Genomic DNA, 70,974 nt, shown 5'->3' on the forward strand with positions numbered 1-70,974 from the left:
TTTCAACTACCAAGTAACTACTAGTTTCAACGGCGTGGGACAGAAGGGTTTCATGTGGGTGTGCAACCGGTTTTTCTTCCCGATTTTTCATGTCACTCTCTGTAAGACTAATCCATCCTTTATAAAGGATGTCAAAGAGACCCCCTGTACCATGGATACATCCTACTTGACAGGTTCACATGTTTTTCTAGGGGGGAAAGTTTGAGCCCATAATTGAAATGCTGGGGCGGGACTGAGAGAAGCTGGAAAAGAGGTAGGGACAGAGAGAACAAGAGCCTTTGGCCATAAACCAGGGTGTAACTTGGATAGGAAGTGGCCATGTTTCCCCATCTTTCCACTACACCCAACACCTGATAGTCACCCCAATCTGGAAGTCACGCCAATCTGGAAGCCCTGAATGGATCTCTAAGATACCTTTCTCCCCTCAGGAGCTAAAACTTCCTCCTCCCGAATTACATGTTTGCTTGTTGAAATACTGTCTTTCCTTCAAGATACACAACAAACCTCACCATGATCTAACTAACCATGGATGAAAATCAAGTGACTTTTCTTCCAAGGGCAGTAAGGACAACACAGTGCTGAACAGTTTGCTGCCTCTATGGACCGTATCCACTTTCTCCCAGGGACGCACACTCGCTAAAATAAAATAGTCTCCTCTGGGAAAAGCTTCCGCAGCCAAGCCTGATGACCTGGGTTCAATTCCCGGGACTGACAGACTGGAAGGAGAGATCCCACGCCTGCAAGCTGCCTTCTGACCACACGTGCGCTGGGGCACGCGTGCCACACACACACATAAACGCCCACACACAAAATAAAAATAAAACAAAGCAAAAAAAATGAGACAGTCGTTAGAGAATAGACGTCTCTTCAATTCCGTGGGAGGAAAACTGTCACCTGGATGTTCTTGGGTGTAAAATGAGAGCGGTGCATAAGGCCAACTAAAAGATGGAAAGCCCTTGGACAAAGCGTCTGGTCGGTGGCAGGCACTGGATCAAGGTCAGTACTCAGGCGGTGGCGCCCGGCAGGGGCGTGGTCACCCGGGACCCTGCAAACCTCGGGATCGTCTCTGTCCTGGGCGCGCGCCCGCGCGCGGTCATGTGACTGGGCTAAGATGGCGTCGCCCGGTTCCCGGTGGCTCCTGGCTGTGTCTCTTCTGCCCTGGTGTTGCGCCGCCTGGGAGCTGGGACATCTGAACCCGCCTTCGCCGCCGCCGCTGGTGATCTGGCATGGGATGGGTGAGTGAGTGTGGAGAGGAGCATCCTTTCCCCGCCTGGGTTCGCATCGCAGAGCTGGAAGGGCGAGGATAGTGATTCCACAGCACCCGCCTGAACTACGTTTTGGGATGTGGGGACCCCTCTGCACTGGAAGGAAGGGAGCCCGGTGTCTTTGGTGAGCGCTCAGGGAGAGCTGTGCACTGCGAGGGTTCATGCTGCCCTTGTTAAAATCCTAGCAGCTCTGGCATCAGCCAGCAGCACCTGACAGTCAGGCCGGCGGTCCCTGCAGAGCTGGGCGGCACACTCATGCTTTCATTCCTCCACTCTCTGAATGGAGATCTACCAGTCACCTGTGCGTCCTTTATACAGTCACCGCACAGCATGACCACACCTGAGCAGGAAACAGACTGAACTGTCTGCCCTACGGGAACTCACTTTCCAGTGGGGAAACACACTCTAGAGAAATAGGGGAAACGTGTCAAATGGTGATGAGTGCAGTGTAGACAGTCAGAAAGCCTGGAAGAAGACAGAGCTGGAGGTGTGAGCATGAGCTTGTACCCCGAGAGTGACAGCTGATCTGATCTGAAGTGGATGGGGGAAGATGCCATATGTATATGTGGTCAAAGGAGCAGCAGAGGCAAAGGCCCTGAGCTGAGCATGTAAGTGTCCAGATGAGTGTAGTAGGAGCAGAGGGAGCAATGTGAGCCACCATTCAAGTACTGGAAACTGTACCTTGCAAGAACAAGCCACTGAGCCATCTCTCCAGCCCCCTGACTTACATTGTTAAAAGATTGTTCAAATGCAATGGGGTGGGAGCCTGTAATTCTAGCACTGAGGAGGCAGAGGAAGGAGAATTTCTGCAAGTTTGAGGCCTGCCTGATCTACATGCCAAGTTCCAGATCAGCCAGAGCTACATGGGGAGACCCATAAAATAATAATATGTATTTAGCTATAATTAAAAGTCAAATGAGGGGATTGCTTTATTGGTGACACTAGATGGTCATGTGTCCCTTCTAGTGGTTCCTGAAACAAGCTGTGGCTCTGAGCTCTGGGGAGAAGCTGTCATTAGAAAGAAGGGACAGAGGAACAGAGTCAGCTGGGATCACAGGGAATTCAGGCTGCTTGTCCACAGAGATGACAACAGGCATTTCTCAGGGTCTTGGGGATCTGGATTTATTAGCTGTGAAGGTTGGCTTTCTTGGAGACTCCTCTTAGGAGAGTCCCCTGTAAGACTCAGCTCAGTGGCCTGTTTGTCCTGGAGACCCCGGACTTCATCCTGTAGGTAGTCACTTGTTCTCTTTCTCCTGGGATGAGGGGAAGAGGGATCAGGACCAGGCACATTCCATGGGTGCAGAAGGGGAGGAGAGACTCTATGGGATCAAGCCTTGTGGATTAAAGGCATGTCAGTCTGTCTGTCTTGTCCCTCCTTGTCCTTGCTTCTGTTCTAGTTGCTGTGCTGAGACTGGATTGTAGGTGTCACAGAGAGCTGCAAGGGGACACTGCAGAACTTCAACCCTAGAGAGACCTGTGGCTCAGAGCTGCACAGTGAGGGCTGTGTGGTAACAGGAAGTGTGGGGAAGTGGTGGGACTTTGATATACTTGAGGGTGACATCAGGGTTTAGATATAGTGAGAGAGGAAGGAGGCAGAGAGGACGCCACAGTTTGTGCTTGGACAATTCGAAAGTTGAAGTTGTTTTACCAAGATGGAGTAGCTTGGAGGGGAGCACACTTGGGGTGTGTATGCATAGTCAGAGTTCTTTAAACCAAATGAAGTAGCACACACTGATACTTGGAGCCCTCAGGAATCTGAAAGAGTAGGGTCATAGCTCCAAGCCAGCTGAGGTTCATAGCCAGACCCTGTCTCAAAACAAAAGAAAGAGATTTTGCTTTTGAACTTATAAACTTGAAGGGCATGTTGTTATTGCTTTGGTGTGTTGCTTAGTTTAAATTGGGGGACTTTTTTAGTAAAATACTTTTTATTATGTGGGGGTAACACCTACACCCCTGCATTCACGTGGAGGTCAGAGGACAATTTGCAGCGGTCAGTTCTCTCTTCAGCCCTGTGGTTTCCAGGAATCAAATTCTGGTTGTCAGCCTTGGGAGCAGGCATCTTTACCCAAGACATATGTCCAGACCTGGTTTTTGGCTGAGACAAGGTTTCATGTAGCACAGGCTAGCTCGGAATTTGTATTTGTTGTCTAGACAAGAGTGACTTTGAACGTCTGATCTTACCCCTTCCCCTCCCAAGTGCTAGGATTACAGGCATTTGCAAATAGGCTGGGCTCATTTGATATTTTTGAGACAGTATCTTTTGTAGGCTTATCAATGACCTAGATATGTAGCCAAGGCCCCTCTTTGTCCCTATTCATTACTGTGTGGCGGATATTGTTAGAAAAGAAACAGAAGTTTCTCTGGGGCAGAGTGTTTTCTCCTTAGACTTCCAGTCCAGGTGAAATGCTGTGATTTCAGTGAAAAATGGACACGTCTCTAGTAGGTGGCCAGATTGCTGCTTCCTGTTCTTAGGTCTGATTCTTTGTGGGAAAGGAAACAATCCCGGCACTAGGTTGATGTTCTGAGGCTCCCACTCCCAAGTTTATACAAGTTGGAAGTCAACCTTTTCCCAAAGCTTGTAGACAGATTTTTCTTTGGGCCACCAGCTTACAAAAAAATGACACGGAGATTTATTAGTAATTATGAAAGCTCAGCCTCTGGCTTAGGCTTGCTCCCCACCATGATGATAGTGGACTAAACCTCTGAAGCTGTAAGCAGACTCCAATTAAATGCTTTCTTTTATAAGAGTTGCCTTTAGGGGGTTGGGGATTTAGCTCAGTGGTAGAACGCTTGCCTAGCAAGCACAAGGCCCTGGGTTTGGTCCTCAGCTCCGACAAAAAACAAAAACAAAACAAAACAAAAAAAACAACCAAGAGTTGCCTTAGTTATGGTGTCTCTTTATAGCAACAGAATACTGACCAAGATATTGTTCTTTTAGAGGACCCGAGTTTGGTTCCCAGCACTCATGTTGGCTCACAACCACATGTAATTACAGATCCAAGAAATGTGACACCATCATCTGGCCTCCTTGGGCACCTACATGTACTTGACATACCCTCACATAGGCACACACATATACATAAAAATAAAAATAAATGTTTTTAAAAGAAAAGAAAGGGAGAGGCTAGAGAGAAGGATCTGTAGTTAAGAGCACTTCCAGCGTTTCTGAATTCAGTTCTCAGAACCCATGCAGGGCACCTCACCACCAACTCTAACTCCAGGGATCCAATGATGCCCTCTTCTGGTCTCCACGGGCACACACACACACACACACACACACACACACACACACACAAATTTAAATCTTAAACATAAATTGGGAAAGGATGCAAAGACATTTCTCCAAGAAGATAGGAAGTGGCCAGCGGCATCACTGTGAAGAACATGCAAGTTAAAACAGTAAAGTGTCCATTCACACCTACCTAGACTGCTTAAAAATAACTTTTATTGTTGTTGTTGAGGCCAGGTATTACTATATAACCCTGGCGGGCCTATAACTCCCCACACAGACCAAGCTAGACTCAAATTCAGAGATATCTGTCTACTTCTGCCCCGCTAGTGCGGGGGTTAAAGTTGCTACACTTGGCCAAAAAAATACCATTTTTAAAATTAGAAAATAAGCGTTGGCAAGGGCATGGGGAGATAGATACACTTGTACCCTCTTGGTGGAACTGTACCAATGCATTCCCTGTTGGAAAGTATGGCAATGACTGAAAAAAAAAAAAAACCAAAAAATTAGCATGTAATTATAAGATGACCCAGCAATTCCACTCCTACCTTTACACTCAAGCCAATATGTAAACATACATCCATAAAACCTTACACAATGTTGACAGTATGTAAACATACATCCATAAAACCTTACACAATGTTGACAGTAGTATTGTTGGAATAGCAAAAGGTAGAAACAGCCCAAATGTCCATTACAGGATGAATAACCTGTGGTATAGTCATACAATGGAATACTATTCACCCATGAATAGGAATAAGTACTGAAGCATGCTACAACCTGGATGAACCTCAAAGCATGTTCCGTACAATAACCCCACACAAAAGACAAATTATCCACACCTTCACCTCTTGTGTCCAGAATAAGGAGGTTATCAGCAGTGAGAGGAGGGGAGGAAACAATGACTTCACCCATGTGGAAGTTTGCCTGGTGCTCACAGTTCTGAAACTAGAGAGAAGCTGTGGTTGCCTCAGCTGGCGAACAGGCTCAAGGCCACTGACTTGTACACTGAAAACGGTGAAGCTGATGTCCCATGAATTTCCCCTCAGCAGGAACAGATAAAAGAACACTTCCTGTGTAGCTCTGTCTGTCAGGTGCTAACAAGCTGCAGAAGGCCATGTGGGGTTGGAGAGGTAACCATGGTGATAGAGTGCTTAACCAGCATGCACCAGGTCACAGGCATGACCCCAGGACTATATAAATTGGGTAAGGGGAGCAGTTTCTGAAAGAAGCATGCTTCTGATATTCTTACTATATATTTATGTGAGCAGTGTTTTAGTATTAATGATTATAAAATCAAAATATTAACTATGAAGAACACCGAGGATGTTCATTGTCTTGCTATTATGTTTGTTGTTTGTCTAAGACAGAATCACTCTGTGTAGTCCTGGCTGTCCTAGAACTCGCTCTTTAGGCCAGGCTGGCCTCAAACTCAGATCCACTTGCCTCTGTCTCCAAAGTACTGGGATTAAAGGCATGCACCACTACCACCAGGAGGCCCTTAATTCTTTTTAAATTGAAAGGTAGGGTTTCACTATGTAGCTCTGGCTAGACTGGAACTCAGCATGTAGACCAGCCTGGCCTCAAATTTACAGAGATCTGTTTTTGCCTCCTGAGTGCTGGGTTTAGAGGGTGACCCACTATGCCCAGATTAAAATGTAATTCTCTATGGAAATATAAACAAGTACGTCTATTTTTATCATTTTGTATAATTTCGCCCTCAATAAATGATAAAATTTTATGTATACCAAAGAATATCTTATAATAAAGTTCTTTATATTTATTATCAGTAAATATTTGATTTGTATACATATTTTATCAACCCATATAGCCAAAGTATCGTAAGCATTTGAGTTGAGAAGGGCGCTGTGTGGGGAAAGCTGGAGACGCCTGCAGTAGACCATTGTTTCCAGGTCCTCTCCATTCTGATGCTGCCCTTTCACATTCTTGATATCGCCCTCTGAGACATAAAAGGTTTTTGTTTCTTAAGTAATGTTTTGATTCATGAGTTCCCATCATTGTTTTCCTTGGCTAGGAGACAGCTGTTGTAACCCCATAAGCATGGGTGCCATTAAAAAGATGGTGGAGAAGGAAATACCTGGGATTTACATCCTGTCTCTAGAGATTGGGAAGAACATGATGGAGGTAAGATGGCAGCGTGTTCCCTGAGAGGCTTGCTGCCGGGTCTGATAAAGTGTGCTCTTTGAACATTTCACCTCCCATTTTGACCAGGAAGTCATAGCCCCCCTGGTTTGGTTTCATTTTGTTTTGGGATGGAGGGTTTTGCTGTGTAGCCCAGGCTAGCCTGGAACTTGGCTCTTCCTGCCTCATCCTGCCAAGTGCTTGAACTACAGGGTTGTTCCATTGAACTCAGCTAACGCTTGAACCCGGTGGCTGTCTGAGGGTATTGACCTGCGTCCATATTGACGTCACGCTCACTACTCATTTTTCAGGATGTGAAGAACAGTTTCTTCATGAATGTCAATTCCCAAGTCACGATAGTGTGCCAGATTCTGGAAAAGGATCCTAAGTTGCAGCAGGGCTACAATGCTATCGGGTTCTCGCAGGGAGGCCAGTTTCTGTAAGTACCCTCCTGTGCCGTGGTTACTACCCACATGGAGCTGGCCTTCCTTCTCTTCGGATAAATTGGTTGTAACTATTTGGGGGTCCTCTACTCTCAAAGAAAGGAAGTTGGTCTTAAAATGTCACTGTGTAAGAAGCTTAAGTTCATTGCTTTTTCTGTGTGTGCACATGTGTGAGCATACGTGTGGAGGTCAAAGGTCAGATGTGTGGTGTATTCCTCAATTACTCTCCACCTTACATTTTTAGAAAAAGAACTTTAAAGATTTTTTTTTTTAGTTGAGGATCGAACCCAGGGCCTTGATCTTGCTAGGCAAGCACTCTATCACTGAGCTAAATCCCCAACCCCAAAGATTTTTTTTATTAGTTATGTGTGTGTTGGGATGTGTGTACATGTGAATGCAATGCCCACAGAGGCCAGAAGAAGGTATCAGATCACCTCAAGCTGGAGTTATAAGTTATTGTGATAGACCCAGAACTCGTCACCACTGAGCTATCTCGCCAATCCTCTATTTTAACTTAAAAATGCTTAAACTGTATTTACTGTGTGTGTGTGTGTGTGTGCACATGCACCCATGCATGTATGCATGCCTTGGTGTGTGTGTGTGTGTGTGTGTGTGTGTGTAGGGCAGAAGACAGACAGTTTTGAGGAATCAGTTCTCCCCTGCCAACATGTGGGGCCCGGGAATAGATTCCGGTCTTCAGGAATCGATTCTGGTCATCATGCTTGACAATGAGTGCTTAACCCATCATGCTTGGCAGTGAGTGCTTAACCCATCTCACTGGACAGCATGGTGGTTGTTGTTCTTGAGAACAGGTCTCTCCGTGAACCTGGAGCTCAGTGTTGAGCTAGACTGGCTGGTTGACAAGCCCGAGGACCCACCCTCTGCCTCTACCTCCCTGGTACTGGTATTACCGGAACTGCCGTACCAGGCTTCTCCTTTTCTTTTATCTAAGGGGGAGCGTTCAATCCAGACTCAGGTCCTTATGGCTTCACTGACTGAGCTATCTTTCCAACTCCTCTTGATTTGTTTTCCATGAAGTGAGATTTGTATCCAACCAGGAGGAAGATCCTGTAACTTCATGGTTTGGGGACCCGTGGTGTATTGAATAGCTTAACCTGTGAAGTGAGTGTTGATACATTCAATCTGACCTTCAGAGCTGACATTCACCTTTGACTTCTCCAGGAGGGCAGTGGCCCAGAGATGCCCATCACCTCCCATGATCAACCTGGTCTCAGTTGGGGGACAACATCAAGGTAATGTTCACCCTCTTGTCCCTGTGGTTCTCTTCCTCTTTTCTAACCCATGTCTATCTGATGTTTTGTATTTCGTTTTTCTTTCATTTTTTTCCTTCCTTCCTGTCTGTCTTTCCCTTCCTTTTTTCCATCCTTCCTCCCTCCGGTCCTCCCTTCCTCCCCTCCTTCCTCCCTCCCTTTCTTCTTTCTTTTCCCCTCCTCCTCCTCCTTTTTAGATAAGGTCTTGTTCGATAGCTAGGCTGCCCTCAAACCTTTAGCAATTAGCAATTCTGCTTCAGCCACCCGGGTGCTGAGATCATAGGCATGTGCCACCACACCTGGCGTGTGTGTGTGTGTGTGTGTGTGTGTGTGTGTGTGTGTGTGTGTGTGTGTAAGCTGCTGGGTCCATTTAGGGTTGCTCATATGAATATGACCACTTGGGATTGGACAACCTACCAGGGACTCATCCCCGAAGACTGGTTCTCCTACTCTCTGCCATCATTAATTGCTTGTAGTTCTTCATCTAGGTGTGGGGCCCCGTGAGATTTCCCCCACCCGCACTGGCATGTCATTATGTCATTATGCAGGTCTTGTTTAGGTGACCATGTTGCTGAGATTTCATGGGTGTAGCGTCCCTGAAGTCACGTGGAGAAGACACTCTCTCAGCAGCAGCTGTGCTGGGCCTCTGACTCCTACAACTCTCTCGGCCCTTCTTCTTTCCTGAGCCCTGGGTGTGGTGGGCTGCAGATGTATCAGTTGCAGCTGGGCACCTCACAGTCACCTGTTCTCTGTATTTTGACCAGTTGTGGATTTCTGTAGCATTCTCCATCTGCTGCAGAAGGAAGCTTCTGTGATGAGGCTGAGAGCTGCACTTAGCAAGAAAAGCAGGTGCTAAAGTCATATCGAGAGGAAGGTCTGGGCATGCAGAGATAGCCTAGACCTAGATTCGTGTGTGAGAGTGTGTGTGTGTGTGTCTGTGTGTGTTACCCGGGATAAACTCTACCACAAGAACTCTATCCCACCACACATTTGGCCTTCTGAATCCATGAGTTCCATATCTGTGGATTCAAAGATCCGTGGATGAGAACTCTTCTGGGAGAGGCCATGGTGGTTATGTATGCCTAGAATCCCAGCATTTAGGGAGTGGAGTTAGGAGAATCATCCTCAGAGAGTTTGAGTTCAACCTGGGCTATGTGAGACCCTACCCTATGTTCATAAAAAGGAAGAGAGGGGCAGGGGTGGGGAGGGAGGATGGGGGAAACGATCGCATCTGTACTGAACTTGTACAGACTCCTCTCACTCCCTAAACAACACAGTGGAATGACAGTCCACAGAGCACTTGCACTGTATTAGGTAGCAAAGGTAATTTACACAGGATTTAAAGGAAAAGAGGTGCATGGATGACCGGGAGTGACAGAGAAGGGAATGGGGACAGGGAGCCAGATGATTTCCCAAGAAAGAGGAAGAGGCAGTCATGCGCTGAGTGGCTGTATGTAACAGCCACATGTGGGTAGGGCTGGGACAGAGGTCCCTGGGAGAGTGCCAGGAGGAAGTTGGTGGTGGTGTTAGTTCTCAGAACTTAAGGCTTTTTTTTATTTTCTTGGAGTAAATGACTAAGTTCATATTCAAGCTCTTTGTCATTTTGTCTTTGTTCTCACAGTGCCTGGTACAGAGGGCACTCAATACATGGTTATTGGAGTAAGGCATGGTTGTCTTCTATCTACACAGGTGTTTTTGGCTTCCCTCGATGCCCAGGAGAGAGTTCTCACATCTGTGACTTCATCAGGAAAACGATCAATGCTGGTGCTTACTCCAAAACTGTTCAAGAATGGTGAGTGTGGCTAGCTGTCCCGTCCAGACTGGGGGAGTGAGTACCTTGCTGACATTCATACTCTGTGATTCCAGGAGTATTTGCTAATGATACCACAACTGTTTTTAACTCCAATCTCAGGGGATCTTATGCCCTCTTATGGCCTCTGGGGGCACTGCCTGAACGTGGTGGTGCACAGACATACAGCAAGTAAGACACCCATATATATAAAAATATAAATAAATAAACCTTTTTTAAAAATTGTCCTTAAAACATATGAGGCCTGGTGTGGTGGTGCACACCTTTAACCCAGCACTCAGTGGGCAGAGGCAGGCAGATCTCCGTGTGTTTGAGGCCAGCCTGGTCTACGTAGCCAGTTCCACACCAGTCAAGGTGACATAGTGAGACTTTGGGGTCCAGCCCCTCAATAGTCCCCTCCCAGGGTCCAGGAAGAATCTACAACCAGCTGATAATTAATCTTTGATGAAAAGAAATGAGTCTATGTAAACAAAACTTCTTAGTTCATACACTTTATTATTCTGTGTTGGTTCTCTCTCTACAAGTTTATAATCTGCTCTCATTTTTAGCTCCTTTCTTGCTCAGTTTCTCTACATTTATCTGTTGTCCCCTCCAGGTTCTATCTTAATTCCTTCATCTAGTTCTGCCCCTTCTAGGTTCATCCATCTAGTTCTTTCCCATATCAGCTCCTCTCCCATCTCCTTCTCTCTCATCTTGTTCTTCCCCATCTGGCTCTTCCTCATCTTCCATTTTGTTCCTCTAATCCTCTCTTCTAGCCCTTCAACCTAGTTCTTCCCCATCTCAGTTTATTCCTCTCAAGTTCTTACCCATCTAGTTCTTCCATTCTCTTTTCTCTTCTCCGTCCCATGCCCTGGAAGTCCTGGTATAAAAAAAGGGAGGGTCCGAGCTAAATTGTGTAAAGCTATTACTTAACGTCCACCTGACCTAGGCGGTGTCTCCTTGTGGAATTTACCTTAAGTCAGGTGACTAGCAGGTGAACTGTTATCACTGTTAGTCCTTGAAAGTGGCTAAGGGATTCCAGAGGAAGCCTTTCCTGAGGCTGTTCTCCAAATACCTGGAATGTGTATGTCCAGAGAGTGATCTGTCCACACTGTTAGCCCTTCTTAGGGAAAAGTCAATTGGGAAAACTATGAAGGCACACATGATTTTCATAACAGAATACAGTGATATATAACAAGCCAAATAACACCAAAAGCTCCTTAGAATTTGGCTTCCTCTGGAGGAAATCCTTGATCCTTCCAGGTAGTTGTAAGGATTCGGGCTCTAAAAGGTAACCATGGCTGTGATTCTTCCGATCAGCACTCTCCTCTGCTAGCGTGGCTGCGGCCCATGGCGGCCAGCCATGAGCAGCACACATAACCAACAGTAGTGACTTTGCCATAACCAGCTGAGTTCTTATGATAGATTCCTGCAGCCCGCAGCATTAAAAATATAAAAATAGACAGGTGGTGGCAGCGCACGCCTTTAATCTCAGCACTAGGGAGGCAGAGACAGGTGGATCTCTGTGAGTTCGAGGCCAACCTGGTCTACAAAGTGAGTTCCAATACAGGCTCCAAAGCTACAGAGAAACTCTTGTCTCAAAAAAATCAAAAAACAAAATAAAAATAATAAAATAAAATAAAAAATTAATAAAGGACTTAAAAGGGGCAAAACTCAGAGGGGCAAAGCGAACAAGAGAGGAAATAAGAGGCAGCACATGTTTTTCTTTTTCTTTATTTTCCCCCGAGACAGGGTTTCTGTGTAGCCTTGGCTGTCTCTGTACCCCAGGCTAGCCTCGAACTCTCAGAGATCCGCCTGGCTCTGCCTCCCGAGTGCTGAGATTAAAGGCGTGCGCCACCACCGCCCGGCCAGTACATGTTTTTCAAAGAGCAAACAGGACATAAGAACGGTTGGAGTGGAGCAGAAAGGTTGAAGGCTTTACCTCTGTAGAAGGCACACAGCAGTGACCCATGCTCTGGAGCCCCCGGAAGGCGTGGGAACCGGGCTGTACAGTACTTTGGACGGTTTTGTAAGTGTGTGGGGCCAAAACCAGGACCTTTTCATTAGAAACCTGAGGCCAAGCAGTCTGACTCCCCAGTTCATGCACATCCAGAGAACTATTTTTCCTCCGCCATAGCAGAAGCAAAATCTACTCCCTTTAACATGACTGGGTGACCCAGACTGAGAGCTAACCTTGTTACATGCAAGGCAGGGTTTGTGGGGTCTCTCTCTGGAGGAAGTGACTAAGAGAAGTCTCCTAACTGCTGGGTGCTGATGCCACCAGTTCATCAGCCCCTATCTAAGCTCTGCCCGTGGAGGAAGGGATTCCAGTCAGCCTGTGGAACCTGCCTCCCTGTCCCACTTCCCATGGTAGAGACTGCTCACAGCACAGCAGCTTGCCAGGCAAGCAGTCTACCACTGAGCCACATTCCTGGCCAGAAGAAAACCTAGAAGACCAGATTCCAAAACCTGTAATCACTGTCTTCAGAGAGAGGAAGAAGTCGCTTCTATTCCTCGAGAACAGATCATGAGTAAAATCAACTGTCAGAATGAGAGCTTTTGAAAATTGAAATATCACAACTCCATTTTTTTTTAAGTTGTTAGTTATATTGGAATCTAAAGTTGAAGAATCTTCTAGAAGTTAAACAAAACAAAAAATTCAGAGAGGTTATGGTGGTTTGAATGAAAATGTTTCCCATGGGCTCATATATTTGCATAAGTAGTCCCCAGGTGATAAACTGTTTGGGAAGGATTAGGAGATGTGGCCTTCTTAGAGTAGGTATGGCCTTAGTACAGGAAGTGTGTCATTGAGGGTGGCCTTTGAGGTTTCAAAAACCCACACCAGGATACCAAGCTCTCAGCTACAGCTCCAGTGCCATGCCTGTCTGCTTCCCACCCGTGAACTAACGCTCTGAAACTGTAAGCAAGCCCCCAGTTCAAAGCTTTCATTTGTAAGAGTTGCCTTGGTCGTGGTGTCTCTTCACAGCAGTGGAACAGTAACTACAACAGAGGTGGAAAAGAGAACAGAGAGAAGCAGTTAGGATGTCTGGTGTGACTAACAGGACTTTCCAAGCAGAGGAAGGGTGAATTGGAATTAAAGAAGTAATGCAAGAAGATGTCCAAGCCATTACCATGCATGAGCTTCCAAACTGAAAGGGCTTGCTAAATACCCAGGCAAGGACAGAAAAACAAAAACAAAAACAAAAAAAAAAAGCCATACTGCGGTACATTCCTGTGAAATTTCAAAGCATCGGGCATGGAGAATAGGTCCTAACTAGGATGCAGCTGAAGAGTTCAAATCCTGGGGCAGCATACTCCACTACAGCACCACTGCCACCCAGAAGGCTGTGGTGTGGAGCTTTGTCCACCAACCTTGAGTCCTGTATGCCTGTCCTAAGGAGCAACCCAGCGTGAGGGCAAATGAGGTAAAATAAAGGGAAAGGAGATGGCCTCCCATGTTCTCCTCCTGGGGGACACTGGCGAGCTATCTTTCTGTTATCAGTTAGCTGTGTGGCCATGGGCACTTGGAACCTCTGACATGAGGTTAGTAACATGCCTTCCTGGAGTCATTTTCCAGGTTAAGCAAGCTGAGTGTAAGCTATTTAGTGCAGCCTGAGTTCCCATCATAAACAGGTTTGGGTTGTTCTTATGGTTGGGCTATATTTAAAACATTCAGCTTTCTGTTTCCTTTCTAGTGTCATTTTGTCTTTTCTTGTAGTTGCAGTTGTGAAGTCTTTAATTCATAATTTCATCAAATATTGAGTTACTATTTACCAGACCTGGTCATTGGGCACCTGGGTCTCCTGCTTAGCCGGGGAGAGGAGACAGATACCTTAGGTGGGATCTGCTAAGATGCAGGCATGCAAGTAATGAAGGTGGTTCCGGCACTGGGTACCTCTAAGCTAGGGTGTGAAGAAGGAGATGGAAAGAACATGGGAGAAGCCAAGAAAAGAATGGCTAGCACAAAGGCTAAATGGGTGTCATGCTTGCTGTGCAGACATGAGGACCCAGGTTCAGATTGCCAGCAGCTACATACAAAGCCGGGCACAGTGGCATGCACCTGCAACCCCACCCCCACCCCCGCACTGTGAGGCAGAGACAAATGGATCCTGGGAGCTCGCCATCCAGCTAGCCTATCAGAGCTGCAAGCTTCGGGTTCCGTGAAAGACCCTGTCTCAAAGACTATGGTACAGAGAGAGAGAGAGGAGGACATCTAGTGTCATCCTCCACAAGAACAGGGGTCATCCCCACACATACCCATGTGAACACATGTGTATACTCACACATACGCACTAGAATAGATCAATGGAATTCCAGAACATTTCGGTTCCCAACACCTCAGAGAGCAGGGTGAGTGACTCACCCCTGGAACGCCAGCACTCAGGAGGGTGACGCGAGAGGATTGCTACAGGTTTGAGGCCAGCATTGGCTACATGGTGAAGGACCAGGCCAGTCAGATACATAGCAAGACCTTCCCTGATAAACAGTCAAATGTGGTGGTGCACGCCTGTAATCCGAGCACTGGGGATATGGAGGCGGGAAGACTGTCCAGTTGGGCTACATAGTGAAACCCTGTCTCAGAACTCCAAACAAAGTGGGTAGACTTATCTTTACTGTTGTGGTAGAGCTTAGATTAGTTTTCCAATCTACCCCTGGGTGGTGGGAGTTGATAGTGGAAGTGCACACCCATTTCTCTTCTGTCTGTTCCCGAACCTCCTCCTTCCAGGCCCTCCACTTCTGTTCATCCTCAGGCCTCCTCTGGGCTGTACCGCTTGCATCAAGCCCCTTAAGATGGACTTAAGTCCCTGGCATCCTCCTGCCATCTCCTCTTAGCTGTCTCCTTTTGATGGCAAAAGCGTAATGGTGACGGTTGCCCTCACGCCACCCTTGGCCATTGGCCTCCTGGAAGTCAGGGTCACCAACTTGACTGGGTCCAAAGACCTTCCTCGTCATCCCTTTCCACTGTGTGAGTGAGCCGGGATGAGTCACCTCAGAGAGGGTGTCACCTGGTGCTTTTGTCCACCGACTTTTGAAGCTGTGGCCCCACCCGGAGTGTTCTCACTACTACAGCCTCCCTTCTTCTTACATCCTAAGCCAAGCTCCAGCATAGCTTGTCTCACATCCTGTGAGCCCATGTCTTTTAGCAGACCCTTAGTATAGAGCATCTACTGTCTGTCTATCAAGGGCCTTCCAGCCTTGTAGGGGAAAAACAGTGAGCAGTAATACTAAAGCTATGACAAAATCAGTATTGATGGCAGTACTTAATACATTGTCCTTTGAACTTTTATTTATCTAATTTTTTTCTGCAGTGCTGGGGATCAAACCCAGAGTCATTGCAGGTCAGACAAATACTATTATTTCTGAACTATACCTTTAGCCCTGAAGTTTTTATTTATTTATATATTAGATATTTTTATGTGTCTGGGTGTTTTGCCTACCTGTATGTATGTGCACCACATATGTGCCTGGTGCCCAGAGAGGCCAGAAGAAGGCTTTGGATCCCTGGGAACTGGTGTTACAGATAATTGTGAGCCACCGTGGCAGGGTGGGGGTGGGGGTGGGGGATCAAACCCAGGTCCTCTGGAAGAGCAGACAGTGCTCTTAACCACTGAGCCATTTCTTTAGCTCATAACTCGGAATTTTTATGTATCAATGAAATTAAACTTTTTGGAACTTCCAAATATATTTTTTCAAGACAGGGTCTCATGTTAGCCCAGGCTGGCCTCTAATTTACCAGAAGCTAAAGATAACCTTGAACTTCTGATCCCTTTGCTCCTACCTCCCAAGTGCTGGTATTACAGGTGGGTACCACCCCCTCTGGCTCCAAATACATTTATGAACAGATTAGAGAGTGTCGTTCTGATTAGTGACAGTCAGGCTGGGATGGCTAAGTCTCCATCCCTGGCAGAGGAAGACGAGGAAAGGGATAATGGGGAGGAAGATGCATCTTACAGGATGAATGGAAAGCAAAGGAGAGGGAGGGAGGTGGGGCTGTGAGGAAGGACAGCCTGGGCCCATGTGGTTAGAAGGGAGCCAAGTATTGATTTTGGCCCTTGATAGACAGAGAACCCCCAAATATTTGGACTTTCTGTGTCTGCCAAATGGCCTGTCCCCCTCTCAGTAAGATATGTCTTGTTGACAGGTCTACGACGTCATCTCTATCAGAAGGCAAGGCCTGGGACTTGGGGACTTTGGTCTTTCATCCTTTTGTAGTCCCTTGGTTATATAGGCACTGAGGCATGCCCTGGACGCACTGACTGAGAAGCACCTAATCACCTTTATTTCTTCTCTTCCTCAGGCTGGTGCAAGCCGAGTACTGGCATGACCCCCTCCAGGAGGATGTGTACCGCAACCACAGCATCTTCCTGGCAGACATAAACCAAGAGAGGGTAGGCACCCAAACACGCTCCCATGGGTAGGCATTCCTTTCTGGCCGTCAGAAAGATTAGCAGGGACCATTCCTGAAAAATAGCTGGAGTAGAAGCCAGGAACCAAGGGTTTTCACTGTGAGAGGCAGTACTCATATGAGTTTCAGTTCTTTTTAGGGCAGCTGGGCTGGGGCTCATCTGGCCCTCTTCCTCCCTGAAGCCCTCCGCTTCCTTCATGTTGAAGCAGCAGGATGAAGTTACAGTAGGTGGTCTGCTGAGCCAAGTGGGAATTCACAGCTGCCATCTTCAAAGGATGGCTTCCTGGTGGGACCCTTCAGAGCAGGTGGTCTCAGAAAAGACATATTTAAGGGACCCTAGAAAGGGCATGGACTGTGCCCGGGCATAAGCATGGTTTGGGACACTCTGGTAAATTTATTGGTTCATTTTATATGATGGCTAAGTAGAGGGTATTTGTTGTTTGAAGCAGGAAAGTTGAAGGGGTTAATAAACAAAAACAAAAGCCAGGAAACAATACTGAATCAGATAACAGAACAACCCAGAATTCTGTGTGCTTTGCCTTGGCTTGAAGCCTGTGACCTAAGTGACTAATGTCTGTAGAGAGTATGTGGACAGAACTCACAGTAGACTCCAGTCCATGCTTGACATGTCGGTCAGTTATAAGGGAAGGCTGATCTTTGAATCCCTGCCAGCACATGACAGTAGCCACCCTACAGGACTGCCCATTCTTCTTCCAGTGTGTCAATGAGTCCTACAAGAAGAACCTGATGGCCCTCAAGAAGTTTGTGATGGTGAAATTCCTGAACGATTCCATCGTGGACCCTGTAGACTCTGAGGTGAGACATGCGGCCGCAGTGTGCCAACAGACTGTACGAGGTTAACAGTACTCCCTGCAGCTGCTTCCTGGCCACATCTGTCCTCACCACCCACGTTCCTCCTGTGAAAGTCAGCTGCGATCCCCTCGCTGCACCCAGAATTTCATGTAGAAGTATGTGGTTACACTCTGTGGGGGAAGGGTCTATAGAGGTTCTCAAAGAGATCTGTCCCGACAGAGGTTCAGAATCACTAGCCCCATGTTTATAAACCCCTAAGCTTGATGTCCAGGTCTGCCTTGACTCAGAATGATCAGTCTTTCCAGCTGCGTCACCCATATTTTAGTATTTGAAATGCCCCAAGCTTGTAGGCTTCTCTCATGTGCCCTAGTCTTTTGAATGCTTTCCCCTGGCTTTTCCACCTGATGAACCTGTTCTTTTGTTAAGGTCAAATACAATGTCACTTCCTCTAGGACATTATCCATACTCCCATAATTTGGCTCCTTCTTTTTAGTGGGATCCCCACCAAGTAGCTTGGGCTGGCCTTGAACTTGCACTGATCCTTCACCCTCACTCTTTTGAGTAGTGGGATGACAGATGTGAGGGACCACCAGCTGTTTCTGCTTTTGAGGTCACCAGCCTCAACTGAAGTTCTGCTGGCACTGTCAGATCATGGGGGTTGGAGGGGGGAGCAGCCTGGGGGCCAAATCTCACCATATTTTTGAGTGGCCTATGAGCTCAGAATTTTTACATATATATAAACGGAGGGAAAAAAATCAAAATTTTTATGCGATGAAAACCAAATTTCCACGTCTACAAATGCATTTCATTAGAAAACCCTTGCTTGTTTCTCACACTCTGTTGCTCCCTTTGCATCCCATTAGCAAATGAGTAGCCACAACCATGTGTCTCTATCTGGTCTTTCCAGAGTCTGCTGACCCCATGCTAAACAATGAAATGGGTCTGTGCCTGCTAGACTGGGAGCTTCTCAGGAAAGGGGCTTGTATATTCATCCTTGAATAACTGGGCCAGCCCAGGGGCTTTCATTTGATGCAGTTATGGAAGGAAGCAGGTTATGGGGAAATGGAAAACTAGAGAGGGATTATTAGTTCATCCCTCAGAATTGAACCTGAAAATGAGATGACTCAAACTATACCCTTACGTTTCGTATGATGGCACATGCCAATAGTTCTTGCATTCAGGAGGCTCAGACGGAAAGTTTGCAAGGTCAAGACCAACCTGGGCTACACAAGTGAGTTCCAGGACACCAAAACCCAAAACCCGTTCCGTCTTCCTTCTCGCCTGCTATGTTGCGTACATTGCAGTGTCCACTCTGCTGGTGGTTTTAGGGACTAGCCAGCGTCAGAGGATCTTGAAAGTGTGCTGGGTGGATGGATAATCTGACCTGCTTTTCTTCCTTCTCTCCTGCAGTGGTTTGGATTTTACCGAAGTGGCCAAGCTAAGGAAACCATTCCCCTCCAGGAGAGCACTCTTTACACAGAGGTAATGGAGGGAGAGCTCTGCCTTGGGAGGTTGACGCTATTTCTGTCAGCCCTGGCTCCTGGAGCTGCTGGGCTGGCTCTCTGGGGGCAGACCCTGCCTTGTCTGTCCCAGAGCACTCATGAGCCATCTGACTTAGGTCTTTCTGAGCTATTGCTTGTCACACTAACTTCCTAGGTGCTAGTTCGTAGATAGTTACTGCATCCTTAGACATGCATGCAGCTCGTGGCTTTTAAACACAAAAAGAGAGACACATCTCTAAGGTTTTACTTTTGAAGAAAAGGTTTGGAGCTGGCTTCCTTTGCAATTTACTACAAATCCCAGAAGCCTCTAAGTAAATGCAGACATGGCTGAGATGTCATGCTATAGCAACAGTAAATGGGAGGCGTGGACTTTGGAGGTCTGAAGGTATACCTCCATGGTAGACCATGTGCTTTTAGCATTCATGATTTTCGGGCTTCTTCCCTAGCACCAACAATAGACTTATCAATCTAGCATTGACCAGGCAAGCTCCTACTCTAAGATCTGAACCAGGGCTGTTGTGGATGCTGCTTAACAGTAGGTCCTGTTTCTCAAGCAGCTGTTACAGTGTTTCACCACATCCAGTTATGGCTTGCCACCAACTAGAGAATGTCTACTTTATACTGGAGATGGACTCACAGATGCCCACATATCACACCTGAACCATCTTTTTTTTTTTTTTTTTTTAAAGATTTATTTATTTATTAATGTATACAGTGTTCTGCCTGCCTGTAAGTCTTCAGGCCAGAAGAGGGCACCAGATCTCATTATAGATGGTTGTGAGCCATCATGTGGTTGCTGGGAATTGAACTCAGGACCTCTGGAAGAGCAGTCAGTACTCTTAACCTCTGAGCCATCTCTCCAGCCCTGAACCATCTTTTACTACAGCTTTTCCTACACAATTTCAGAGGCCTATTTCCCTCTGCTTTTCTCATAAATATGGTACCCCAATTTGGCAGCTTTGGAAATTACAGCCAAGATCTTCCTTATCATGAAACTCAAACCCTGGGGCAGACAGAGAAGCAGTGGCGCTGTCTACCGCTAGATCTTCTCCTCCCAACAAGAGACTGACAGCCTGGCTCTTGGGAGATGACACCGTAACTGCAAGATACTAACAGGTCCCAAGTTCACTAGCCTAAGCATTGGATATGTTGTCTCTAGAAACATTTGGCAGTTTTCTCCCGTCTCTGGCTCAGCCCTACTTCACAAAGATGCTCTGTGCCAGGTGTACCTGTGGCTTGCCCAGCTGCTGCTTTTCAGAAAGCTGACGACAGGCACTGGGGTCAGGGGCAGGTCCTGGGTTTATTTCTAGCACCTTGCAGGGGTTGGGAGTGGGGCAGAACCAGAACAACTTCAGCTGCACATTTTTGTTTTTTAAAAGACAGCATCTCTCTGTATGTAGTCCTGGCTGTCCTAGAACTCTATATAAACCCAGCTGGCCTTGAACTTAGAGATCCACCTGCCTCTGCCTCTGGCTCCTGAATGGTGGAATTAAGCGGGGTGGGCCGCTATGCCGGCCTTACCCATGTATTTTAATGCACAGAAGAAACTGAAGGAACTAGGCATAACAGCGCATGCTAAAATCCCAGCACCCGAGAGGTTGAGGCAGGATTGCTGCAAATTCAAGGCCAGCTAGGGCTACAAAGCAAGACCTTGTCTCAAAAAGCCAAAACAAACCCCTGAAAGCAGCCATCCCTCCCCACCCCCCAACAGTACACCTCTATAGGGCAGAGTGCATTGTGAGACTAAATGTTGTACAGTTTCTGTTTTAGTCTAAAACCTTCCCGGAAGCCTGGAGTTCATTATGGCCTTTCTCTCTACAGGACCGCCTGGGGCTAAAACAAATGGACAAAGCAGGAAAGCTCGTGTTTCTGGCTAAGGAAGGGGACCATCTTCAACTGACTCAAGAATGGTTTAATACCCACATCATCCCTTTCCTCAAGTGAAGCCCTTGCACTTTGCAGCAGAGCTCAGGAAACCCCAGCTCTCCGCGCTCAAGCCTGACGCTAATCTAGCTTGCAAGCAGTCCCCTCCTGTTATCTACCATGCCCTACTTGGAAGATCTAAGATCCCAATCTCATTCTTTGCCGCCTCCTATCCCACATGGTGTTGAATTCAAGCTTAATTAGCTAATAACCATGGAGATTGTCTTACGCCCTTGTGATATGGTCGAGCTTCCTCTTAAGGAGTCTGCTGTTGCAGATCAATGATTGTGCCCAAAGCAGACAAGACGTGGAGCAGGGAGACAGGCTCCGAGGGCAAAACCCACAGACTTGGGAGCAGGCAAGAGCCTGGTGGTACCCAGTCCCGAGGTGCTCACACAAGCATCACCTGCATGATGTTTCTGCACCATCTCCTAAGGCTGTTTTCCTATCTAGTGGCACCTAGCAGTCACTCCACAGGCCTACACTCCACAGGCCTACCGCCACGCCCCCACAGAACTCACCTTGTAGCCTCAGCAGTGGAATTAGTCACAAAAGGAGGGAACAGCCAGCGGGGTTGCTTAAGAGAAGAAATGCACTTTTTTTTTCTTTGAGACAGGGACTCACTTTGTCGCCCTAGCTGGCTGGAACTCACTATGTAGAGCAGACTGGCCTTGAACTCACAGAGATCCCCCTGCCTGCTGACTGTTGGGATTAGAGGCATGTGCCACCACACCCTACAGCAATGTGTGTCTTATATATGCCGTGAGATAGTGGGAAGTGAGTAGAAGTGAAAACCAGGCCAGGTGGTGGTGGTACACGCCTTTAACCCCAGCACTCAGGAGGCAGAGCCAGGCGGAACTCTGAGTTCGAGGCCAGCCTGGTCTACAGAGTGAGTTCCAGGAAGGCACCAAAACTACACAGAGAAACCCTGTCTCAAAAAAACAAAAACAAGTGAAAACCAGGGGTGACTGTCCCTGCCACTCTTGGCTCACTGCCCTCATTACTAGTAAATGTCGCTTACACCACTGCCCATGGGGAACCAGTCTGAAAAGATGGACTTTTACACTTCTACCCCAATCCTATTTACCAGCATACTCCACACTGCTGCTGATTTGGTTCAAGAAAACAATGGAGGAATATTGTAGACTTCCTTTTCCCTCTGGAGACCAACCCACATTAAAAACCGAGGGCCGACTCTGATGGTTAAAGAGGAGCAGCGACCCACCTCTTCCTGGGCTATTGGAGCATGGACCCTTCAGCACCCATGCTGGGACCACAGCCCTTTCTGGATGATTCCTATCTAGTTTGGAGAAATGATTGTTTTCATGAAGGCACCCTGTTAGCCCTTTGCCAGCTTTTCCTTTTCTTAAATCTATTGCTCAAATAAAAAGATGAGGTTTAAGGACAGGAAGCGGGAGGATGTGAAAATAACTTGACCAGGCTGTCTAAAATAAAGAGTAGTTTCTTACCCATGGTGTCATCTTCAGTATTTTTACATCTCAGTACAGATCAGGTGAGTAACTGAACAAGTTTGGTATTAACTTTATTCTATTTTCTGTATAACTTTAAGTACATAAAGGTTTATTTCCACAGGCCTCAGGAAATGGGCAGAAGTCACAGGACAATCTCTCTTCCCACCAAAAACAAAACAAAACAAAAAAAACGTTGCATATTTTGGTCAGTGTGTCCTAGAGGGAGAGCTGGGATTTACAATAGCAATGCTGTGCAAGAGTCGTGTGTGAATCGAGATCTAAACGGCCTGCAGCGGAGGTCTTAGTCCTGCTCAGGGGCCTGCACTAGGGCCTAAGCTGCTGAGCATGACAGACAGGCAGGCGGAGGAGTGGAGGCGATGACAGGCATCTGGCAGGGAAGAGGAACGCCAGACTCCTTGGAATTTGTCCCCAAGGGAACCAAGGTAGTCATCCTGGGGGGAGGGGGAAGGTTTGAGACTTTCTCAAAAAGGGGGAGCCTGCTACTCTGTGGTTGAGGCTGGCCCAGGGTGGAATGCGGAATGAAGGAATGCTCTTAGGAAACAAGTCTGCTTGGAATGCCGAGTGGCAAGCCTTGGCCTTTGGTCCAGCGCAACCCTGGCCTCACTTCTCAACGATGAAAACTTAGGGTGGATAGGACCTTTCGGAATCACACTGGCTCCTGCTACCTCCATGCTCACTCTTAGATCAGTATGCATTCTGATCTGTTTGTTTCCAGGACGTTTTTTCCCCCCAAGGACTGTTTGTTGGTAGAATGACCCCCAAAGCTGAAAGCTTCAATGCCCCAGTCTGGGCCTGTAGCTCTTAAGCACGGACTGTGGTGCAGCTGCACTTCCCGCCGAAGATCCACTGACCTGCTGTCCCGCCCCAATCTCAGCCTGAGGTATATTCAGTGAAGGCAGGTAGCTGGGCTTCTCAGAGCAGAGAAGCAGTTTAAGAGCAGAAAGGTAGAGGAAATCTAGAAAAGAACTGTCTCCATAAAGATGTATCCCATGGTGTGAAGGGAGAGGGCACAGGACCCGCTGGCATTCGCCTATCCAGCGATTTCCGTCACTGTGGTGACCAACTTCTGCCCATTCCACAAGGTCTTGAACTGCTCAGGGACTGGAAACTCGTTCTGCAAAGAAGAGGTAACAGGTTGATGGAGGTACAGATGGCTCAGCAGTTGAGAGCACTGACTGCTTTTGCAAAAGACCTGAGCTGATTCCCAGCACCCACATGGTGGCTCACAACAGTCTAATTCCAGCTCAGGTGACCTGGCGCCCTCTTCTGACCTTTACACACCAGTCACACATGTGGTGCAACTACATAATGCAGACAAAACACTCCAGCACAGAAAACAAATCTAAACAGCAACAACAAACTCGGGAGATAACAGTGGAAGCCTGCCTATAAATGAACTGGGGCTGTTTATACTTCACACTTCTGCCAATGCTTGGCTTCCACTTAACCTTGAGAGCAGTGTGGGATGGAATGAGAAAAACTCAACCAACCCAGCAGCCACGCGGTGCTGCGCTGCTCACTCTAGTGAGCCATGATCCTGACAGGCTCAGAAAGCCCTAGACACCAGCTTGATGAGGGGCCCAGGACTCTGACTCTTAGGGAGCTAAGAAAGGCAGGAACGACCCTCCCATGGGGCCCCCTTCACAGGACTACCTGGCTTCTGTGTACATTGTTGGGATTTACCTACAGAGTTCCAAATGACCCATCAAATACTTTTCTCAAATTCAAGAGATGGGGTCTTACTACATAACCCAAGCTGGCCTCAAACTCCAACTCCTACTTCAGCTTCCTGAGTGCAGGGAATACAGGTGTATACCGACAGGCTCAGCCTGTTTCTTCCATTTTTAATGTCTTACTCCTCAGGGATATAGCTTAGTTGGTAGAGTGCTTGCCTAGCATGCAACAAAGACCTGGGTTCAATCTTCAGCAGCAAATAAACAGCCCTGTGCTATATGGCTATAGCCCAGCATTTGGGAGGCAGAGGCTGGAGGATCACCAATGAGCTTCAGGACGGCCTAGAATACAAGAGACACTTTAAAAAGAGAGAAAGAAAGCTTGCTTACAAAATCGCCGCCTTCTGTGGGAATGAGGACGTTCATCTCAGAAGATTTGGCACTGACTATCTCACAGTCCAGGGAGTTCTTGCTCAGGTAAGCATGGCAGCCGTCGGTTTTGTTAATGGAAATGGTTGGCACTTTCCCCATCACCTGTGGAGAAAACCAAGACAACTGAGTTCCAGCAGGTACGGGTAGACTAAGCTGTGGAGAGAATTTTCACTGCTTTAAGTGATTATGCTACTTCACAAAAGCCCCCCAGTACACAACACAGCTATTGGGAACGGGTGGGCTGGGCTAGGTCCTGGAAAGAGCTCCCTTAAAGAGCCAACTTCTGCCACATCCAAACCAGCTCAGCTTACAGACTGGGAGGATCAGATTCCTGCCCAAGGACCATCTGTGAGTCTGCTGTGTCTCTCAATTAATTCCTCAGGGACCAAAAGGAGGAGCCAAGATATCGAGTTACCTGAACTTTGACATCCCTACTATTGATTATCTCCACAATGCCTACCACGTCATCAAACACCAGGCCAAGCTTCTTACAGTTATCTAGGAGGAGAAAGGAAGAGATCAACAGTGTAACTGCAAAGGACAAGAACGCAAGAATTTACAAAGCGGTGGAAGATGGCTCCAGCCCTCTCAGGCTCTAGGTCAGAACCGCCTCCAGGGCAGCAAGGAGGACTCACCTACTGTAATGGAGTTAATCTTGCCCTTGATTTGCAATGTCGTGTTGACACACTTGTAGATGTAAGCCACCTGCTTCAGCTCAGTGTCCTCAATCACCAGGTTGGAAACATTCTCCTGGTTTTCCTGATGAAGACACACCCCAGGATTCTTACAACAAAGCACACGCCCACGAAAACAGTGCCTCACCCCAAACCTTTGTTCTCCCCCATAAGCCAGACCCTGCGAGACTCAGCTAAATTCTGCATAAAGCACCGTTCCTCCTCCCGTTTCCCAGGAGGCCAAGCTCCTTTAACTCACCACTCTCCACTTCTTGCCTTCCAGTTCTAGCAGAGGTGGCTCCTTCTTTGTGGCTGGTTTGGGGGAGGGGTTGGTTTGGGGTTTAGGTGCAGAGAATGGTTTGGGGCCACTCCGAACTGGACCACTCTGAGCTTTCAGGGCAGGGTTCTTGTGAGTCTTCATGTCATCAGATACGTGTTTCAGGGCTGGAAGAACACACAACAGCTACCTTGTTCCCGTTCTTCACACCAGAGCTTTGGACCGAGATCTGCTATCACTAGTCCTTAGAGAAACTTCAAGAACTCAAACACTTGAGAGGCCATCTTGCAAGCAGTTTGAGAAGTGCTTTGATGGTTTCTCTTGTCCTCTAGGTTATATGGTTTATTTAAAAAACAACAACAACAACAACAAAACAACAACAACCATATGTGTCGAAGGTGAGGAAGGAGCAAGAATATGTAAATGCACAAAAACAGATCTAGAAAGGTATGTCTCAAGTGTACGCACATAGAATATGTATGTATGTCCTAACAAAAGGGAAATTACGTCACAGTGAAGAAAATTTAGTACAAGGAAAGCCTCCCATACAGCTACCCCTCCTAATCAGGTGTTGGTTGGCATCTGAAGATCTACTTTTTTGTTACTGTGTATTACTTACCCACAATCCCGGTTTCACTGTGACGTTTCACACATGTGTAGACTATGATCACACTCACCCCCATTACCTCTCCTGTCCCCTGCCCCCGCCCCTTCTCCTTTCAGTCCCTGTGTGCGACACAGTGAGCTTCACCAGGCTGGCTTACAGGAGCTCGGGTAAGCAGAGGTTAAGGTTACGTCCTGGCTCTCCTCTGTCATCCAGTCTTTGCCTACTCACACTGTTCCATTTCCTTACAGCCATACAGATGGTCAACAAATTTGATCTAATCAATTTTAAAAAACTTCTCATGTTTTTTACCTTTTTTTTTGGGGGGGGGTGGTAAAGACCACACAGTCTTAGTAAGCAGGCTGGTCCAAAGTATGCTGACTACATAAACCCACAGGGAATGGCAGTGTAGCTCTACCACTCCTTGTCTGGGAGGTAGAAGCTGTTTCGGGAGGGTGCTGAGATCTACCTTCCTCAGGTGGGCTGGATCTATGCATCCCCATAGCTGCTCCAAGAGGGGGCACTTCTATACGAGATTGTTTGCTCCTTAAACATGACATGGTGCCATTGGCGGAAGAGGTTATCTCACGGCTGCACAGTGTGCAATCAAGAGGACACACCACAGTAACAGCCATTTCCCTTAATGCTGGGTTTGTCCCTGACTACGCCACTACTGGCTTCTGTAACAATGTAAGACTGTTTTATTTATTTTTATGAATACATTCTTAATGAAGGGTTGTACAATTTAGAATTCCACCAGCTAGGGACACAAGTGTCTACTTTCTCTCTAACAATAGGTCCTTCTTATGCAAATTACCCATGTGACAAGTATACATCCTCTGAGAAGTTAGCATCCCAACACAATGACTTCAGAGACCATGTGGTACTTACTATGTGGCACAGGTTCCGGGCAAACTGCCAGCACTGAGTTGGCTAAGAAGGTGCCCCGGACATGCTACTTAATGACTTCCACTGTCATTACCCAAGTTCATTTCTCCTCCTTAAAATAAGTATTTATTTCTGCATTTATTATAGGAAGGGAGAGGGTAGTCAGAGGACCAAGTGTGTCTCGGGGGTCACACTCAAATCATCAATCAGACTTGGTGGCTAGCTCCTTTCTCCACTGCGCCAGCTGCTCTATTATGAAGAATTATTATTGTGGGTAGGGGGCACTCATCCAGTGTGCATAGACAACAGTCAGCTCTTTCCATTTTCGTGGGTTCCAGGGACTGATGACCCTGCTTGTGCTGCAAGCACCTTTACCTACTGAGCAGCTCACTGGCCCTTCAATCACAACTCAGGTTTCATGTCCCTTTGGGTAACTTGAAGGCAAGTGACATCCCAAATGAATGTTCCCACATGCAAGCCAGGGTTCTGGTTTAGACTAGCTGTTGTGTCTGGTTGATGAAGTCTAATCCAAACAATTTGCTCTAACAACTGCTTCTGCCAAAATACTCACCATGTGTGATGCTCTCCCCCTGATTAATCTGTGCAAACAGTGCTGATCGGGAAGCAGAGTCGTCGGAGCCCGAATTGGTAGGGACTGGGGGAGGAGGTGGGCCCGGTGGAGGGGGAGGTGGGCCTGATCCCGCAGAGGGTCCAGATGGCAATCCACTCAGTTCTTTCGCCACAGGCCCCTGAACAGGAAGCACAGGGAGTATAGTCAGCCTCTCGTTATCCTCTGTATTTTCTTTATTTGCTGTGCTCTGTGTATTTATTATAGCATTCGGCTCAGTAATTATAATAGGGGTCTATCTTGGTATTTTTTAAATTTCATTTACTTTTAACTTACTTTTTTATTATTTTATGTGTATGGGTATCTTGCTTGCACACACGTCTGTGTACCACAGGTGTGCTTGGTGCTCAGGGAGGCCAGAGAGGGGGCTGGTGTTACAGACAACTGCAAGCTGCCCTGTGGGCCTAGGGAATCAAAACCAGGTCCTCTAACAGGTCAGTCAGTGCTCTTAACTGCTAGGCCATCTCTCCAGCCCCATGTCTCTCCATTTTTTTAAAAAAATAGATTCTGACTGGCTGTGATATGGGCTGATGTACTTATTTATACTTTTTTTTTTCCTCTTTTTTGAGACAGGGACTCATGTATCCCAGGCTGGCCTGGAAGTTACTATGTAGCAGAGAGATTGCCTTGAAATCCTGATCCTCATGTCTCCATCTTCTGAGGTAACACACGTGTTATAAGAATTTGTTCGGCAAATGACCTTGAGGTATCAAGGCCCAATAGGGGTGTGTTTTTCTCTGGGTACCTAACAGCTTAAAATTGAGAAGGGGGCATGCATTCAGTCTCTCTTGAGGTGGTCAGAGACCATAAGGCTGCTTCCATTGACCACCCATCCCCACCACTGGGCAGAATAGAGGCCAATGACGGTTGTTTACTTTGTTCTGTATCCAAGAGTATATTTCTCCCCATTTTATATCTCAATAAATCCTTGGTCCCCTTTAAAGGACTCTCATGGATTTGTTTAACATAAATGTGTGACATGACTTGGGAATTAAGCCCAGAGCTCCTTGAAAGCTAGGCTAACACTCTACCAACTAAACTATATTCCCATAGCCCTGTCTTTGTAGACTGTGTGTGTCTGTGTGTGCATGCATTCACGTGTGCACATAAGGGAGCAGATGCACATTGATCATCTGTAGTTTTTAATTCCTTGAAAGCTGGGATAGCATGACTCATTCATCTGTATCTGCCCTCCAGCACCAATCATTGTCCCTGACCAGTATTTAGTAAAACCAACTAGAATCTAGGCCTGGGGATGTACCTGAAACCCTGGGTTCAATCCCCAGCACGCTTTAAAAGCTGTCATGGTAGGATGTACCTAGAGTCTCAGCTCTCAGGGAGAGGAAGCATGAGGATCAGGAGTTCAAAGGTTATCCTGGAGAGAGAAGGAGAGGAAGAGGGAGAAGGAGGACTCACTAACCGTCTTGCTCCAGGCCAGGCTAGTGGTGTGGAACTCCTTGATATAAGCCTGCAGTTCTGTCCAGATACTCAAGTAAGCTTTGACCCAGTCCACATGCTTCTTATCCCTGGGAAAGTTAAAAAGGAATTTCAGAGTGTGACAGTGACTCCAGACCCCTCCTGCCCATGGGCTCACATCCTTCTGCTGGAGCATTTCTTAGGCTCTGCTCAATGGCAGCTTCCCTATCATCATTAACAGTTTAATTTTAAATAACTAATAGTTTAATTAATTTATTTTATGTGTACGCATGTTTTGCCTACAAGTATATCTGTACACCACGTGTATGCCTGATGGCAGAGGAGGCCAAACTAGGGTGTTGGATCCCCTGACTGGAGTTATAGATGGTTGTGAGCCTCCATATGGGTGTTGGGAATCAAAGCAGAGTCCTCCCCAAGAGCAGCCAGTGCTTATAACTCCTGAGCCATCTCCCTAGCCTCTCATCAATGATGTTTTTCTTAAAAACAAAAACAAAAAACAGGGCAAAGTGGTGCACACCTTAATCCTAGCACTTGGGAGGTAGAGGAAGTGGATCTCTGAGTTCAAGGCCAGCCTGATCTACAGAGTTGAGTTCCAGGACAGCCAGGGATACATACAGAAACCCTGTCTCGAAACAAAAACGAAACAAAACAAAATGAAAGAACCAAAATCAAACCTTCCCCTTCCCCTAATGAGACCGAACTCCAGGAGGACAGAGGTGCTGGCGTGATGGCTATCTTTGATAGCACTGTTTACCAGTGTTTTTGTTAGGACCAGAAATGTGGTTTTCAAAATATACCACAGGCAGAACCGAGCAGCAAAGTGGTAAAAGCAGGCATTTGTACAGGAGCCCCGGTGGAGCCAAGATGACTCAAGCGCTGCCATGGAACTGAGGGACTCCAGGAGCCCAGTGCCCCTGTCAAAGCAGGCTCCCAACTGAAGATGTTTCTTTAAGAGGAAACCATCAGCCGGGCAGTGGTGGCACACACCTTGAATCCCAGCACTCTGGAGGAGGGGCAGGCGGACTTCTGACTTTGAGGCCAGCCTGGTCTACAGAGTGAGTTCCAGGACAGCCAGGGTTACACAGAGAAATCCTATCTCAAAAACAAACAAACAAACAAACAAAAAAAAAATCCAAAAAAACGGAACAATCAGTGTTTATTACAGAAGATACACTGCACTGTGTCTAGAATAATCCCTTCTCTTTCTAAATGGTAGCTGAAAGACTCTGTGATTACTTAGCCCAAGACCTAGTTTCGTCAGCTATAAAATGATAGGGTAAATTCCAAGCAGAGTATGGGGTAATTCCAGGCTGCTAGAAAGATTAAAGAAAGTGTGTGGTGTTGTGGACACATTTCACACAAATGAAGGTTTATTTCTTACACGACCAGTCAACAAATGTCTACTGACTGATCGTGGTCTGGACAGCTATAGAGCTAGTAATTGAGTCACTCCAGCTCAAAATTAGCAATAGAGAAAGAAGTCACTTGGGACAAACATGATTGTGTGGTTGGAATGCACTGACTCCCTTACTGAAGCCCGGTGTTGGCTAGGCAACCTTGCTGTCACTTTATCTGAATACGTGAATATGCAAGGTCATTTTCTAGTGAAGTCCCACCGACCCCTTTGCCACAGTACCACTGCTGAGACATAACAACACGAGAGCAAAATCTGATACAAACAAGCAACTCCTGGGGTTGGAGAGATGGCTCAGTGGTTAAGAGTGTTGGCTCAGTGGTTAAGAGTGGTGGCTGCTGTTCCAGAGGACCTAGGTTCAATTCCCAGCACCCACGTGGTATCTCACAAGATCTGTAATTCCAGTTCCAGGGGATCCTAGGCTCTCTTCTGGCCTCTGAAGGAACCATGCATATACAAAGTGCACATATTTACACATAGGCAAAACACCAAAACAGAAAAGAATAATACAGTATTGGGGGGGGGGGGGGCAACTTCAAGGGCATTAATCCTCGTTACCTCCAGCATAACCCTAAACCTGGGAGACTAAGGACTAAGAAACCAAAGAGCGTCTGCCATTCAGAGTGGAAAAAGAAAGGGAAGCGGAACTAGTTCCTGCTTGCAAATGCACTGTCTGAGCCAGGGTCCACCGAGCTTCCCACAGAACAGGGCTGCGGTGAGAGAGGCCACACAGAAGCCCTCCAGGGGCAGCCAGCTGCGCCGTCCCATCCCCAGACTCACACATCTTTGTACTCCTTCAGCACTCGGTTTGTGTAAAACATGGCGGCGTCAGTCATCTCTTTCACAAAGGGGCCGGGTTTTGCAGCCTGTGGGGGAGGAAGCAGTCGGTGACTGAGGGCCTCTGCAGCTGGAACTCCTTGACCTGCTTAGTGTCGTGTGTCCCCACCCGTCCCCACCCCCACCCCCGCTTCCCTCTTACCAGAGCCACCCAGCCCAGGGCCTGGATGCTTTCACTGACAGCTGACAAATGATTGAAGAACTTGCTGCCTCGGTTCTTCTCCCGGAAGGTTATAACTTCTTGGATCTGCTCTGAGATGGGTGCCAACAAATCAGAGAGCTTATTCTACGAGAGACGAGAAATGACTGTGGTTAGGATTTCTGTAAAAGCTACAGATGCTGATGAACTCTCGATGCTGAAGGCAAGCTTTCCCCCTCTTTAGAGACAATAGTCTATGTAGTCTAGACTCCAGGATACTCCTGCCTCAGCCTCCCGAATGTTGAAATTATAACCATGTGCTAAAACACCTGATGATGTAAGAATTTGTTACGGTCTACAGTGAACACACAGGTAAATGCTGTATCCCTCCTGCCTTGAATCATGTGGCTAAGATACTGCTCACATCCTTCCTCTGCATAAAGTTTCAACTACAGGAGAGACTCTGTGCTCAAGATCCATATTCTATACCAGGAAAGCCTACCATTCAAGCCACTTGTCTCTTTTCTGACCCCCTAATAGATAAAAGATGCCACTTTATTTTTGTCTCTTCACTTATATTCTTTTTCCACCTATCCAAATGCTTCATGAGCAGCCCTGCTACCCCAGCCATGGCATGCTTCTTGATCATGTGAAAATATAACCAGTCTTGGCACCATACTACACACAACACTGCAAACTACCACTGGACCCATGTATGTTCTTCCTTTCCTTTGTTTCTCTGTAAGACAGGGTCTTATGCAGCCCAGGCTGGTCTTTATGTAGCCGAGGATAACCTTAAACTCCTCCTGATTTTCTGTCTCTACCTCCCAAATGCTAGGATTAAAGGTATACCACCAAGGCTGGTGTAAATCTGCTTTTCTTTTCCTGTTAATTTTTCAAAGGCAAGGGCTTTGTCTGAGTTCTCCTTTGTCCTCCATGTACCATGAGCCACACAGCAGCTGCTGAATGGAGGAACCTCGTGTTTCCATTTCTTGATTCTACCTTCAAAACTAGGTTTCCTAATCATGTCAGTCCTCAGATCCTACATGTACATAGTCTAATGAGAAGTGTGAAAACTTCTTCTCTAAAAGTCCAGTCAGTAAATATTTGTTCCCAGAAAACTTCATTTCCAGCGGGGCGGTGGCACATGCCTTTAATCCCAGCACTCAGGAGGCAGAGACAGGCAGTTCTCTGAAAGTTTGAGGCCAGCCTGGTCTACAGAGTGAGTTCCAGGACAGCCAGGGCTGTTTCACAGAGAAACCCTGTCTCAAAAAAAAAAAAAAAAAAAAAAAAAAAAAAAAAAACCAACAAAACAAAACACACAAAAAAACTTCATTTCCATACATGGGAGATAGGTCAGATTAGGTTGCAACTTGTAGCTTTGCTAACACTTGGTCTAAAACATGACAATGTCTCAGCTGCTTTATTTATTTGGGAAAGTATGAGCTTGGAGAAAAGATCTAGATAAAACTCTCATCACTCAAGACAGATATTTCAATTATCCTGCATTATTTTCGCATTACTTAGGCTTGACATGGATCAAGTGTTTAATTTTAGCTTTGGCAGGAAGACTTGTTTTATAATCTACGACTAGGAAAGCCTAAGACAGAAGACTCTTTCCTTCTGAGAAAACTCTCATTTCTCTAACTTTCCACATCTTGCAGCGCACAATGCTGAAGTACGAGTTAAAGGAAGACGCCGAGGGCAGGAAAGGATAGGGGAGTCACAGTTCCAGAGGCTGGGTGCTCCACCACAGCCCTGCCCACCTACCATCAAACGCCAGAGCCACCTGCTTCCTGCAGAGGCAGCAGCGTCCCAGGGGCAACTCAAGTTAGAGACAAAATGACAGAAAACAAAAGTCACCAGGGACCCGTAGCTACCCAAGACACATTCCCACGAGGGCTCTTGATTTGGAATGACTGTATATTACCACGAGTATGATAGGTCTATTACAGCATGTTGTGACCGCCTCTTGGAAATTTCTCGGTTTGCCTTGAGCAACAGAACAACTAAACCACCTAGTGATGAACTTACACCGGCTGGCTGCTGGCACTGAGAAGCTGTAACCAGGAGAGCTCGCTCCAACTTCAGGCCTGTGTGGACCATCTCCGCCTGCAGGAAGAAACAATCAGCTGCTATCCATGCCACATGACAATGGAGAGGCCCTAATCAAGTAGAACCCGAAACCTCCATGTCACAGGCCCTGACAGTATCCAAGCCCTCCATGCTGTCTGCCTCATGTATCCTAGAGTCCAGGGACTGATACCAGAATCACATTTCCTATTGTTCTTGTTGGAACTTTCAAAGACAAACAGCCAGAGCTGGAAATAAGGATAATTATGACTTGTCTTAGGTGAAGGCGGGTTAGTGAGTTCACATGAAGTGCTTTGGGATTTGTTTGGTGAGGGGCTCTGTGAATGCTAGGCAAACGCTCCACCACCGAGCTAATAACATATCACAGCCCCACATAAATTTGTTTAAATTTATTTTTATTTTTATTCATGTATCTCTGTGTGCAAACCTCACTGTGTGCAGATCCCAATGTAGGCCATAAAAAGGTGTCAGATCCCCTGAACTGGAGCCGTAAATGGCTGTGAACTACCTGATGCTGGTGCTGGGAAGAGAGCTGAGGCCATCTGCCAGAGCAGCATCTCTCCGGCTCCTTACTCCACTTTTTGATGTTTTGAGATGGGGATCTTACTTTATAGTCTACCTAAGTAAACCTTAAAACTGTGGCCTCCTCCTGCCTTAGTCCCCCAAGGCTAGGAAGTCAGGTGGGAGCTACTACATGCAGCTGGATTTGTACTTTCAAAGATAAAAGTGACATATGTTTTGAAATGTTTTTCAAGGGGCTGGAGAGGGCTCAGCAGTTAAGAGCAGCAGCTGTTCCTCCAAAGGCCCCAGAGTTAATTCCTAGCATCCACTGTGGCCCACACCATCTGTAACTCCACTTCCGGGGGATCTGATGCCCTCTTCTGGCCTGAGGGCACCATGCATGCATACAAGTGGCATACAGATGTGCATGCAGGCAAAATCTGGATGCATAAATTTTTTTTTTAATTTCTTTAATTCTTATTCAAATGTTACAAAACTGTCCAAAGTAAAAAATATAACACACTCCCCCACGGTGACTGCCGAGTCCCAGCACTACTCCACAGAGCTTAGAGCTCTCATACACTGCCAAGGGCTAGTGTATAAGGGGCTCAGGACCAGTTAGAAATCCTAAAGGTAGTTACTGTTTAGAAATGATCATTCAGTGCACCAGCAGAAAGGTGCTGGGCCCCAGAAGAGATACAGAGTAACGTATATGTGAGCGTGGGATGCGGGTGGTGGCGACAGTGTAGGAGGCAGCACATGAAGGGACGTGGGTGGACAGGCATCTGTCATTGCCTGTTCGTTTCTCACAGGGGACTGTAAGTGTGAAAGTAACCCATATTAGCATAACTAATAACTATCAAGCATGCTTTTGGAAATGCTAAGTCAGGATAATGAGTCTTTTGAATAAGCCCACCCTCTGCTTGGTTATGTAACATGAAGATAAGACCGCTAACACATTCTTCACCACAAAGATGAACATGGCTATAATTTATGAACAAACTTCTCAAAGAAACACACAGAATATGTAATAGAAACATGAGGCCTAGGGAAATGAAACCATTTCTGTGCCCAGACCAATGCAGGTAGAAGAAAAGGAGCCAGGATGCTCCAGAGGGCTTAGCTGAGGGTGAAGGAGATGTGAAGAAACCTGCCAGGTCTTAAACAGGAAGAAAAGAAAGACCCCCATATCCTTACATGTTTCTGTACGTCTCCCCCAATCTCCTTACTCATCTTCAAGTACTCTGCCACGGGATTGGCAAGCAGCGAGTCAAATGCTTGCACATACGGAACTGCTCCTGGGGAAGGAAGGCAGACACACAATAGGAAGAATCAGTCGCGCAACAGAAGGACTGAAACATGCGTGGGTGATGTGTGAGCAGGCACGTATGCAGACGTCAGAGGACTACTTCAGGTCTCTGTCCTTGCCTTCTGCTCTGACACAGCATCCCATCTTGTTCACGGCTGCACACACCTGCTGATGAGCCCGGCAGCTTCCCGGGAGGCTCCTATCTCTGTCTCCCAGGAGCACTGGGATTATAGACACGTGCTACCGTGTCCAGCACTGAGTGGGTTCTGTGGATCGGAACTCAGGTTTTCGAGCTTGTTTGGCAAGCACTGAACGGGCTGAGCTATCTCCCCAGACAGGAGATGTTTCTTGACAAGTGGAAAGCCAAGGAGACACAGTGCACAGGAAACTAGAGCAGCAGTCGGGCGGCAGAGCTGTCTCTAACAGGATCACTAACTGCCTCTGTGGCATCCTTACTCTCCAGGCTCAATGTTCTCCATCTCCATCGAGTGAAAATAAACAGAACAAACGATCCTCCAGGATTCCTTGCAGCTCTAACATTCTATGGGTCAGTTACTGTATAGGCAAATGGTTAATTGGCCAAACCATTTAGAAATAAGAAACTTTGATATCATTTGTCATTTGACAGAATGACTCAAGTCATTCTGCTAAAGGGCAGGAAACATCACACAAGCAGGAAGTTCTTGTGTTAAAAATTACTTAACCACAGACCTCCCTGTGCCAAGTCGCTTCCTTCCTTATCTGTTCACAGGAGACAAACTACCTACGGTGAGTCTGTGAGGCAGGCTCCCGGGACAGAAAGACTAAGGCAGGGGCACCTCAGGGCACCCCGCTGGTCTGGCTTACCTTTTGCAGGACTGTCTCCATAGCCACAGTGCATGTCAGAGGTATGTGACACTGCCTCCAGGCGGCCCACTGCTCTCTCCAATCTTTCTACAAGATTTTGCATGTCAGCCATAATGTTCCACCTGCTGAAACAGATCAAATGTCAGGTGTTATTTTAATATTAGACCCACATGAGGTGAGAAGGATGCCAGTTCTGTGGAACAGGATAATTTAGTAATAAAATACAGTGGGAAAGTCATTTAAAAAATTTGCAAAACCATGCAGCCTTCATTAAGTAAGAAAACTACTCAGGAAAAAGTGTTCACTAATGTAAATCTTATTCAAACACCTACTGAGTACTTAGTATATACTAACAAATATTTGTGTGGGAATTTAGAATTTACAAAGTATGGTCATACATATTTTCTCAGGTTAAGCCTCTCTACAACTATGTGGAATAATTACTATACTCCTTTTTGGGGGGATGGAGGGTGAGCCCTGGTCTTCATCAATGCTAGGCAAGCACTCCATCAGACTCTCAACCCACTACTACACTCTTAAAGACAGACATTTCATTCTTAGTAACATTCAATGACGTGTCTCTAGTCGCACACTAGTTACTACAGATGCCAACTTTCAAATCTCCTAGCTATGTGTTCAATATGGTTTCCCCCACCCCCAACTTCCTGCTGCCTGCAGTGGGACATCACATACCAGGACAAATACCAGCCTTGTTAACTTTTTATTGACGGCGGGGCGAGGGTACTTAATGTATACACTAACAGCTACCCCACAAATAGGGAAAAAGCCGAAGATGGCATAAGCTGCGGACAGAGTGGCATGGGGTTTCAGAGAAGGGCTGAGTGCATCAGCTGGGAGGATCAGATAAGGGGATCATGAAGCTGCCATCTGAGCCAGGCTCAAAAGAGAATGGGTAGGGTCTGGATAAGCAGCCAGGAAAGAGCCGACAGACCTGAAAGCTTGTTACAGACTTGTCAGAGTCCCTTCCTGAAACGACCTCATTCACTCTCTAAGATCCTAAAGAAAGTAAGCTCCAAGAGAGGAGAAAGTGTTGGTTATCTACTTGGGTCTTACTCTACTCTTCCATCTGGATCACTACCTGGCAGGTTAGGTTGGAAGTGTGCAGTACATATTTATGAACCTCTACATATCATGAAACCACAGAGGGACAAGGGCTCTCACAGCTGCTCTGACCACACACCCAAGTGTGAGACATTACCTATCTGCACCTGTACAAGGTAACTGAGACGGTAGAATTTCAGTTAAAGCCTTGACTTACATTCCAATTCATCAAAACATTCGGTAATTCAAATAACTGAAGCTGACTGGACTCAGCGACTCCTACAACAATTATGATTCTTCTATAAAATCATAGACAGCACGCCAGAATATCTACCACACTGGCCTCCCGGTGCAGGAGATAAGCAGCTTGCCAGACAATACAATCCCTGTTCGTTCTCCTCTGTGAGCAGGTCCTATCTCTCTGGACCCAGTCACCTGTTACCGAATGTTAAGAGTGTTAGTGAGAAAAAAATAAGCACGAAAAATCAAAGCAACCTTTCTGTTTCCTGACCTGAAGAAGCACATAAACCTTTAGGGCAACCCCTACTCACAAGCACCAGAGACCAGGGACAGCAGACACCCACTCTCCCTCACATTAGCAAACGCATTAACAATAGCCATCCTGCTTCCTTGTTCCATTCTGGCACTGGCCAGGGCACTCACATATAATCTACACTCTAAGTCTAGGGGAAGAAACTCAATCCTAAAGCTATGGTCCATGAACAGCACTCAGTTGTATAACATGCTCTGCCACACACAAAGGCAACCAGTGAGGCCAGTGCTAATATGGAAAATACAATACACACTGTGTAGGATTGTACATGCTACCGCAGCTGTGAAAACTAACTTCATTTTAAGATTTGTTTTTAAACAATCACACACACATGAATGGGTGTTTTTGCTTACAAGTGTGTGTTGTTTGAATCTTAGATGGTCTTTTAATAAAAAACCCAGAGCTAGATATCAGGGTGAAAGCTGAAAGATCAGAGAAGCAGAGCAAGCCACAGCCAACCTCACCTCTCCAACTCCACGAATCCTGACTGAAATCCTCTGAGTCCTCACCCGAAAGGGTCTCAGCTAAACTGCTTTAGTTTCTGTCTCCTCACATCTTATAGACCTCTCTACGCCCCCGTCGCCACTTCCTAGGATATTAAAGGCGTGTGTGCTTCCCAGTACTGGGATTAAAGGTGTGTGCCACCACTGCCTGGCTCTGTTTCCAGTGTGGCCTTGAACTCACAGAGGTCCAGATGGATATCTGCCTCCCACGTGATAGGATTAAGGGTGCGTGCCACCATTGTCTGGCCTCTATATCTAATCTAGTGGCTGGCTCTGTCCTCTGATCCTCTGGCAAGCTTTATTGGGGTACACAAAATATCACGAAAAGTGTGCCTGTGCATTATGTATGTAGATGGTCCACAGAGGCCAGAAAAGGGGGTCAGATCTCCTGCAACTGAAGTTACAGATAGCTGTGAGCTGCCATGTGGGTGGAACTGAATCCAGGTCCTCAGGAAATGCAGCCAGTGCTCTTAACCACTGAGCCATCTCTCCAGCCCTGAACACTCATCAATCATAACAGCTTTAGGGGCTGGAAAGATGGATCAGTGTTAAGAGACTGCACTTCTCTTTCCGAGGACTTGAGTTCTGTTCCTAGCACCACTTCAGACAGCTCCCAACCACCTGTAATTCCAACTCCAGGGAACTAACGACTTCTGGCCCCATGAACACTTACACTCACATGCAGATACTCCCAAATACACAAAATTTAAAAAAAAAACAAACAAAAAACCGATCTTCCTCCAACTCCCAAGTTGCTAAAGATGACTTTGAATTCCAGATCCTCCTTCCTGTACCTCCCACAAGCTAAGATTACAGGCACGAATCACCCTACCTGAATAAAGCTACTATTTACAGCTACTCTCCTCCTCCCTCTAACCAATAGAGAACCCTGAGGCTTTGGGGTTGTTTTGTTTTGTGGGAATAGAGGGATTTTTGATGCGTTATGGGAAAGAATGTCCAGAAGCAAAGGGACTGAGAGACAAACCAAATGACACACCACTTTCCTCCCAAGTGCTCAGATTACAGGTGCAAGCCACCACTTCCCGCAAGACACACTTCTCACCCCATACACTCTCTTCAGGGTGGTCAGGTCCACTTCTCCCTAGCCTTCAGCTGCTGTTACTGTAGAAACACACCCAAGCCACTCGAAAGCACCTATCTGGTAAAGACTTCAGAGCAGCATATCCAAGTCAAGCCATTCTTCCCGGATTCAGATCTTAGATTCAGCTTCCATTTAGACATCTAAACCTGGCTGTCCAGAAGGCACCTCAAACTGAAATACAATTCCCCATCTTCCCCAGCAAGCCCTGTCCACACTGTCTCAGTGGCCCAGCACTGCCGGCAGTCACATAAATACTTAAGCTAATAACTTGGAAAGTGTCAGCCATAGAAGAGGGAACAAAAGTAGTCTTTCTGGTTTTTTTGTTTTACTTTTATTTTATTTTATTTTATTTTATTTTATTTTATTTTATTTTTTCAAGACAGGGTTTCTCTGTGTAGTTTTACACCTTTCCTGGAACTCACTTGGTAGCCCAGGCTGGCCTCGAACTCACAGAGATTCGCCTGGCTCTGCCTCCCGAGTGCTGGGATTAGAGGCATGTGCCACCACCGCCCGGCTATCTTTCTGGTTTTTTGTTTTGTAGAAACAGGGTCTCACTTAGGGCAAGATGGCCTCAAACTCTTGATTCTCCTGCCTACATCTTCCAAATGCTTCATGGAACACCATCCGAAATAAACACACTACAGCCTCTATTTTGTATATTTCAAGAATAGATACATGTCCCTTGCCTTCATCCTGATTAAAAAAGAAACAAACAAACAAACAAAAAACCCACTAAAGCTTTGCCTTGGTTACTGCCATCAACTTCCTAGCTAGTCTCCCCTAAGTTCAGCAACATACCCTTTCTTCATCCATCTCAAGGCAAATGTAATTAGGATGTATTTTTTATTTTGTGTAGATGGGGGTGGGGGCGCAGAGGACAGTTTTCAGGTGTTGATTTTCTCCTTCTAGATAGGTTTTGAGGCAGGACCTCTCAGTGTCTCTTGTGGTTGCCTTGTGTATGTGATCTTTGGTTGATTCTCTTGCCTCCGCCTCCCATCCTGCTGTAAGAATGCCTGATTACAGATGTGAGCTCCAACATCCAGCATCTGGGATTTTTTTCAACATGGGTTCCAAGAATCAAACTCAAGTCAATAGGTTTGTGCAGTATGAGATTTTACTCACCGAACTATTGCCCCGCCCATAAAATTAACATGTTTTTAATTAATACCGTCCAGCATTTCCCACAGCATTCAGGGTAAAGTCCAAATAAGTTAGCCTTTCCATAAGTTAGCCTTGCATTCTCACCTGTGCTCACCTGGTTTAATCTCTCACTCCACCTATCTTAACCACACTACAGCAACCAAGACTTACTTGTATTTCCATAAAAAGCCATGCCTTCTTCATTTATTAGCTTAGTTACACTTTACCCTATCTCTTTAAGACTCAGATAAGATATCACCTACATAAATATCATGCCCATTTATGTACTTTCATAATACTGTGCACTTAGCTCTATCACCATACAGAGGCTTAAAATCGTTTAATAACCAACAGGCTAGAGTGGGTAAGATGGCTCACCATATAAGGGCATTGCCACCAAGCCTAATGACCTGAGTTAGATCCCTGGAACTTACATAATGGGGAAAAAACACTCCTGCAAGTTGTCCTTCCACCTCTGTGCTTCTGTGCAGATGCACAGGGACACAGACAGATAGACAAATGGACAGATGGATGAACACACACACACACACACACACACACACACACACACACACACACGAATACACATGCAATAAATAGATAGATAGACAGACAGTCAGACAGACAGACATATATATATACATACACAGATGTAAAAGAAAGCAAACAGACAGGGACATGTACTGACAGACAGATGGACAAACACACACAATAAATAATAAATGAATGAATGAATAAATAAATGAATAAATAAATAAATGTACAAGAAAGGGACCAATAGGCAATTTGCCACCCTGGGCAGGGATCATGACTTGTCTTTGTAAATACAGCATTACAAAATTAACAGGAGCTAAAAATACAGTAGGTTACACCAGGTCTTTGGATAGATGAATACACAAATTTGAGTGGAACCCTACCTACTAATATCTAAACACAGGCCTGGCCTCTCTCCTTCCTGTCAACTCTGTGGGGAAGTGTTTTTCCTCCTTCTTATAATTCTTTGCTTACAAAAAATAATGCTCATCTAAAAATAAATCCTGCCTTCTCAGTCATAAATCATAGATATACAGATACCTTAAAACTAAGAACCACAGTGAGTAATCTTGCTTATTAGAATATGTAATTTTAGGACCAGCAAGCTGGCTCGGAAGGTAAAAGTACCTGCCACCAAGCCTGACAACCTGAGTTCAATACCCAGGACACAAATCCGAAGGAGAATTACCTCCCACAAGCGATCTTCTTCTTACACACACACACACACTCTACAGTTTTCTTTAATTAAAGAAAATTGTGTGTGCATGTGTGTGTGTGTGTGTGCGCGCGTGTGTGTGTGTGTGTGTGTGTGTGTGTGTGTGTGTGTGTGTGTGTGTATGTATGTGTGTTTTGTCTGCATGTATGTCTGTGTAGATGTGTGCTTCTTGCCAAAGAAGCCTGAAGAGGTATCCAATCCCCTAGGCTTTGAGTTATACACAGTTCCAGGTCCTCTGGAAGAACAGCTAGTGTTCTTATATTTTTGGTTGTGAGCCTAGCCTTTAACCGCTGAGCTATCCCTCCAGCCTGCTATGCTCTTTTCTTTTTTCTTTCTTTCTTTCTTTTTTTTGGTTTTTCGAGACAGGGTTTCTTCATGAAGCTTTGGTGCTTGTCCTTCCTGGATCTTGCTCTGTAGCCCAGGCTGGCCTCGAACTCACAGAGATCAGCCTGGCTCTGCCTCCCAAGTACTGGGATTAAATGTGTGCGACACCACCACCTGGCGCAGCTAGTGTTCTTAACCACTGAGCCATCTCTCTAGCCCCCTAAATTTTTTAGGGGGTGGGGTCTGGGGAAATAAACTGAGCCATCTCTCCAAGCCCACTTACAAGCCCATTTATTTTTTTAAGGGGATCTATGTGAGGCTAGCCTGGTCTATATAATGAGTTCCAGGCCAGTAAGGGCTACATAATGAGACTTTTTTCTCAAAAATAATAAATAAAATTAAAAATAAATCTTTTTAAAAAGTGATAGAAACAGGCTATATTAAAAAAAAAAAAGCTAGAATGCACATGGTATGGCGTATGGAAATAAGGCTGGCTAAGCAAGCTAGGTCAGATATCCAGGAAAAGCCAGATAGTGTCTGGCTTAATATAATGATGAAATGAAAAAGGGACTAAGATAAAGAAAGCAAAGAACTTACAGATACTATCTGATAAACAGAATGGGTTTTGAATGAAAGATTAAAAAAAAAACAGGGTTCGTAAGGTTACTTATCTATCTAGCTGCTCAGAGAAAAAAATGAAGGCTACTACAAAAGATTTTTTTTCTTTTTTTCTTTTTTTTCTTTTTCTTTTTTCTTTTTTTAAGAAAAGGTCTTATTATGTAGCATTGGCTGTCCTGGAATTCACTGTGTAGACCTGCTGGCCTCCAACTTACAGAGATCCACCTGCCTCTGCCTGGAGTGCTGGGATTAAAGGCATGACACCATGTAGATTTCAATGAAAAAAAAAAAAATCAAACCTCACAATAATTGATGCCTAAGCATTCAAACTAAATGAAAACCATCAATTAGCCTACAAACAATCCCCTTTAGGCAACTGGGTAACTAGCACCTAAATTAAGGGCTGGGATACTTTTTTTTTAAAGGATAAATTGTTTCCCTGCCCAAAAGGGGATAGACAAAGCTCCCTTCCATAGATCAGTTCTCTGGGTTAAAGTAACTAGAAATCACCTCTTGACGCCGGAACAGTCCTTTCAACATCCTCAGCAATTAGCTGGGCAGTCCCTGACCAAGCACCTTCAGTGATGGAGGAGCCTCGACTTCTGAGACAGCCCATTCTATTCAGACAGCTCAAAGTACTCCTTATATGGAGGTAAATTTGCCTCCCTGCAACTTCCACCCACTGCTCTCAGCTCTGCCCTTGGAGGGCACACATAACAAGTGTGAACCAGACAGAGAACAAGTGTAACTGTGTGGCCCTGACTGAGGGCACGCAGCAGTCAGAGAAGGGAGATACAGACAATTGTGGAGTTACACGGATGGGGGCCTTAGAACGATGATGACAAATTAAGGCAGTAGCAGGTTCTACCAGGTTCTAGCAGGTTCTAGCAGGTTCTAGCTAGCACAACATGCTGTCCCATTTTGGACGTATGGAATCTTGAAGAGAAGATGAAGCTTCTAAGTAAAAATGTCCGGTAAGCATTTAGAAAGAGCCTGGGAAAGGATCAAGACTAGAGATAATGTTTACAAGTCACTGGCAAGAAAAGCTCATGACATCATCATGCAGAGCAGAAAGAAGCTATGAGCCTGATTCTCCAGCAATTTCTTTTGTGGCCTGAAACCCAGAAAAACTAGAAATGGCTGGAGATTCTTGCCGAAGTTGCTTCTTTTTCCTGATCCTATATTTTGCAGTACTGGGGACAGAAAAGCAGGGCCTGGCCTTGTACATGCTACACAGACTGAGCCACTGAGCTATGTCCACAACCTCTCGACCTCTTCATCCCGACATCTTGCTATTCATTAACTCACAGAAGGCAATGGGCTGGGTCACTCAAGCAGTTCTGGTCACAACTCAGAAGGCCATTAAAGCCGGTAGGAAGAAACAGTTTCTATTTTGTCCCATGGGAGTTCTAAGTCATCAAAAAGGAAATGAAAGCAACCGTCCAAGTCAGCCTATAGTCTTAATAACCCAACTGACCTTCAAATGCTTCCCTTGGACTTTGCTTTGTAAGCTTGTTGAGACTTTATCCTAAGAAAGTAAACTATGCTAATACAGTGAAAGTGATAACATGAAGATGTTCACTCAGTGTTAAATCTCTATCTACCCGGCTATAGTGAATGTACCTTAGGCTCCTAATTATGGGGAACAGCTAAATGCACTGAGGAAAAAAACCTGGATGTAAGATTTACAGTAACTACCACATCACAATGATGAACTTTCCAGCAAATTCCTCTTTTTTCTAAACTTTGACATAGAAGTCTAAATGTTTAGAATGAAACAAGAAAAACATCTTTAATCCCAGCACCTAGGAAGCAGAGGCAGTCTGACATCTGAGTTTGAGGCCAGCTGGTCTACATAGTGAGACCCAGTTTCAAAAAAGGGCTGAGGGATGAGGGAGAACACTATCTCCTGTGTATCTTTTTCAAGCTACCACAGAGCTAAATATTAGCTTCTTCTCTCCCTAACAATATAGCAATACTTAGGACTAGGTTCTAGACATGCTAATAGGAGATACCTACATGTAGGCTGGTGTCTGGTTGGTTTTATGTCAACTTGACACAAGCTAGAGTCGTCTAAGGAGAAGGGCACCTGTAAGGCATTTTCTTAACTAGTGATCAGTGCAGGGGGGGGGGGGAGGGTATTGTGGCTGGTGCCATCCATTGGCTGGCGGTCCTGGGTTCCATAAGAAAGCAGGCTGAGGAAGCCACAGGAAGCAAGCCAGTAAGCAGCTCCCTCAATGGCCCCTGCATCAGCTCCTGCCTCCAGGATCCTGCCGTTTGAATTCCTGTCCTGACTTCCTTCAATGACAGACTACGGTCTGGAAGTATAAGGAGAATAAACCCTTTCCTCCCCAACTTGCTTTTTGGTCATGGTGTTTCGCTGCAGCAACAGAAACCCTAACCAAGACAGCTGGCTTAACCCAGAAACCAAAGAATTGACTCTGCAGAGTAAAGATGTCATCTAAATCTAACCCAAATCAGGAGCCACTGTTCTTCCCTAAGATTTTGGTTTCACTGATGAAAATGACCTCTAGGGCCCAAGTCACTGCCACCTGAGGATTAGATGAGAAAAGAAAGGCCTCTCTTCTAGGGAGGGAAGGAATCCAACCCAGTATCAGTGCTTGTCTCCTGTTCCCTCCTTCCACGGTCCTCTAGCGGAGGCTCCAGGAGTGTTAGGTGAAACCAGTACTGTCCAGTATTTCAGTACTTCTAAAGCTGAAGGCTGACCTGGGAAGCAGAGGGTTCGTTCAGTGGTCCGGGTTAGCAGATAATGGTGGCTCTGGGATCCTCTCCCCGACACTAAGAGTATCAGGAACATTCAGCAGGCCCTTGTCACTTCCTCCTTTATACTGTGTGGAACAACTCCACGGCCCATTTCGGCCTGGATGGGTGCTTTAATGGAACAGCCTTCCCTGCTCACAAATACGGATTCCAAGATGAAATCCATCCTTAGCCATGATTCAGCTACAACTAGAGATATGAAAAGATCTGTGATTCCAAGTCTGTAATTAACTTAAATATAGGAATTGTAATGGCCTCTGGGGGAAAAAAAGAACTAAAAACACTTCTCCCCCAAAAAGGAACCTCAAACAAAAATAGCAAGGTTGCTTATTCCTTCCATTAAACATTTCAACTATTTTCCAGCCAAATGGAAAAGTTTGGCACATGTCTGGTAATAGAAGGCAAACAAAGCTGCACTGTAGCTGAGGAATATTTTCAGAGCTTTGGCTGTTTTTTTAATTGGGTTTATATAATGGTATATCAAGAAGAAACAGTTTCATGGTGAATGCTGAAGTTATACTGCTTTAAAGGCAGAGAAACTACAAACCTATCAAATCTACAGTCCCCATCCACTAAACCCAAGCAAGCTGGCAATACCAACATGACCAAAGCAGTTTACACAGCCACAGTATCGGGAGAGGCAGATCTGCTAACCTGCCAGGTAACTACCACAAACTCTGCTGCTAGGACCTGCCAATCATTGGCCTTTCTCTAGTAAAAGATGCGACTGAGGCGCTCCAGGCAGAGATGGCTCAGCAGTTAGGAGCACTGCTGCCCTCAGAGAAGACGCCGAGGTTCCCAGCCCCACATCAGGCTGTTCCCAACTGTCTGTAACCAGCTCCAGGGGATCCAATGCCGCCTTCTGGCCTCCATAACCAGCACAAATGTGGTGTACATACATACACCTGGGCACACATACACATAAAATTAAAATGTTTTAAAAAAAATAACTTAAACGGGGGTTGCCAGGAGCATGGCGAGCTCTTTAAAGACAACCAAGGACTTCCTTAAAAGCACAATAACTTCCGGGTGCCTCAATGAAACAAATGATTCCTTCGTTCCAGTTATAACGTGCTAAGTGAAGCTACAGAGCTTCCTCCGAGACCTTAGCTGAGGAAATAAGACCCTGCAGAACCATAGCCATGTTGTCAGGGGTATACCTGAGGTGGCCATGCTTAGCAGTAGGGGCCTCTGCACTGCGAGTCATCTCACCAGTACCTGTGAAGTCGTCCTAAGCAGCTCTCCACCAGGAGAAATTCTTTCCTCCATGGAACAGTTAGCAATGACGGAAGAGAAGAAGCAATTTTTGGTTGTCACAATTGAGGAAGTGCTACCAGCATCCAATTGATAGAAGCCAAGGAGGCTGCCAAACATCTTACAGGACAGCCCCTAAAGTCAACTGTGCCAAGGCTGAAAAAAACCTGTTCTAATATAAGAAGCATAAGGGGAGAACAAATGACTCACATAAAACACTACTCTAAATTAGAAAGTCACGTCTGAATATTAATTTAGGTAAGTGTCTGCGTGGGGCTGTGCTCCAGCTCAGTGGTAGACAAGGAAGCCCAAGGCCCTGGGACGAAAACCCAGCACTTCCCAAACAAAACAAAACACCACACAGCACAATACAACTGTGGGAGTCTAGCTGTGGAGACCCCGTTAAGCTGGAAGAGCAATTTAGACTTGATTCTTTTGGATATGAAGTCTGTGAGAATAATGCGGAAATGGGCAAAGGGTGAAAAATGATCCACTTTAAAGAACTTTATAAGATTCACTGTGGTACACAAACTGGAATGTTAGGTACAGAAGACGGGCTAATGGGAGATGAACAGATGATGGGATCTACCGGAATAATCACAACCACTGGGTAAGATACAGTATATGGCCCTCAGATTTCAAACCTCAGCATTAAATTTCAAACCAAAGGGTTTTACTTCCAGTCACACTTTGTATTTGCTTTTCTAAGCAAAATGAATCTTGTACTTATTGTTTCACAGAAAACTGAAAGAAATCGTACCTTTAAAAGCTTAGTCTCTGTTAAAATTATAAAATAAAAAAAAAAAAATCAACTAAAAAACGAATTCACTACCACCGACGACATGGACGAAAAGGTCCCCCTCAGGATGGAAACATTTCACAAACACTGCTTCCTCAAAGCCAGATGCCCTCAGGGAGTCTGCGGTGCTATCTACCTCTTAGTCTGCTGGGTAAGCTTTACTTTAAAGTACTTTTATTGCTACCACTTTTATTAAACTTCTCTGAGTCATCAATTATACTCAGTTGATCTCCGAAGTATTTCTGGAAAAGTAGGAAGTACCTACAGAAAGTTCTTCATGCTGGGCTACGGCAACCCAATTAGCAAACTGACAGCCACAAAATAAAATCCAAAGACACTCGGACTAGACACCAAAAGCCCCGAACAGCCTGGCAGCCCCCCAACCCATCCCCAGTGTCTGCCCACGCCCAGGACTGAGTACTTCTTTAAGCCGTACAGACCAGACCCTCTTCTGCCTCCACACCCGTGTTCCTGCAGTTTGCTCTGGCTGGACCACAGACACCTGGAAGGCTCCAGATGTTGTTCTACGTTGTCACTTCAGTTTTATTCCTCTTTCCAATGAGTCTTTTACATTCCTTGTCTGAATGGTACCACCCAGTTCCTTAGGCCAGAACATCAGCAATTTCTAGACTACAACTACTTCTTCACTCCCATAAATAACAAGCCTCCAGTTCCTTGAATTCCAGCCTTGATATCTGCCCCAGGCTGGCCTTCTAACTCGTGATTCTCCTGCCTCAGACTCGAGGTGCTGACATTACAGCTATGCACTACCACATTTGGCCAAATTTCAGTTTAATACTGCTCAAACACAACCCTTCCTGGTCACTTCCACTTCCCTTCTCTAGCGCAAGCCGTGGCACAGTGGCATCTTTTAAATACTGGTCTACTCCAGTGTCTGGTCCCTTCCCATCCTCCTAGTGAGAAAACCTTTCAAATCCTTCATAGCTTCCAGGCTAAAATCAAATTCTTTAGCCTCCATATTGGACTCCACCACCTCTGATTTTCTCCACTTCTCCAAGTCATACTATAGGCTGACTAGTCATTGTCTTTCACATGCCCAAGTCTCTATGTCCTCCTTCCACCAAAGGTACTCTCTGCCTAGAAATCTGTTTTCTAGGCTCTTTACAGGCCTAGAAGTGTGGCTCGGATATTTCTCCTCTCTGGTCTCAGTAGCTCTGTGTTCACACGGTGCACACACTCAGCCATCCTTGATTTGGCGGCCCCTTCCCAAGCTGTAAACCTCACAAGTGCATTCCTAGCTACAAAGGCTAAGTGCCTTATCTAATAGGTGTTTCACATAGTAAGGTCCAATAAATGCTTAGCAAATGATGAATGTGCCGTCCTAACCCTGGAGTTTCCCTTCAAGGGAAAGTGATACAAAGAGCTACAGCTCACAGTTCTGATGCTAACCTCTATCTAAAACAGTCTCATCCCCTCTTGAGCTTTCAAAATGTTTCTGACTCTCTTGCTACATCCTTCCTCGGCACCCTCATCACATGTATAACTACTTCTTAACCGTCTCTGCACTGTTAACTCCACGAGGGCAAGGACAAGGCTTTTCAAAGCTGTATTTGATGAATCTTCCCTGTTGCTGACACAGAATAAACACAGTTTGGTTATACGTTGAATTTAACCCTGTGAGAAGAGCAAACACCTCCACTTGAAAAATGAGCAAAACAAGGCGTAAAAAAGCTAAATAAGGAATCCTACCGCTAACGGGCACTGGGCAACTGGGCCAGATCCAACCCGAACCATCTGATTTCAGATCCAGAAGTGGACAGCACCTCCCATAAAATTAGCCTGGCTTCCTAGTAACAGCGGCAATCTAAGAGTAAGGGGAGTTCTCTGAACGTAAACGCGGGGCTTACTAGACTATTTTAAACTCAACAGACATCCCAAACATTTATTTATTTATTTATTTTTAGTTCCAGATATCAGGTAGCCTTTAACCTGCAGCTGCCCAGATCGAAAAACTACCCCAAGTTAGTGCGTTTCCAAGGAAAAGAACATGGGAAGGACCTGGGACTGGAAGCCTCTCTCTAAAACCAGACTCTTTTCTTCTCCAAGATCAATTTACCCATCCGTGCAATGGGAACGAGACCTGATCGGAAGAAAATTCTAAGGTCTCACGGAGTCGGGCCTCAGCGGAGGCTGATAGGCAGAGCTGCGAAATCGAGAGGAAAGTGGTTTCCCCAGGATCTCTAGGCTCAATCTGGTACCCCGGCCCCACCTCAAGAGACCGCACCCAGGAACCCGGGATCGCCGAAGAACCACGGCCCCCTCAACAGGGCTCCCCATAGACGAGTAGGCTAACAAGGCCATTACCAACGCCAGGAACCGGTGGGCCCCAAAGACCACCCCAGTCCCTAACCAGACACCAACCCTCACCTTAAGAGTTCCGCCTCACCTCCGGACTGCGATCAGCCGCTCTCCACTTCCGGCAAGAACCGCCCAGCGGTCTTCGCGCGACCCACTTCCGGGCCCTCACTGGGCGCGGCACCCCCACCGGAAATGAACCACCGGCTGAAACGCTAGCCCCGGAGAGAGGAAGAAGTTTGGCCGCCCGGCTCGTGACTCCGCCCTCACACCCCGCCACCGGAGAGAGATTCCGGCCTAGGCGCACTTGGGAAAGGGCTCCGCCCCCAAGGCGGGGGCGACGAGGAGAAGGGGCGGGTTTACAGGTTGGTCATGCCCCGAGACCCGGACCAATGAGGATCTGAAGTCCCTGGACAAGTCCCTCCTCCGCGAAAGAGGACAGTTGAGTGGCTGCTTCTCCTGTCAGTTTGTGCTCAGTGACTGAGGCTGGTCCATTTTTAACCTCACTCCGGAAGCGGCTCAGAGAACAACAGTAACGCTGAAGGCTCCGAGAGCCAGAGTCTCTGGTGGGGATCGGGGCCAAACTCCACCCCTCGCTGGGCGTACAAACTTTGGTTTCCCTGTCTGTGGTGCGGAAAAGCATTGCACTCACGGAGGCTGAGCGGAGCAGGTCAGGCTTTGAGCAGGTCTGGGCATGCCCGCCCTTGCTCGGTTCTGTGGCTAGGGCTGGGAAGGTGGAGAAAACCTTCCACTCCCGCGCCCCACTTCCTGTTTGCTCTATGCGCTTTGTGACCATAGATGGTCAGGTCTGTGGCCGCGTGCAAGCTTCCGCCCCGAGGCTTTGGAGTCCTTCCTCCCATCCAGCAGGGTGTGGTCCCTGAGAATGAAATGAGCAGAATTAGAGGGGGATCCTATCCCACTCCTCAAAAATCGTGCTTTTGAGGCGTCCTCGCCCCAGGCTACGTATGCTCAGGTAGCAGCTGCTAATGAGTCCAAGCGCGTTTGAGAACTAGAACTGCAGCCTGCAGGGCAGTCTTCGCCTCCCAGCTTCTTAGACGGGAGATCACGTCTTTGTTTCCTCTAGACTTAACACTTTCTAACTGGTCATTATCCTCCCACAAAGATTTATTTCTAGAAAAAAATTGGCGAGTGCTGTGCTATGGTTCTTACCCCTGAGACTGAATGACTGACAGTTCCGTGTTCAAGTTGAATGCAGGTGTTATATGCCAGAGTCAATCACTCAATAAATACAGTTCTTGTAATAATAGCTACCACTTACTGCGCGCTGACTACATGCCAGGCTTGTGCTCAGCGCTCAACCCGTTTTCATTTAATCCTAATAGCAACTCTCTGCGGTAGGTACCATTACATTCTCGGAGCTTCAAATGAGGAAGCTGAATAACTTGCCAAGGTCACAAAGTAGATGTTGGAACTTTGAACGGAACACACATCTGACTCTTAAAACCCATGAGTTTAATTAAGCCCGGTGATAGACCAACCTGGAATCATTTGAGACACTGGATGCCTCTGGCTCTAGATGCACATTGGTTCCATTCCTGTCTTGAGCCTGTTACTAGGGGTCCGACTTCGGACAAGTTGCTTTGGACAACTTACTGGCCTCTCCTACTTCTATGATCCTAGTATGTTTAAAAGAGAAATGACAACATAATTGACAAAAATTGTATACTTAAAACATGTGGATTTGGGGGGCAGGCCTAATGACTCTCACCTTTAGCTCCAGCACTTGGGAGGCAGAGGCAGATAGATCTTTGTGAGTGAAAGGCCAGCCTGATCTTCATAGTGGGTTCCAGACCAGCAAGGGATACACAGTGAGACCCTGCCTCAAACAAGCAAATGACTCAGTGGGGTGAGACACCTGCTGCAAAGGCTGACAACTTGAGTTGAATCCCCCAAGGCCCACGTGATAGAAGGAGAGGAGACCCCAGCAAGTCACCCAGGGCCCATGGGCTCTTAGTCCCCACACAAACACAATTTTTGTTTTGTTTTGTTTGAGACAATGTCTCATAGCCTTGACTGGCCTGGAACTTACAATGTAGACCAGGCTGGCCTCGAATTCACAGAGATCTGCCTGCCTCTGCCTCCTGAGTGCTGGCATTAAAAGGTGTACTGGCCAATAAATAATTTTTTTTAATTTAAAACTATATATGTGCCTTTAAATTTGTTTTTGTTTTTAGAAACAGGGTTTTCAGGCTGGCCTCGAACTCACAGAGATCTGCCTGCATCTGCCTCTTGTGTGGTATAATTAGAGGCATGCAGCACCACCACTTGGTCAAAAATACTGTCTCAGCATCAAAAGGTGAGAGACAGGTGTGGTGCACACCTATGATCTCAGCTAGTGGGAGGCTGAGGTAGGAGGATTCTGAGTTTGGGGCCAGCCTGGGCTACACAGCAAGAACTTGTCTGAAAACAAAACAAAAAGTTAAAAGGTTAAATTTAAATGTGTATGAAGAACCAACACCCCCTCCCCCTAATCTATTTCACCCTCCTACACCCCTTTCTTGAATAGGGACAAGAAATGTCATACAGATCACACATACATCCAAGAGCAATAGGAGAAAGAGAGATAAAAAGGGATGAAAGGGAGCCGGTGACATGGTTCATGGGTTAAGGTGCTTATGTACACCTGAAGATCCCTGTAACCCACACAAAGGTGGAAGCAGAGAAACCAACTCCGGAAGTTATTCTCTGACCTCCACACACTTGAAATGGCGTGTATCATGCATGTATTATAATATATACAAAAATGAAAGACCTTTTCCTTACCTATAAAACTGGAATGATAATTCGTGAGGTCACAATGACAATGACCTTTCTGAAGTCATTTTGTAAAATGATCATAGAAAACGAACACACAACTTACAACCCATACCCTAAGGAACTGCCTGTCTTGAATCCAACTCCAGTCACAGAATACAAACATTACCTGTTGTGTATTTGTCTATATATCGAAGGAAATGTATTCAGCTCTTCCTGTGTACCAAGCACTATGTTACTTTCTTCAAGTTCCACAACTATGATAGAACAGTATGCTGTGGGATGTCTTTCTGTACGCTGTGAATATGTGTTACTCTGGTTGGTTGATAAATAAAGCCATTTGGCCTATGGCAGGGCAGGATGGAGCCAGGCAGGAAAATCCAAGGGAGATAGTAAAAGGAGAAAGAAGAGGCAGGAGAGACGCCATCCCACTGTCCAGGGGGCAGCATGTAATGACACACAGGTAAAGCCGTGGAACACGTGGCGACATATAGATTACTAGAAATGGGCTGAGTTTAGTTATAAGAGCTAGCTAGCAAGAAGCTTGAGCCATAGGCCATGGCCATACAGTTCGTAATTAACGTAAGACTCCGTATGTTTATTTGGGTCTGAGTGGCTGTGAGACCAGGCAGGATGCAGGAAAACTTCCAGCTACAACAGTGGCTTCCAGGTTTCTTTTTTCCCACTGATACTGTTCCACAATGTCTCATCTATAATTGGCTCACTTTTAGCACATATTCAGTAAGTGCCTTGGATTCAGAATACTCATTTCCTGGGCCAAGATGGATGGGTAAAACAGTGGAGATGGGAATTTGGTCAGGATGAGGTAAGTAGTTCCTATAGAAAAAGACCTCAACATAAGGCTGGACAAAGAAGCAAAACCAACCCTTCAAGAGGAGAGCTAGACCTGCTGCAGTCAAATGCTCCACCCTTGGCTGTGCCCCACCCCCACCCCCACCCCCACACACAGGCAAGGTGAACCTTACTGGATGAGCTATTAGATTGCATTTTAAAATGTGCTGTAGAGCATGGACCTGAGTGGGCAGGACAAAGAGACAGGGAGACCTATTAGAAGACAGAAAGAGGGCTGGCACAATGGCTCAGTGAGTAAACGTACTTGCTACGGAAGCCTGATGACCTGAGTTCTATTCCTGGAAACTACATAAAGGGGGAAGGAGAGAACAAACTCCACAAAATTGTGCTCCGACCTCTACATGGCTCTGTGGCATGCATACGCACATATGTCACACACACACACACACACACACACACACACACACACACACACACGCACACGCACACACACACACAAATAATAATAATTTGATAATTTATGTTCTTTTAAAGAGGACAGGCCCTGGAGAGATGGTTCAGCAGTCAAGAGTGTGTACAGCTCTTGTGGAGGACCCAAATTTGGTTCCTAGCACCCATGTCTGATGGGTCACAACTGCCTGTAACTCCAGCTCCAGGGGTATCTGACGTCTCTGGCCTCCATGAACGCATGCACTCATATGCACATACCCACACAGAGATATACATACATACACCTAATTTTTAAAATTATAAATAAATATTTTTTAAAGAGAGAGAGGATCTGACTCAAAGTTGCAGTATATGGTCTAAGATAAAAGACACCATTCCTTGTCAAGTTGACATAAAACTATCCACACAATAAAAAAATAAAAAATAAAAAGACACTATTCTTGAGAAAGGAATACTGATTGTGAGATAGAAGTATGACTAATGAATATGATCTTTTACAGTACATTTGGTCCCAGGGACTACCGCCGGGATGCCGGTGTTCCTCTAAAACTCATAGAAACTATCTCAATCAATAACAAGTGATAGGGCTTTTAGGATATGATTAGGCCATGGGGACTCTGCCCATATGGATAGCAGTAATGTCTTTAAAAGACTTGAAAGACACTTTGCCCTCCTACCTTCTACCTTGTGAAAAACTTGGCAATAAGCAACCATCTCAGAAAGCCCAGAACGGGACCTTATCAGACAGCTTGAGGACTTCTAACCTCCAGAACTGTTAGAAACAAATTTATATGGTTTATAAATTATCCAGTCTCGGGCATTTTACTATTGTAGCCGGAAGGGCTGACAGCAGGTGTATATTTTCACTTAATATTGCATTTCTTCCTCAGTGAGCACTATAATCATAATTGTTGGGGGGGTTGGTTGGTTGGTTGTTTTGAGACAGAGTCTCACTATGTAGCACTGCCTAGCCTGAAAATCACTATATAGACCAGGCTGGCCTCAAACTCACCGAGATCCACCCGCTGCTGTTGCCCAAATGCTGGGCACAATTATCTTTGAATGTCTTTCTCCCCGTTAGTTTCTTTTTCCCTGCAATTCCTTGTGTGTCTGGCACAGAATTGATAGCAAATATTTATAGGGAAAAATTGACTAAATGAAGGGGTAGGAGACTTGGGGTGTGGGTGATGGGAAGTGAGAGCAGGACGGGATTTGGATTTGTAGGCTTTGAGTTTCAGGCCTTAAACTCCAGCCTGGGAAGAGAGGAATTGCAACACTCTTTGCATATGTTATCACCTCTTTTTGTTTTTCGGTGGGGTGGAGGGCTGGGTTTCAGCACATTCTGGATCTGCAGAATTGCTTTTGTCTCGGGATGGGGGGTTTGGGGTGGGAGGGGGGTGTGGTACCCAACTCTCTTTCTTATCTCCCAGGGTTTCAGACACAGAATTCTGACAGTTCATCTGGAGCACTTCCCAGCCTGGCTCAGAGGACAGCACGGATCCCTGCAGCCTGGCTCAGAGGACTGTGTGCATCTGTGTAGCCTGGCTCCGTGCCTGTGTGCATTTGGGCAGATCCTGTATCCTCTGCCAGGAGGGGCTGATGGCAGACAACAGACTTTGGGACACTGTGGTCTTTCTCCCCTTCCTAAGGCAGGGGCCCCAGGCCACAGCTTGAGAAAGGGTCCCAGGCCACACTTAGGAGTTGCCAAAAGAAAGAGCAAAGATAAAATGTGGTGGTTAAAAATCTGACTTCGGGGTCACACTGACCTGAAAACGAATCCCAAATCTGCCACTGACTGTGATCTCAGAATTATCCTCACTTAACCTCCAAGAAGGAAATGTATACCCCACTGAAACGCTTGATATGAATTAAGAAAGAAAATTTATACAGTTTATAAAAGCAGTTGATTCTTAGGAACCAGTGAATGTTAACAGTTAGTACTCAGAACAAAGAACCCATTGTCTGCGCCCCTGGTAAAGGCCACTAGAGAGCAAAATAGGATCTGAAGTGTCAACACACTGGCTGTGCCACCAGAACTGCCACTGCTATCTCACCAGAAAGATCTCTACAGTCCCTGCTTACTTCTGTGGCTATCTTTTGACACAGGGTCAGGGGCTGTGTTCTTGGCTGCAAGTGAAACTAAAGCAAATCAGTTAGGAATTTGAAATGCCTTTGCCTGCAAATAGCAGAGAACCTGGCTGCAAGGACATTTTAAAAAAATGTTTCAATGGCTCAATATCAAAGCCAGTATCTTCTGACCCCTCCCCCTTGCCACTTATTTTGGAGACAGGGTCTCACTCAGGATGTAGCCTTAGCTGACCTGGAATTCATCCGCCTGCCTCTGCCTCCTGAGTTCTGGGATTAAAGGCGTGCATCCCCACTGCCTCCCGTCTTACCCTTTCAGTTGCAAGTAAGCTGCTGCAGCCAAGCTGTCTCATCATATTTAAGGAAAGAGGAAAGGGAAGAGGCAGTGTCTGAAACTGGAAAGCTGAAGTTTTCTCAAGAACCCACAAAGCATACCCTGTTTCCGGTCTCAGGGCCAGATCTCTCAGTGAACTGAGTTCAGCTTCCCTGTCTCTTAGAGGGACCTTTCTGAGTTTCATTTCACAATGTTTCCCAGGGTTCCCCGGAGGTCCTGAGCTCACTTGCTCATAGCTATAACCAAGCACTCACTCACTGTCTTAGTCAGGGTTTCTATTGCTGCAATGAAACACCATGATCAAAAAACAAGGAGAAGAGGGAAGGGTTTATTCTCCTTGCATTTCCATATTTTTGTTCATCATTAAAGGAAGTCAGAGCAGGAACTCAAACAGGCCAGGATCCTGGAGGCAGGAGCTGATGCAGAAGCCATGGAGGAGTGCTATTTACTGGCTTGCTTCCTGTGGCTTGCTCAGCCTGCTTTCTTATAGAACCTAGGACCGGGCTGGAGAGATGCCTTAGCCGTTAAAGGCTAGGCTCACAACCAAAATAGAACCTAGGACCACCAGCCCAGGCATAGAACCACTCACAATGGGCTGGGCCCTCCACCACCAATAACTAATTAAGAAAATGCCTTACAGCCGGATCTTATGGAGGCATTTGCTTTATTATTATTATTAAGATTTTTTTTTTTGTTTTGGTTTTTTAAGACAGGGTTTCTCTGTGTAGTTTTGGTGCCTGTCCTGGATCTAGCTCTATAGATCAGGTTGGCCTTGAACTCACAGAGATCCTCCTGGCTACACCTCCTTCGTGCTGGAAGAAAATTTTATTATTAAGAAATTTTCTATTCCTTTTACATACCAACCACAGATCCCCCTCTCCTCCTTCCTCCCGCCCCCCCAGCCTTCTCCCCCAACCCACTCCTCCATTCCCACCTCCTCCAAGGCAAAGTCTCCCATGGGGAGTCATCAGAGCCTGGTACATTCAGTTGAGGTAGGTCCAAAGCCCCTCCTCCCTGCATGCAAGATGTCCCACCATAGGCACTAGGCTCCAAAAAGCTGGCTCATGCACCAGGGATGTAGCTCTGGATTTGATTCTCAGGACTGCATAAGCCAGATGTAGTGGCCCACACCTGTCATCCTATCCTTAGAGAGAGGGGATAGGGTTAGGGTGAGGGTTCAACTCCATCCTGGGCTACAAAGTGAGTCCCAGGCTAGCATGAGACGCTTGAGACTCTGGCTGTAAACAAACACACACACCGGACGACTCAAACTCATTTGAACTCACTTGTCTTCGGGAACTCAGAGAGAGGGTTTAGTGGGTAAACATACTTGCTGCAGAAGCCGGGTGATCTGAGTTTGACCTCTGGAACCTACGGAAGGGGAAAGGAGAGAACTGACTCCACAGAGTTGTCCTCTGATCTCCACATGTGTACCGTGGCCTGCACTGGTGCCCCTCCGTCCCCCAAATATACACACCACCAGAACAGCAGTAATTATAATTAACTTTTTAAAAAGAGGACGGAGGGGCTGAAGAAATGGCCCAGTGGTTAAAAACACTTGCTCGTCTTGCAGAGGACCTGGGTTTGGTTCCAAGCACCCACACTGGGTGGCTCACAACCACCTATAATTAATTCCAGGGGATGCAGCATCCTCCCCTGTCCTCCATGGGCACCTGCACACAGGTGGTGTCCCTGCAGACAAGCGGGCACACATACATCTAAATAAATTAATCTAATTTAAAAAACAATGGACTTGGATGGGCCTAATGCCCTGGGAAATCAATCCACAGTGAGCAGTGTCAGCTTGGGCAGTAGAAGGTGGGCCCTCTCCCACTCTCCCATGTGGGATAAGGCCTGCTATGACTTAAATCTGGAACGTACCCCCACATTTTGAGCATGCTTGGTGCCCAGTTGTGGCACCGTTTTGAAGGCTGTGGAGCCTTTCAGAAGTGGATCCTGACTGGTGGGAATGGGCGACCAGAAGTGGCCCTTTGAAGGTTATGCTCAGCCATGCTTCTAATGTGCCTTCTCTGCTTTCTGGATGGCTTTCCCGTGAACACAGTCCTCCTCTGTGATGGCCACAGCACATTCCTGTCCCTTTCTGTTGTGATGGGCTAAGATCCCTCTGAAACTGTAGTCCAAAGTGAACCTCTCTTCCCTTACGTTGTTTCTGGTAAGCACATTGCCCAGACACATGGGGGAGGGGGGAATGCCAGTGTCGACGGTCCAATGAGAATGACAGGCATACACTACGCTAGACCTTTTTGAGTGTCCAGTAGCAACATATACCCTTCTCTCTATTTTTACACTTCAAAAACTGAAACAGCCCCCAAACCTCAAACAATTTTTTATAATCTAAATAATATGTCCCATACCTACCTTTTACCCTAAAAAAATGGAATCAATGCAAAACCCCTTCCATTATTTTATCTAGTATGGAGTCCAGGATCTCCAGACAATAGTCGTGCTTCTTCCAGTTCCATAATGAGCAGCCCACCCCTCCCATCCCCCACCCCCCATCCCCGCCTGTGCTCTGTCAACTACGGATTCAGCCACTCCAATATGCCACATCTGCTATGTGGGACTGGGGAAGGGGGAAGAAAGGAGAGAGTTCAGTACGATATGTAAATATTGAGTGAATATCAAGAAACCTTCCTGTGACTGGTCTCAAGGCCTCAGTCGGTAGCTTTTCACTGCACATGTCCCCTGCTCATTCTGTTTTCTCTTTGTCTTCATTCAACACTTCAGTTCACTGGGGTCCTAGCAATGCAAGCAGAAAGAAGCCATGAAATAGGCGTGCTACATCCTAAAAGCCCAGCCCTGCAGTAGCACATATCCCTGTGTTTGTATTGAATCCAGTAGAATGTATTCTACATAGCTTCTAGTTGGGACAATCGCTGAGTTTTTCATATGTGGACCAAATCAATCTTTATCCATATATCCCCCTTCTGTCTCTCCTTCCCTCCTTCAGGTGTGTGTGTGTGGGGGGGGGGGGTGTCAATGTCAGGAGTCATTAAATAAAATTACTTTATTTTATTATTGTATGTGTATGGGTGTTTTGCCTGCATGTATGTGGGTACACTGCATCCATGCGAGGTGCCAGAAGAGGACGCTGGATCTGGGTTATGTGGGTGCTGGGAACTGACCCACGGTACTCTGCACGTGTTTCCAGCTGCTGAGCCATCTCCCTAGCTCCTCCATGCTTGCTTTTAATACAGGGTCTCTCGCTGAACATAGAGCTTCCATCTCAGCCCTGTGATCTACCTACATCCAGCCCAGGGCTTACTGACACACACCACTACGTCCAGCTTTTATCTGGGTGCTAAGGAGTGTATAATATTCCCATAGTCTTCTATTAAATTTTTGCCTGCACACCAGAAGAGGGCATCAGATCTCATTATAGATGGTTATGAGCCCCTATGTAGTTACTAGGAATTGAACTCAGGACCTCTGGAGGCTCTGAGTCATCTCTCCAGCTCCAAAAGTTCTTCCTTCCTTCCTTCCTTCCTTCCTTCCTTCCTTCCTTCCTTCCTTCCTTCCTTCCTTCCTTCCTTCTCTTTCTTTCTTTCTTCCTTTTTATTTTTTTATATTTATTTATTTGTTTATTTATTTTTGAGTCAGGGTTTCCTGTGTAACAATCCTGGCTGTCCTGGAACTCGATTTGTAGGTCAGACTAGCCTTGAACTCAGAGATCTACCTGTTCCTGCCTCCTGAGTGCTGGGATTAAAGGTGTGTGTGGGGGGGGGGAGACACAACTCAGTAACTTTTTTGAGACAAGGTCTCCACTGCATAGCCTAGACTAATTTCAAACTCACTGCGTAGCTCCTGGAATTCCCAGCAGTCCTCCTGCCCCAGCCTCCAAAGTGGAATTACGGGTGTTAGCCAGCACACTAGTTGACATTTCTCTGTTTGATAATATGCCTGCCGTTGTGACCAGAGGTGTGGATGCAAGAAAGGATTAGCAGCAGGTTTTCCAGGAGAGTAAAACCCTGATTTGCAACATTTTCTAGATCTTCTAGGGTTTTTTTTTTAGTGTGTGTCTAAATACTCCTCATGATCTTAACCCATCAAAGTTACATCACTAAATATAAAACTAAGAGAAATGCATTGTGGTACAGCAGATTAACGGCTCTCCAAAAATGCCCACATCCTAAATTCTGGAAATTGTGACCCTGTTACCTTTTGTGGCAAGACAGATCTTGCAGACCTGATTAAATTAAGGAGACTAGGTGGGGAAAGCATCCTGGATTGTCCAGATAAATCAAACACAATCACATGGACCTGTAAAAGGGAAGGAGGGAAGACAGAGTCAGAGATGTGGCAAACAGCGCTGGGGTATAGCTCTGTGGTCGAGCAAAGCCTTGAGTTCGGTCCCCAGAAGGGGTGGGAGTGGGGGCGGTGAATAAAACAACAAAGAAAATCAAAACAAGAAAAGGAAAGAGAGCAGGTGATAGGAAAAGCAGAGAGGACTTCGAAAAGGATGGAAAAGGAACTCGGTGAAAAGGCTGGAAAAGGAACTCTGTCATAGCGTTTGCCTGTTCTGGGTCCTAAATTCATTAGGCAGGTGTGGGGGAGGCGCACACAGTTGATTGGCTGGTTAGGGAAAGGAGCTGACCCATGATCACGCTTTATTGGGAGAGAGGGCCTGGAACATGGTCTCATGAAGGATGCTGAGGTGACACAGCATTAAAAGAAAAGTACAATGTATCAAAAACAGGACAAGAGGACCTAAAGAGAAGGAGAGGATTCCCTTTAAAACCTGGAGCTTTATTAAGCCAGATAGTTGAAAGGACGTAAAAGAGACAGCCATTATGATGGATGGGGGAGTCCCAAAGAAGGAACCCTCCAGAGAAGTCCCCAGAACAAAGAAAACACTTGACTGTTATATCTGTTCTGAGAAGTTTCATAACAGGATAGCCTGTGTGGCAAGGAGAACGGAGGAGTCCTCGATGGGTAAGACCCTGGATTAGGAGTTGTAAAGTCACAGGCTTGGGGCTAGGGAGAGAGCTGAGCAGTTAAGAGCGCTTGCTACTCTTCCAGAGGACCCTAGTTCAATTCTCAGCACCCAGGTGGCTTTAACCCCTGGAAAAGGAGATCTGACTCCTCTAGTCTCTGCTGGCATTTGCACTTGTGTGCACACTACACAGATACACACACACACACACACACACACACACACACACACACACACACACTCGATGGAAAATAAAATAAATTAAACAAACCAGCAAATAGCACAGGACAGACGAGCTTCTTAACTCTCTGTCCCAAAGAGAGACCTGCAGGGGGAGATCTGGCCTTCCAGAGTGATCAGCACGTTAAGGGGGCAGGCCCATGGTCTAACACCCAGTACTAAATAGAGGGGGGGGCGGGGGAGTGGCAAGGAGGTGGGAGGAACAGATTTCCCTATACACCTTCAGAAGGGGCACAGTGGAAACTGTGGTTTGGGTACATCCATAACAAACATGATCATAATGGTCAAATCTGCCGAAAAGCTTTTAAAGATTTTCAAAAGAAAGGACAGGATCGGCTTTAGCCATTTTCTCAAACACATAACGCAGTCAAGACTTCGTTTTTCAGATTTGTGATTTTATGTGTATGAGCATTATGCCTGAATTTTGTCTGTGCACCAGTGTGTGCCTGGGACCTATGGAGGCCAGAGAGGACATGGACGCCTTTGGAACTGGAATTGCAGGTGAAGTTGCTCTTCTGGAGTGTACTACCCTATGGCAGCAACTTCTGTTTTCCCAGTCATCGTGAAAGTTGGAGAAGCTCTGACGCAATTGAATCTCCTAGCCACTGGCCACGTGTGCTCACTCCAGTCCTTTGCTGACTGTAATCCAGCATTGGAGCTGCCGTGTGGAGCTAGGAGTCAAACCTGGGTCCTCTGCAAGAGCAGGAAGTGCTCTTAACCTCTGAGCCTTATCTCCAGCTCAAATCAACTGTTTCTTCCTCTTTTCAGAGTTCCCTACTAGAAGTAAGTATTGTTGTTGTGGGGGATGGGGTAGGGGTGTTTTATTTTGTTTGAGTTTGGTTTGTTTTTTTTGTTGTTGTTTTGTTTTCAGAGTAAGCAGTCAAGGTTTATTTCAACAGGTGGCAAAGTAAAAGCAGATGTCCCCTCAAGCCTGAGGGCAGAGCAAGTCAAGAAACTGGCTATGTAGACCAAGCAGGCTTGCCTCCCCAGTGCTGGGATTAAAGAAAAGGTGTGCATCATCGCTCAGGGCAGATGGGATGATTCTTTTTTTTGTTGTTTTGTTTTGTTTTTCGAGGCAGGGTTTCTCTGTGTGGCCCTGGCTGTCCTGGAACTCCCTCTACAGACCAAGCTGGCCTCAAACTCAGAGATCTTGCCGCCACTGCCACCTGAGTGCTGGGATTCTTAAAGGTTCCTTCTTAGGTCCTTTATTTCTTGTTTTTTCCAGTAATGGCGCGCAACCTTGTTTTTAATTATTATCTTTATCCCAAAGTCTCTCTAGAGTGTCTGACATACTAAGGTAGAGCTTTACTTTTTTGAACATCTTTTAGTTGTTGGGAATGACGTTAACCAGCACAAGCTTAAATCGCCACAAGATGGCAGCCTTGCCAATTCTGACTTCAGAGAGTCCTGTATACAGGCTCCTTCAAGATGAAAGAAGTTTCTGAGTAAGTCTTAAGACTTCTCCTTCTTCTTTTTTTTTTTTTAGTCTTAAGACTTCTTGAAATCCTGTTCAATCCTGAGTCTTTTAATATACTAGAAGTTTGATGGTTTTTTTTTTTTTTTTAATTTTCAAAAGTTAGGTTTATCCCCTTTTCAGATGAGGAAACTAAAGCTGACCTTAGTTAACTTGCTTAGTTAGTCAGGTTCTAATTTGAAACCAGAGTTTTCAGATTCCAAACTTGGGTAGTAATCCTCCCATTAAGTAGATAAATTTCGTTCTGCAATAGTGTTACATTTTTTCTTTTAAATTACAAGTTAGGAAAAATCAAATTTTCCCAGTCTGACGGAGCAATGTAACAACCAGACTAACAAGACTTGTGGGACTGGAGAGGTGGTTCAGGGCTTGAGAACACTGACTGCTCTTCCATAGGACCTGGGCTCAGTTCTCAGCAAGAGGCAAGGCAGATGGATGTCTGTGAGTTCCAGGCCTGCTCTACATAGCAGTTCCAGGACAGCCAGGGCTGTGCAGTGATATCCAGTCAGAAAGATAGAGACAGGGGAGGGAGGGAGGGAGGGAGGGAGGGAAGGAGGGAGGGAGGGAGGGAGGGAGGAAAAAGAAAATGGCCCTAGTGTGTATATTTTATATATCAGGCTTTGATGCAAAAGTGTTAACTTCTAGGAGTTATTGGCTTTCATTTCTCTTCTGATTAAAGAATTAAAAGGCAAAGGGAAAATCTCAGACACACCAGACAGCAACAGGTAACAGGTTTTACTACAGTGAAGAAACACACACACACACACACACACACACACGCACGCACGCACGCACGCACGCACGCACGCACGCACGCACGCACGCAGAATGTGACAGTATGCAGAAAGCATGCTCAAGAAATTGAGATGATCAGGGGCTGGAGAGATGGCTCAGCAGTTAAGAACACTGGCTGCTCTTCCAGAGGACCAGAGTTCAATTTCTAGCACCCACACCTGTTCACACCTGTCTGTAACTCCAGTTCCAAGACTTCTGAACTGTGTATCCTCACACAGACACACATGCAGGCAAAACACTGATGGGCATAAAAATAAAGATAAATTATTTTTAAAATGTAAAAAGAAAAAAAAAAAGGAAGAAGTTAAGATCAGTGTGCCTGAGCACAAGAAAGAAGGAAGCCGGACGCTGGTGGCACACGCCTTTAATCCCAGCACTTGGGAGGCAGAGGCAGGTGAATCTCTGTGAGTTCAAGTCCAGCCTGGTCTACAAAGCAAGTTCCAGGACAGCCAGGACTGTTACACAGAGAAATTCTGCCTCAAAAATTAAAAAAAAAAAAAAGTAAAATAATAAAGAGAAATGACAGATAGAGGGAGCTGGACCTGGTAGTACAGGCCTTTAATCCCAGCACTTGGGAGGTAGAGGCAGGTGGTTCTCTATGAGTTGGAAGCCAGCCTGCTCTACAGACAGCCAGGGCTACACAAAGAAACCCTCTTTCTTTCTTTCTTTCTTTCTTTCTTTCTTTCTTTCTCTTTCTTTCTTTCTTTCTTTCTTTCTTTCTTCCTTTCTTCCTTTCTTTCCTTCTTTCTTTCTTTTTCTGTTTTGTTTTGTTTTGAGACAGGGTTTTTGGGGCTGGTGTGTGTGTGTGTGTGTGTGTGTGTGTGTGTGTGTGTGTGTGTGTGTGTGTTGGTTTTTCGAGACAGGGTTTCTCTGTGTACTTTTGGTGCCTGTCCTGGATCTCGCTCTGTAGACCAGGCTGGCCTCGAACAGAAATCACAGAGATCCACCTGGCTCTGCCTCCTGAGTGCTGGGATTAAAGGCGTGCACCACTACCGCCCAGCTGGCATTATTTATTTATTTATTTATTTTTAGTTTATGTGCATTTGTGTTTTGCTTGTATTATGCTTATGTGAGGATACCAGATCCCCTGGAACTGGAGTTACAGACAGTTGTGAGCAGCCATGTGGGTGCTGGGGATTGAACCCGGGTCCTCTGAAAGAACAGCCAGTGCTCTCAACCACCAAGCCATCTCTCTAGTCCCCAGGCTAATCTTGAACTCACTCTTTAGCCAAGGACAAACCTTCAACTTGCAATCCTCCTGCCTCAGTCTGGGATTAAAGGCATGTGCCATCACCACCTGGCTGATTTTGGACTATCTTGCAAGGAAGATCGTTAATCTAATATGATGTGTCTTTACTTTTCAAATGAAACATTTGTATACAATCCCAATATATAAAAGGTATTAAAATGAGGCCATTTTCACAGAATGGGAAATGAATAGACATTAATCTCTTGGGCTTCCTGGTTTTTTCCTTTTCCTCCCCCATTGTGTGTGTGTGTGTGTGTGTGTGTGTGTGTGTGTGTGTGTGTGTGTGTGTCTTTAGTCCTGAAGGTGGTTTAGTTCCTGGCCCTACTCTCTTTTCTAAAACCAGACCATGAGTAAGGGGGACAATAAACACAAGGGAGCCAGAAAAGGAAGCGGACGCAGCAGTCAGGGGCAGGAGGTGGTGATGCCTTAGCTGTAGGAATGAGAAGAAATGAAGGGACTGTGACTGACGTGTGGCATGGGTGTGAGAAGACTGAGTAATCGCACACCACCAGGCTTAAACAGCTAGACCGGTGATATTTCCTTAGGCACACTGGGTCCCCTGAAGGGAGGTGATGAGCCTTATGAGTGTTCCATTTGGGGTGTCTGTGCGGTTTTCTGAATGTGTGAGTGGGGCCTGGAGGTCAGAAGACATATGGCCAGCAAGCATGGGTGAAGAGTTCTGAGCTTGAAAGAGTGAGATCAGAACGGATCGTTGACAGTGAGAAGAGAGGACAGAAAGGAGATTTAGAAGGGGCAGCTAGAGAGACAGAGAGGAAAACCAGAAAAGTTCTGGGCCCAAAACTGTTTGGGAGTGTGTGTGTGTGTGTGTGTGTGTGTGTGTGTGTATGTGTGTGTGTGTGTGGTGGGGCTGCTGGAGAGATGGCTCAGTGGTTCAGAGCTCTTACTGTTCTTGTAGAGAACCCAGATTCCGTTCCCAGCACCAACATGACGGCTCACCACCATCTGTAACTCCAGTTCCAGAGGAGCCAAGGTCCTCTTCTGGCTCCTGCATGCACTTTCTACATTCCACTCAAGCACATGCGTATACACAGTAAATAAACGATAAAAAAATGTTGCAAATTAACATAACTTTTCTTTTAAAATATTGCCAAGAGAAGAGAAGGTTTTTGTTTGTTTGTTTGTTTTTTGTTTTTTGTCTTGTTTTTTTGAGACAGGGTTTCTCTGTGTAGCTTTGCGCCTTTCCTGGATCTCGTTCTGTAGACCAGGCTGGCCTCGAACTCACAAAGATCCCCCTGGCTCTGCCTCCCAAGTGCTGGGATTAAAGGCGTATGCCACCACCACCCAGCATGAGAAGAAAATTTTTTTAAAGGCATGGGGAAGAGAGCCAGAGAGCCAGCTTGACTATTAAGAACACCTGATGTTCTTTCAGAGGACCCAAGTTCAGTTCCCAGCACCATGTTCTCCCACAGCTCATAACTACCTGTAACTTCAGCTCTAGGGGGTCTGATGTCCTGTTCTGGCCCCCATGGGTACCTGTACATAAGTACACACACACATACAAATAAACAAAAGAAGTAAATCTTAGAAAAAGACAGTGTAAGTTCGTATTAAACGCCACATGATGATCATGTGAAGAAGGGAACCGAAAATCGTAGCATGATGGTGACCATTGACAACATCAGCAGCATTGTTTGTAGAGGACCAGTCAGCAGAGCCCACACAGGAGTGGGATGAAAAGTGGACAGCCAGAAAACAGACACAGTGGTTACTCTTGAAATTTTTCATCTGAAAACGAACAGTCAGAAAGGGTCACAGGGGAGGGGCTGGAGAGATGGCTCAACAATTAAGGGTCTCTGAAGCTCTTTCAGAGGACCTGGGTTCAGTTCTCAGTCCCCATGTGGCAGCTCACAACCTTCTGTCCCTCCAATGGCCTCTCTGACCTCTGTGGACACAGGCACACAGATTGATACACATACATATACAAAGGCAAAACACTTACACACATAAAAATAAATAAATCTAGCTGGGCGTGGTGGTGCATGCCTTTAATCCCAGCATTTGGGAAGATCTAAAATGTTTAAGGAGTCACTGAGGGATGTTCATGTACCTAGTTCTTCAGGCTAAAGATTGTGGTGTCATATTCAGTGTCCCGCCCAGCCATGAATCATTTCTAATATTCCAAAAAACCTATGGGCTCTAAGTTCAAAATATATTCTGGGTCTCATCACATAATCATTTAATGGACAGTTATCCACTCAAAGCCACCATCATCTCCTACTGAGACTATCATAATATTCCTTGATTTATCTCCTGATTGGACAGCCCTTCCTTACACAGTGAACTGAACAGGCAGGTTTCCGCCTCTTATACAAACCAGAAAGGCGTGGAGTAGCCTCTGTGGCTGCACTCTCAAAAACAGAGCACAACGGGAGCGAAGACAATTCTGAAATCCCAGAACTTAGCTCAGGGTCACTCCCTGTGGTTTTGACTCAGCATCTGGGCTCTTGGTTGCTCCCTCTGAATCATCCCTTCTCTTCCAAAAGGAAATTAACTTTACAAATGACTAGGCTATTTCCTGCTTCTAGGAGGGTCTAGGTGCAAAGGCCTCTCTCTTTTCATCTAATTTGCTTATGTCCTTGTTGGCCCTAGATGATGAAAATTGTGCACGGGTAATTCTCTTTAAAGTTTGGTTATAAAATGCCCCCACCCCAAGGTGCACGTGGTTGAATGTTTGCTGATTGGTCCCCAGATGGTGACAGTTTTGAAGAGGTAAGGAGCCTTTTGCACATGGGATCTAACTGGCAATTAGAGATACGGGTGTGGGCTGTGGGGGTTACAGACTGACTCCATCTCCCACCTGAGTTATCCCATCCTTGATCTGCCAAAATGTAACAGGCCGAACCGCACACTCCTGCTCCCACAGACAGGAGTTGCTCTTGGCTCCATTGGTGCCTACCACACCTTCCATCTTGACAGGCTGAATTACCCTGAACAGTGAGTTTGAAATTTGGTAATGACAATGGTTGTGCAATCTCACAGATTTTTTTTTATTTTATTTATATAAAAAGGTTATTTCAGCCAGGCGGTGGTGGTGCATGCCTTTAATCCCAGCAAGCAGGAGGCAGGGGCAGATGAATCTCTGAATTTGAGACCAGCCTGGTCTACAGAGCGAGTTCTAGAATACCCAGGGCTACACAGAGAAACCCTGTTTTGGAAAACAAACAAACAAAAGGTTATTTTATTACATATGTGGAAAGGTGAATTTTATAGTGTGTGAATCGTACGTCAATGAAGAACACCAGGAATGATAGCAATCTGATTTGTGCAACTATCAAATTTAGTTCCCGCATAGGGCAGCTCACAACCTGTAACTCTACCTCGAGGAGATAAAACACTCTCCTAGACACCTGCCCATGCTGCACGTGCACACACACACACACACACACAAATAAAAACAAACCTTAAAAAAGAACTACAAACTATTGCAATCCTATTTTGAATTTTAGACTCTTAAAATAAAAGAAGGCTGGCCAGATAGCACAGCAGGTAAAGGCACTTGCCACCAAGACTGAAGACCTGAGTTCGACCCCCAGAACCCACATGGTGCAAGAAGAGAATCTAATCCCACAAGTTGTCCTGTGGCCACCACATATGTGCTGTGGTATATATGTTCCCATACACATACATATTTACATATACAAATAAATAAATAAATAAATACATAAATGTAAAAAGTAAAGTATCTATTATGCATTGGAGGTATTAGGACTGACATTAAACTATGAACGTGTCTTTAATTTCTACGTAGAATTAAAGAAAATGCTGACTTTCTATGCTATGTCTGCAGGCATTGTTTGCATTTTGCAGACCTTTGTGTTGCAATCATCATTAGCATGTATATGTTTTTTAAAGTTAGAGGCTCATAATTCATAACCAGTCATTTCTCTTGTTCTAGCCATAGCTGTTTTGGCAGTGCTGGAGATCAAACCTGTGCATATGCTTGTGGAGAGTGCTGCTGTTGGCTGTATCCCCAAACCTCCAGACGTGCCGTCTTCCCTAACATTTTGGTGAAAAAACATAAGGTCGGATGGTGCTACCAAAGTCTACAAGCATTGAAATCACCTTGCTTTCATTTCTGGTGTTCTTTATTAACACATAATTCACATACTATAAAATTCACCACCACCACCCTGAGTACATAATATGTACCTTTTCATAAGGTAGTGCAACCATTGCCACCACCAAATTCCAGAAATATTTTATTGCCCCCAAGAGAAGCCACATTCTCATTAACAACCCTTCCCTAGTCCCTTCGCCTAGCACTTGGCAAGCTCTGCTCCACGTTCCTACTTCACACTTAATGTAAGTAAGACTGTGTAGTACGTGGTCCTTATTTCCTTCACAATGCCTTCAGATTTCATCCGTGTGTAACATCCGTCACTTTGCTCATTTGGGGACTCAGCATCTCAGTTATGGACAGGTCACATTTCTATACATGCATCAACTAATGGACATTAGGCTGTTTGTGTCCCCTCCCCCTCCCCCTTTTTGGCTATTTGAACAGCCATGGCTTTGTATGAACATGTTTTTAATCTTCTTAGACATATACCTAGGAGTAGTAATAAGTCCATTCTTTTTTTTTTTTTTTTTTTTTGCATACACTGGTATTCTGCCTGCACATTTGTCTGTATGAGGGTGTCAGATCCTTGGAACTGGAATTACAGACAGTTGTGAGCTGCCATGTGGGTGCTGGGAATTGAACCCTGGTCCTTTGGGAGAGCAGCCAGTGCTCTTAACCACTGAGCCATCTCTCCAGCCCCATAAGTCCATTCTTGATATTTTCAGACACTGCCAGGTGCTGTGGGATGGTCTGTATGTCAAATCTGTTGCTCTGATTGGTCAATAAATAAAACACTGATTGGCCAGTGGCCAGGCAGGAAGTAGGTGGGACAAAGAGAGAGAGGAGAATTCTGGGAAGCAGAAGGCTGAGTCAGAGAGACGCTGCCAGCTGCCGCCATGACCAGCAGCATGTGAAGACGCCAGTAAGCCACCAGCCACGTGGCAAGGTATAGATGTATGGAAATGGATTAATTTAAGCTATAAGAACAGTTAGCAAGAAGCCTGCCACGGCCATACAGTTTGTAAGCAATATAAGTCTCTGTGTTTACTTGGTTGGGTCTGAGCGGCTGTGGGACTGGCGGGTGACAAAGATTTGTCCTGACTGTGGGCAAGGCAGGAAAACTCTAGCTACAGCCAGGCAGCTGCAGAACCTTATTCTCCCCCATTGATGGATCGGGGGTTCTAAGCTCATTCTCTCAACGCGTGTCTCTTATGATTACAGCTATCCTACTGGGTGGAGAGTCGTATTCTGTTATGAGTTTTTGCTTGTTTTCATTAAGATTTTTTTTATTTCTTTTAGTTGTATGCATGTATGTGTGTGTATGCACATGAGTATAGATGAAAAGGGTTCCTTCTCCTCCTCCTCCTCCTCCTCCTCCTCCTTCTCTCTCTCTCTCTCTCTCTCTCTCTCTCTCAGTTTTTCAAGACAGGGTTTCTCTGTGTATAGCTCTGGCTGTCCTGGAACTTGCTCTGTAGATCAGGCTGGCCTTAAACTCACAGAGATCCACCTGCCTCTGCCTCTGGAGTGCTGGGATTGAGGGTGTCCTCTCTTGAAGCTAGAGTTACAGGCAGTTGTGAGCCACCTGATGTGAGTGCTGAGAACTGAACTCAGGTCCTCTGGGAAAGCAGCACATGCTCTTAACTACTGAGCATCTCTCCAATCCTGTTTTCTTTGCTTGTTTTTATTTGGCTCAGTCATTATGGTTTGGGTTTGTATTTTTCTAATGGCTAATAGGGTTTGTGTTTTATAGTGTGTGTGTGTGTGTGTGTGTGTGTGTGTGTGTGTGTGTGTGTGTGTGTGTGTTGACGGTATGATAATTACCTTGATATAGTGAGCAATGTTTATAGATAATGTATTGCGGAAAACAATGAAATCTATAACAAAGCTGATTCTATACTATGTTCTCACATCTTTTATTGATTGGTCCTCTTCACAAAAACATTAAATTTTCACTTCCTTGTCTAGCTAGAAGGGGACAGTCTAGAGGCAGCACT

The 70,974-nt window shown here is 46.0% G+C and overlaps 2 protein-coding genes across 5 annotated transcripts; one reads left to right on the top strand and one right to left on the bottom strand.

Moving 5' to 3' along the window:
- The first annotated feature begins 1,077 nt into the window (after positions 1-1,077).
- Positions 1,078-22,251, top strand: LOC102906657 (palmitoyl-protein thioesterase 1). The gene is made up of 9 exons (XM_006992239.4): positions 1,078-1,235; positions 6,530-6,639; positions 6,948-7,075; positions 8,262-8,332; positions 10,040-10,142; positions 16,438-16,528; positions 17,263-17,361; positions 18,769-18,840; positions 20,682-22,251. The coding sequence occupies exons 1-9, from the start codon at positions 1,112-1,114 to the stop codon at positions 20,802-20,804; spliced, it is 921 nt and encodes a 306-aa protein (XP_006992301.2). The 5' UTR covers positions 1,078-1,111; the 3' UTR covers positions 20,805-22,251.
- A 58-nt stretch (positions 22,252-22,309) lies between these two features.
- On the bottom strand, positions 22,310-50,486 carry Cap1 (cyclase associated actin cytoskeleton regulatory protein 1). Of its 4 annotated transcripts, none has more exons than XM_042271822.2 (13): positions 49,822-50,486; positions 36,030-36,154; positions 35,072-35,172; positions 33,314-33,391; positions 31,283-31,426; positions 31,084-31,169; positions 28,873-28,978; positions 27,396-27,573; positions 25,315-25,499; positions 25,017-25,140; positions 24,797-24,879; positions 24,340-24,483; positions 22,310-23,390 (listed from the first exon to the last, which is right to left on the bottom strand). In XM_042271822.2, the coding sequence occupies exons 2-13, from the start codon at positions 36,139-36,141 to the stop codon at positions 23,307-23,309; spliced, it is 1,425 nt and encodes a 474-aa protein (XP_042127756.2). In that variant the 5' UTR covers positions 36,142-36,154; positions 49,822-50,486; the 3' UTR covers positions 22,310-23,306. The 4 variants fall into 4 exon arrangements, with proteins under 4 accessions (XP_042127756.2, XP_042127758.2, XP_042127757.2 ...); XM_042271824.2 differs by having other exon boundaries at positions 36,030-36,151; positions 49,822-50,446; XM_042271823.2 differs by having other exon boundaries at positions 36,030-36,151; positions 49,803-50,109.
- Positions 50,487-70,974: the final 20,488 nt, after the last annotated feature.

This window comes from Peromyscus maniculatus, chromosome 2, assembly GCF_049852395.1.
Source record: "Peromyscus maniculatus bairdii isolate BWxNUB_F1_BW_parent chromosome 2, HU_Pman_BW_mat_3.1, whole genome shotgun sequence".
Taxonomy (NCBI): Eukaryota; Metazoa; Chordata; class Mammalia; order Rodentia; family Cricetidae; genus Peromyscus; species Peromyscus maniculatus.

Excerpts from the sequence above, each read along its gene's own strand:
- Cap1 (XM_042271822.2), bottom strand. The coding sequence starts at position 36,141 with ATGGCTGACATGCAAAATCTTGTAGAAAGATTGGAGAGAGCAGTGGGC. Across the intron at positions 31,427-33,313 it reads AGTGCCAGCAGCCAGCCGGT|AATAAGCTCTCTGATTTGTT; the intron begins GTAAGTTCATCA and ends CGTCTCTCGTAG. Across the intron at positions 23,391-24,339 it reads CCACAGAAGGCGGCGATTTT|AACGAGTTTCCAGTCCCTGA; the intron begins GTAAGCAAGCTT and ends TCTTCTTTGCAG.
- LOC102906657 (XM_006992239.4), top strand. The coding sequence starts at position 1,112 with ATGGCGTCGCCCGGTTCCCGGTGGCTCCTGGCTGTGTCTCTTCTGCCC. Across the intron at positions 1,236-6,529 it reads GGTGATCTGGCATGGGATGG|GAGACAGCTGTTGTAACCCC; the intron begins GTGAGTGAGTGT and ends TTCCTTGGCTAG. Across the intron at positions 6,640-6,947 it reads TTGGGAAGAACATGATGGAG|GATGTGAAGAACAGTTTCTT; the intron begins GTAAGATGGCAG and ends CTCATTTTTCAG.